The sequence below is a fragment of the Hermetia illucens genome, chromosome 3 (assembly GCF_905115235.1).
Source record: "Hermetia illucens chromosome 3, iHerIll2.2.curated.20191125, whole genome shotgun sequence".
Lineage (NCBI taxonomy): Eukaryota > Metazoa > Arthropoda > Insecta > Diptera > Stratiomyidae > Hermetia > Hermetia illucens.
In genome coordinates this window covers 63626755-63687702 of record NC_051851.1, presented here as the reverse complement: position 1 = coordinate 63687702, position 60948 = coordinate 63626755, and the positions used below count along the sequence as shown (strand labels likewise).

At 41.4% G+C, this 60948-nt stretch overlaps 3 protein-coding genes across 3 annotated transcripts; 1 reads left to right on the top strand and 2 right to left on the bottom strand.

Annotated features, from left to right (window-relative positions):
• Positions 1-1824: 1824 nt before the first annotated feature.
• On the bottom strand, positions 1825-2748 carry LOC119652030 (zinc finger protein 678-like). Its single transcript, XM_038055965.1, has one exon. It carries the CDS (start codon positions 2746-2748, stop codon positions 1825-1827), a length of 924 nt encoding a protein of 307 aa, XP_037911893.1.
• A 5982-nt stretch (positions 2749-8730) lies between these two features.
• LOC119652029 (zinc finger protein 708-like) lies at positions 8731-30623 on the bottom strand. Its single transcript, XM_038055964.1, has 5 exons — positions 30224-30623; positions 21921-22205; positions 21781-21860; positions 16907-17881; positions 8731-9829 (listed from the first exon to the last, which is right to left on the bottom strand). The coding sequence occupies exons 1-5, from the start codon at positions 30395-30397 to the stop codon at positions 9010-9012; spliced, it is 2334 nt and encodes a 777-aa protein (XP_037911892.1). The 5' UTR covers positions 30398-30623; the 3' UTR covers positions 8731-9009.
• Positions 30624-30842: 219 nt separating this feature from the next.
• Positions 30843-40120, top strand: LOC119652619 (tubulin--tyrosine ligase-like protein 12). The gene is made up of 2 exons (XM_038056863.1): positions 30843-31408; positions 38710-40120. Exons 1-2 carry the CDS (start codon positions 30945-30947, stop codon positions 40082-40084), a joined length of 1839 nt encoding a protein of 612 aa, XP_037912791.1. The 5' UTR covers positions 30843-30944; the 3' UTR covers positions 40085-40120.
• The last annotated feature ends 20828 nt before the right edge of the window (positions 40121-60948 follow it).

The window sequence follows — 60948 nt, the reverse complement described above, 5'->3', positions numbered from 1 at the left end:
ACGAAAAAATCGCATCTTTTACAAGCCAATCTGAATTTTATCAGTCAATTCATCCGTTGGGCCGACCCAATAAATTATGATAGTATAACTTTGGGTAGGAAGCTTACCTACAAAAATCACGTCGACAATGTTGTAACGAAGCTGATAAGATGTATTGCGCGTTGTATCCATTGATTAACAGGAATTCAGAGATGATACCCCAGAATAAAGTGCTCCTGTACAAAGCATCTATGCAACCCATAATGACATATCTGATTCTTGCCGCTCATGTTCCGGAGCGGCGGTCAAGCACTCACTTCACTTATTACTTCGCAATCCATCTTCATTTCTAATCAAATCAATCATGACTGTTGCTTTCTATGAGCGTACAGATTCAAACCAAGCCATGGTTCAAATTACGCTCATTTACGCTTTGGAAAACCCACTAATGAGAGATGCTGCATAATTTCTACTCGTAGCAAATATAGGTTCTAGATGTTGTTAAGGTAGGTTAAGTAAGATTTAAGGTAGCTAATCTAGGTTTTTGTGAACTTTTCCCGGAACATAAATATAAATAATGTACTCTATTTTTTTTTTTTTAAATCAATCTGAAATCTGACGTACAAACTGCCTTCATCCAGATTGAGCAGGCCGCGAGATCAAATGATAAGAGTAAAGGTAGGAGACTACAATTTTGAGACCGTTGATAATTTCTCCTACCTAGGGTCGAAAATCACAACCGATTACAGCTATGACGATGAAATCCGCGTACGGTTGTTGGCTGTTAATAGAGCTTATTTCAGATTACAAAAACTTTTCCGCTCGAAACGTCTCACAATAAGGTCAAAGCTCTTACTGTACAAGACAATAATCTTGCCAGTTCTCATTTATACCTCGGAGACTTGGGTTCTTAACCAAAAAAATTGTGAACTCTTGACCGCGTTCGAGAGAAGAATCCTCCAACGAATTTTTGGCCTCCTACATGAGGATGGACGATTCCGTAGCCTACATAACGACGAAATCTATGAGCGATACCATGACCGTCAGGTTGTAGATAAATCCGGCTCTATAGGTTACGGGGGGCGGGTCACTTAATCCGTATGGATAAGGAGGATTCGACCCGAAAAATCTATAAGGGCAATATCTATTGTAGAAACAGAAGACGAGGCAGACTCAGCCTGAGATGGAACGATGGCGTAGGCCAGGGCGCCAGGCAGCTTCTAGGGATATCGAGATGGTGGACGCAAAACCGGAATGTTTGGATTTCCTTATTAAGGCGGGCCTAGACCGAATACCGGTTGTTGCACCCTTGATGATGATGAATCTGTTGATGAAAAGTTGAGCAAAAAGTATTAATATTATTGCATTCTATAAATTTCAAGGAACAAAAAACAGTTACTAATTGCGGGTAGTTTACTAACTTTTTCTCCTAAGAATACGGGCCATTTAGGTTATTTCCACCTAAAAAGCACATATATACATAAAGTTGGGCTAATTAATTGAATTTTAAATACCTAGCATTTCTACTATAATATAGTGTTCATAACTTTTTGTTGACTTGAAAAAGAAGCAGTCATAGTGCAAATATGTATCAAAGTTTTACTCACTCCAGTAATATGAATTTTTGATTTTTGTGAAACTCCGATTTCATTTTCCAGTTAAAATTTTTGTATATAAATCAGAAATAATAAACAGTCACTTCTTATGTACATATGGTGGTTTATAGTATCCTATAACCTTATTTAGAACATATATTTACATGGAACAAACAACTATAAATGACTTTCAAATGTACTTAAATTATGTTAAGACTATAAGTTATCTCTAGATATTATTATGAATCTTCTATTGATGAATGTCCTGATCAGTTTGAGATTTATTCCCAGCGCTACATTCTTTCCAAGTATGAATTCGCCATTGCTTACGATCCCCGACGATCTCCCCGCAAGCATCACATTTTCGGTGCAGGGCTCGTTTGTGCTTATATAAGGTACTCGATTGAACAAATGTGCTATTGCAATGCTCACATGCAAAATTCCTTTGATTCCGATGTGATTTCAGATGCACATTTAAGCTATTCGATCTTGTGAATTTCTTATCGCAAAAATGGCATGCAAAGTTCTTAATACCTTTATGAATTATACGGTGTTGGGATAAGTTACTGCTGTACTTAAAGCGTAAGAGACATATATCACATTGGAAGGGACGACTATCCGAATGTGTGTTTCGGTGCTCGGTGTAGGTTTTCAGCTTTGTAAATATCTTTTCACACTCTTCGCATTGATAATAAACACATTCCTCCTTATGGGTTTTCTTGTGGCTGCGGAGCATAGCAAGCGATTCAAATATCCTATTGCATTCTGAGCAAGTGAATTTCTCATCCTCGCTATTATGTTCCTTGATCGTGTGAAAATAAAGCTTGAACTTCGAGTCGAAACTTTCATCGCATTCGTTACATAATACTTTGGCGTTGGTCTCAGAATAATTTGCAAGTTCAGCTTTTGAATGGCTGGCTTTATGGTTTTCCAGCATTTGTTCACTATTGTAGCTGTTGCAACAAATCCTGCAGACAAAATCCTGGACATGAACTCGTATATGCAGCTGAACATTGTATTTCCGATAGGAACGACAATCACAGATGGGACAGTTATAAATAGTAAGACTTTCATCGTGTATTTTTTTGTGCCCCATCAGGGATGCGTAATTCTTGAATATCCTAAAGCAAACGTTGCAATAGATATCTTCGTGTTGAGATCGATGCGTAGTCATTTCGGTTCGAGTGGGAAAGTTCTGTTCGCATATTTCACATTTGTATATTGAAGTTGATTCGGATAAGGACAACTCACAAGATGAGCAGCGAATATCGCAGGCGGATTGGGCTGCTTCTAAATGTAGTGCAATTTTTTCTTGATCATTTTCAATAGCAGAAGAACAACTATGACAAAAGAGGATATGATGATCGCAATTGTCCACGCTGTAGGAAAGAGAGAAAGAAAAAAAATGTGTTTAGGAGCGAACTAAATTTTTCATGTATTTATTTATGTGCTTTTAAAGTCCAGGTTCACAAAGGAACAAGTCATCAACAAATAATTCACTGTCCCCTTGATCTTAAAATTCTTTTTTATGTGCCTAAGACCCAACGGAATTTTCGATTACGCCTTTTGGCCTAATGGCAGGAGTAGCATTGCTGGTTATGTAAAAGTATATCGTCGATCCCAAAATGTTCTTTTTTCTTCAACTTTCGTCAGAACTTTATCCACCATTACATTGATAGAAACTCTGAGATGCACTTTATTGATGGTATTATATTCTGAAACCCTTCTGAAATATTGGAAGAGGTTTCCCTGAGCATGGCCTTAGAAATTTTTGGGCCCCATAATGTCAAGCCCAAGGCCATGTGATTAGAATAAAGCAGAGAATAAGCATCCCTTCCATTGCTGGTCACGATATTCAGTAAAACAAAAATAAAGTGCTAAGATCAGGGAAAGATAAATATAGTTGGAGTTATTCCACTATGCTAAATCCTACTTGATCTCTCTTGGTGACAGGCTCCGCGGCAGGCAGACCAAACCAAATGATCGGATTGAGTCACAAACCTAGGAAAAATGCTAGGGCGTTCACTTCAGTCGACGCGGCAGGAGGGGCCCCCGTCCTGCTGAGAAATTGGCAAGGGCTCTTGACGCATGGATGGCATTAGAACGTAAGTAAATTAGTCCGAGCAAATCAAATACATGTCTGCACACTAAATATTGGCAACCTTACAGGAAAGACCGATGAGCTCGCAAGAGCCCTTCGGTAAAGGCGCATTGATATTTGCGTTCAACAAGAAACCCGATGGTCTGGTACCACAAGCTTCGACTAGGATGCGAAGTCGGGAAAAATGGCTATAAACTTATCTATTTCGGTAGCCTACACACTCAATACGAGGTTTGGCATTACCATCTTGTTACGTAAAGTAAATTGAAGGATTGTCCATTCGCGCATCAATTTCCCCCTTCCTGTCAAAATCTGATTGATTACTTGAAAAGTAACAAGTAACAAACACTTAACCGGATGCTTGATGACATCACCACGCTTTCTTTTCCGCCTTGTGAGAATTCAATTTTTAAATCATTATAATAAACAAATGAGCGTTCCGAATTGTTTTTTTAACGGATTTGGTAATAGCGGGGAGTCTATTGGCAAATATAGAAGAATGCCAAATGAGAAGCAAACAACGCGATCGCTGCCACCCGAGCGGTCTATTACAAAGATCTTTACGATAAACTCGACACACGGGATGGCGAGAGAGATCTGTATCGGCTTGTCAAGCGACGAGCGCACACAGTTTCCTGGCGTTTCATAGCAAAAATGAGCTCGAGGACCATGTCCTAATGCAACACGCTCTTAGATTGAATCTAAATAAAAACTGAATAATATTGCGAGTTGCGCCCGGCGTGTTTGCATTGGCAGAATTTATGTTCAAACAAATAAACAGATTATCATTTCCTTTTTGTCAATGATTTTCGTTTATTTTCTGAATATGTATTTCGGCAGCCACTTGCTGCCTTCTTCAGCGAATTATTATTATTAAAAATTGAATTTTCGACGACCGATCTCCTTGGAACAGGCAGTATCGCTGTCAATGGCACTATGGCTGCCTAGAACTTAGTGATTTAAATATTTCGGGTCAATGTTATCAGCCAATGCAGAACTCCGCACAATTTGGATGAAGTTGCGGTCCACAACTGGCGTTATTTGTGATCGATGTATCAATGAACGTCTCAAATTTATAATTTATCGCAATGTTTTCTGCCCAGTCGCCCTCTATGGCTCTGAGTGTTGGCCAACTATAAAAGACAGTGAACGGCGGAGACAGTGATGGAGACGAAGATGTTGTGTTGGACTAGTAACGTGATGCGTCTTGATCACATCCGAAATGAGGATATCCGCGATCGATATGGGGTTGCACTGATCGTGGAAAAATTGCGTGAGAGGTGTCTTCGATGATATGGTCATGTAATTCGCGTTAAAGAGGATTCATTCGCCAATATTGGTCTAAACATCGAAGTCGATGGTAAGCGACCAAAAGGTTCGCGAACGAACGGTATCTTGATACGCTGGATGGTAATTTGAAGGCCTCATGATTACATCGAAATCAGGCCTTTGATAAAATAAAATAGTGCAACCGATCACGACAAGCCAACCCCACTTGTGAACGGGGCAAAGGCAAAGAAAAAGAAGAAGATATTCATTGGAAACCATTCGCTCGAGTTATATGCAGTTCTCAATGATTAAAAAATTAAGAGGGCAACAGAACTGGCTTGGTGTCACTTAGTAAACGAACAATGCGTTTTCTGCCTTCTCTACATCAGAATGATTCCCGGAAAGTCGTTGTGGAGCGTCATCATCAAGAACTCAAGGAGGCAATCTGAACTTGCTCTTGCCACTAAGCCCCACTGGAAGTTACCGAGTATTATGGGTTTGTTCTAAAAGAAATATTTAGGATCTGCTTTTAGTTTAGTTATTTCTGGTTCACTCACCTATATCATAAGCAGAGCCTCTTGAGGGATCAAAGTGTAGATTTTCGTATTCTAACTTACAGACTACGCTCTTTGCAATAAAGGCTCTAGATGGTTTTCGCATCCCGACTGTGGTCATAAATTCAATTCAGAGGACGGCAGAATTCGCTCATACGGCAGTTATTCACCCCTTGGATATTCACGTTTGTTTATTACACAAACCACTACTTGAAACGGTTGAACTTATCTCACGAAAGTCTTCCAGGAGTAAAGAGTAAGGAGTAAACATCCTGATTTCGCATTGATTGAAATTTTCTAAAACTTCAAGTTAAAAGAGTTGTTATCTGGCCAATCTATCAAAATGGCTTCTACTCTGTCTATCAATTAAGGTTAATTATTGAAGCCTTGGGCAAAAAGTTGAATGATTACTTTTCAATAGTAATTGGAAGATACAGACTTCTAGTTCGATAAATTAGGAGTTAGCTTCTACTATTTTTAAATGGGATTCCAGGGACTGTTTTTTTATTAGTAATTTTAAGGTTTTTCAGCTGCTGCTAAAAATTAAGTAAGTTTCAGATGACCTTTTGAGAAAGTAAAAATTTGATGCCTAATTTTTGGGCTTATGTAAGTAAGTCATATGTATCACTGAATGGTTTGTCTTGATATTTTTTCTTTTCATTCTTCACATCCCTTTTTCTGGCTTATATTGGGGCAACGTTCGGATATTTTTTGTTGTTTTCGGGTGTAGATTTGTAGTGACGGAGCTAAATTCTGCTAAAAGCCTACAAACGACAATACGATGACTAAGAAAAGGAGGAGTTGAGGACAAAGCCAGACATCATGGAAGCTCGACTGAGGAAGATGATATCACAAAGATTAATTCTTTGAGGTTTGTATTGCATAAGAGGAAATTATTACTGCAAAACTTGATTCTGGGGTAAACTTAAGGAGGTCTCCAATTTCTAAAAAAATATATTTACAATGAAAATGGTAATATACTATTATTAGCTTTATTTAAACAGGTGTCGATATGGAGAGTATTTTGAGGCCTAGATACCATGCGCATAGACCACCATATTTTTTTCAGGTCCTTGGATTGGGTATTTTCTGAGAAGGGGTTCTTGAAGTAACTGGCCCATTTCGGACCTCCGCACTCTTCTCCTTTCCAAACCAATGTCGGTTTCGGAAAGCACTAATCGAGACCTGTTATTTCATATCCCATACGACTATACTCGGTGAAATGAAATTTTACACCTTATTTTTGCCCATATGGGTTGTCGGATATGCGCATTTTTAAAGATTTCACTGACATGTTCTGAGTGCATAGGACACTAAAATAAATTGCAAGATGTATTATAGACTATATAGTAAGGTCAAAAAGGTTTTCGTGATATGTAGCACAGGATCTGTCTGAGTTGCAGTCAGTTTTCTTTTAATTTGTCACGACGCCACAATGAACTTCTTAAGTTCAAAACTTACCACAATGTTGTCCTCTATGATTCTGAGCAACTGAAGGAGTGGATAGAACACTCCATCACAGTTTTTAACCGTATTACATCCGGTGAAGTTCCTTTTCTTGTGGATGAAATCACATCAGCCATCAATGCACTCAAATGGAAGAAAGCCGTTGGTCTTAACAGTCTCCCCGCAGAGTTATTTATTGCTGTACCTGCACTTGAAAATCTGAGACATTTCCAAGAGAGTGGATGAAGGGGATACTCGTGACAATTGGAAGGATATCTGCGTGTTCGCTGCCGTCGCAAAGATTATCGCTAAAATAATGCTGGAAGGTATCAAAGAACATCTTGAATGCTTAATCGACAGAGAGCAAGCTGGTGGAGAACAGCGAATCACTGTAGGACAGTGCGAGGAGTTTAGATCTTCGCTTTACCTGCGCTCCATCGATTTCAAGAAAGCTCTCGATAATGTGAACAGGGAATGTATTTGCTGTGCTCTATATAGGAGAGGCATTCCGGAAAGGCTAATAGTTATTATCAGAGCGACTTATGATGGTGTAAAATGTCACGTGCTTCATCTAGGTAAATTCTAAGAGCATTTCGAGGTTCAAAGTGGAGTCCGTCAGAGTTGCATTTTGTCACCGATATTATTTTCTAATGTTATCAATGACGTTCTTCCTGCTGCCTGGTTCGGAGGACGTAGAGGAGTTCAATGGACTATGACATCTTCCCTCAAACAATTCGGATTTGGAAAGAGGGGCAGGTAGAATTGGACTGAAGGTAAACACCAACAAAACCGAAGTTCTCGTCTGACATGTCATCGTACTCTCCCTATCTGCATTCGTGGGTAGAACACGGAAAGCGTTAATTAATTTATATATCTAGGACGCGATGTTTCTGTCGGCGGTGGCACTGAACTGGATGTTGTACGACGTATTAACAGCCTTAGATCTGCTTTCGTTGCCCCGTTCAAGTTGAGACTGTTCTATGCTGGTGTTCATTCAGTGTTGTTATATGCCACTTGAAAGCTCAACACCTCTCTACGACATATCATCGGAGTGCGCTCGCCTAACATTATTATAAACGATCAATCAAGTTCGGAGCACAGGTCTGGTACCCGTACGCCATGTGATCAGAAGGTGGAAGTGGCAGTGTATAGATCATACATTAAAGAGTGGCGATAATTGCGTTGCTAGTTGCACTATGCGGTGGAATCCACTCTCCCAGGATGGCCGACGAATGGGTCGCCCCAAGGGCACTTGACGCAGAACAGCAGAGGATTGCACGCATCTCGGCAAGTGGGGGGACGAACTGAAGCGTATTTCAGGTCATCGCGAACGATGGCGCATAAGTGTGGTTAACGCGCTATACTCCACCAAGTGGTAAATGTCAACCATATATTGTTTGTATAGTGGTAAATGAAGCTCAAACACACATTAATGATTTGTATACCCTCGCCCATGCTAAAATGTCTGCATCTACCAATTTAGATACATTAAAAACTCATGATTTTGCCTCACAATGAGGTGTAAAAAGCAAAAGGGAAGGAACTCGCGATCTCTTGTGATGCACATTAATGAAGGCAAGACGAAGTATGTGGTGTCAACGTCAGCAACAAGGAACAAAGAAGCAACAACATCAAATGCCACTGGTCAAATAAGAATAATAACGATAGGAGACTACAACATTCAGACCGTCGATAATTTCTCCTATCGTGGGGCATCTTCATCGGGCAAGAATATTTGTGTCAACATGAAAGTTCACTCCAAATTTGACAAAAAAACCGCTATCTGTTGAGTTAAAACACAATTCATATTATTCAGGGTTTAATGTGTGCTTAACATAGGTACAATTAGTTTTAGAATAAATTATGTCTGCTCTACAGGTTAACAATAACGCAATTCTCTCAACTAACATTAACATTGACATTATGTTAATTAAATATTTATAATAATAATGTAAATAAATAGCCGAAATACTACTAGTAATAAATATTTGTACTCCAAAAGTCTTATAACTTTCTAATGACACTGGGTTTTTCTTGTTTTTTTAATAGTTTGATAATTAACGAATCAATTACTGTTATCCTTGTTGAGAACAGGCTGATGAACACGTTTCATATGTTCGTATAAGTAGCGCCGCTGATTCATTTTAACATTGCAGAGATGGCAGGTATACTCGAGTGTAGTCTCGTGGGTTTTCATATGTTTACTTAAATTATTCTGTGCATAGAACTGCTTACTGCAAATATTACAGGCATACTTCTTCACCATATTGTGTATCTCTAAATGCGAAACATGATGATGTTTGAAACGGAATGTTTTTCCGCACTTATCGCATTCATATGGAAAGACATTATCATGGATTTTCTTGTGGGTATACAGAGCTGCATCTGTTTTGAATGCCTTTTCACATAAGTCGCATTGAAAGACTTTCTTCTTTATGTGAATACTTTTCATGTGGTTATCTAGAACGCGTTTACATGAAAAGGCCTTTTCGCACTTATCACACTTGAAGTTCTTCAATTTAGCATGTACCGAGTTCATGTGGTAACGGACTCCATTCAAACTCGCGAAAATCTTATCACACTTCTTACACTTTAGTTTATTGTTTCCGGTTGTACTAATAATAGACTTGTTCTTTGGTTTCGTCGATTTGGTTTGTGGTTGGTTCGGTTGCTGCTGGTCTTGTGAAGGTTGAAGAGAATTCAAGGCGTGCTGAGTCATATGAACTATGAGATCTTTTTGATCTTTGTATTCATTACAGATGTCACAATGGAATATTTGATTGTAGTGATTATTCCTTAAATGCTCAGTTAATGTCTCCTTAGAAGTGTAGACCTCCTTGCAAAAGTTACACTGATGTTGCTGACGGCTTTTGAATATCCGATGCCTAGAAATATACAAAACCCGTCAAGCAATATCAGAATAAAAAGTGATAAGTAAGAATACGATAACTAAATTGATAGAAATTAAAATTGCAAATAAAGCAAACGGTTTCTGAGAAATATTAAATACTGAATCACTGAACTGAACTGTTTTATTAAGAGGGTATAGAGTTACATTCACGTATTATTGAAGGATCATTTCTTTCTAACTTTTCAAAGGAGATCTACAAAACATTAGGTCTCGATTATATTACGTAGATGTGTATAATTCTGCTAATTAACTTTTTTGTAGTCATGGACATATGATATATCTAATCGAAGTTTGAATACATATTCTGGAGCAAAAGCTATTTACTTTGAAATTATTTATTCATTTAAATCGTATTCGATCTCTTTCTTTATCGTGACTAAAGCTACATTTACGATGCACATAATGACATGTCTCTTAACGGAAAGGACTTGGCGTAAAACGGTGTCACGCAATGGTTTACGAATACCATTACCGTTTGTCATAACAACAGCCGTGAAGAAAACAAGTTCAATTTGGTAAGTTCTGAATTGCCATCTTGTTATAATTGGTTTTTGGAGTCAGGTTATTTAAACACAATACGCTATTTAGCATAAAAGTTTGAAAATTGCAAGGTTGTATGCGGTGCAATGCGCTCCGCAATATGATATAGGAGTTGCTAAACTTTTAAATCGTCTTACACTTATCCACATCGTAAATGCGGCCTAAGCAATTCATTAATGGGGAGGAGAAAAGGTAAAGGTTTTAATAACTTGCAACCTCTATGGCGGCTAGTACGGAAGCTGATGTAATTGAATGATATTTTTTCGATCCCGTGCTCCATATTCGGATTGATTGCGGCATGGACGTTAGTCCTCGCCTTTGTCTCGCTGCTATAGGCTGACTACTTGGGTAGCATAATTCATGGTAATAAATAAATTCACAACATAAAATAAGACATTGCCTGGATGTCCCCTGCTCCACAAAGAGATGAAAAGTGTTTAGTCATCTTACTTTTTAAGGTTTTGTATAAAACAAACTTATTAAAATCGATTGACTGTTTGTCTGTCATATTCACTTTTCTCCAAAGAAGCTAAACCGATCGGAACAAAATTTGGTGGAAATATGGGAACTATGCGATCCCACGCATACAGTGAGTGTCATAAATTTACGTGGAGTTTAAAGGGGGGTTGTTAGATTTTCTTTCACTGAATATAGTAATGTTGGGTATCAAATGAAATGTATCGATTAACACTTTCCGAAACTGATATTAGTATTGACGTGAATTTTAAAGTGCGCGAATAAGGAGTCAAAATGTGCACAATTAAAATGAGACATGACTCATTTCCGGAAGCTATCCAACCCAAACATTCGAAAAAAATCAAAGTGGTACGCTTACATGAAATCGAGTCCTCAAAACATCTCCCATTCTGAAATCTGCTCAAATAAACTTACTAATAGTATATTGTCAACTTTTAGAATGTAACGAAAACGCCCCTTAAGTTCATCCTAGGAGAACTAAACTTTGCACCAGCATAGAGGACACTACCGTGCATACGCATGCCAAGTTTTAAATCTGGCTATTAGTGTCAAAGTTATAGCAGTTCAAACTTATCAATTTCGTGCGAATTTACTGCATCGGAATAAGATGCTGACGTCAAAAGTAACGAGAATAATTGACATTCGAGTGATATTAAAATTTCATTCATGAAGAAACTACTTCTGCCCAGCTGGTTTTTGTATTTGTTGTAGATTAACTTCTTCATATTTGCTAATAATATTGAACCCCTTGTGTGAAGCGTATTAGGTTGATTATTCTCAATACAGTGCTTTCCAGATCAAATTATTTGTGTAAATAGCTCTTTGAAAAATAGAGTGCAATTGAATTTTTAACTACACTCTGTTCAACAAGAACGTAACCGCCATTATTAAAAAAAAATGCACAGCAGCGCCATCATCTAATGCGCAGTATAACTCCTAGTGGTGTTCAGCATTGTTGATGGTAGTGTTTTGTTTATTTTTACAATGAGTTAAAAATATATGAAACGATACGAAGCAATATTTCCTGTTCACCATTCTAAAGGACCGAAGCTAACATACAGGGTGCGGCAGCATAACTTCCTTTTTTAAAATGCGCGCCACTCAGTTAGTTGATGTCATAGCGGAGCGCTAGTGGTCTCGTTCAAGAGAGGATACTGTAAAGTTTTGTCCCGACACGGTTCAGTCGCCATCATGCGTTGGAATAGTGAGGCGTGCCTTTGCCGTTGAGATTTACTTTTCAAGCGGATGTTCGGTCATTGCAACATAGCGTGCATTTCGGAATCGCTTTAATTTAGCCCCGTTGGCTCCCGTCCCAGACCGCAAATCAATTGTTACATGGGTCACTACATTCAGACAAACTGCAAGTGCGACAAAAGGAAGAACTGGAGTCCCTCGGCCCGTTAGATCACCTGAGAACATTGAAGCAGTGAGCGCGTCAATGTTGCGATCGCCACGGCGTTCTGCGCGCAAACACGCATCTGCCCTTGAACTATCCGATCGTTCTGTGAGAAGAATTCTTCGTGATGATCTTCATTTTCATCCCTATAAGATGGCGATAGTGCAGGAACTTTCAGAACGTGACTTCAATTCTCGGATGAACGCGTGTGAGCTTCTTCTTGATGTTGTTCCCGAGGGTGCTATTGTTTTTTTTAGCGATGAAGCTCATTTTCATTTGTGTGGGTCGGTTAACAAACAAAACATGCGCTACTGGGCTGACGCCAACCCTCGAGAATTGCATCAAAAGCCTTTGCATTCACCCAAAGTCACAGTGTGGTGTGCAATTTCCTCAGCTGGAATTATTGGTCCCTGGTTTTTTGAGGAAAATGAGGTTACAGTGACAGTGAATTCGGACCGGTATGAAAACATGTTACAGAATTGTTTTTCCCACGGCTAGAAAATTTGGATTTGGGGGACACTTGGTTCCAACAAGACGGTGCAACAGCACACACTTCAAGAGCATCGATGGCTTGGATTTAGAATGGCCGGCACGCTCTCCCGATCTGTCCCCTTGTGATTTTTTTCTATGGGGTTTTTTGAAATCCCGCGTTTATGTGAACCGTAAAAGAACCCTACAAGATTTGAAGACCAACATCCAAGAAGAAATTGCCAACATAACACCTGCTATGCTAACAAGAGTCATGACAAACGCCAGAAATCGGTTTACGCAATGTATGGAGAATGGGGGACGTCACCTAACAGATTTGATCTTCAAAACAATGTAAATAAAAACTTTAAACATGTACCTACATTATAAAAAATAAATAAATATTTTCCGATGCATACAATAGTTTTTATTGATTTTTGAAAAAAGGAAGTTATGCTGCCGCACCTTAACTTAATTTGAACAGATATCACAGATATGAGGCCTGGACACCATATAGAGGCAGCTTCATCCATTTTTTCAGATTTTTCGGTTGGATAGTTTCTGAGAGTGGGTCCGTTAGATAAATCATCACTTTCCACCCCTCCCATTCCCCGCCTTTCTAACAAATCTCAAAACTAAGACTGCAAACAAAACCTTAAAAAAGTCTGAAAGTTTCGTTAATAAATGGGTAAAACGATTTTTATAGGTTCGAAACGTGAACGACTTGCCGGAGAGTGGACCAGGACCATATAACAACTGAACAACAACCAGGCCATATAACAACTGAACAAGAGGATAGAGCGATTATTCGACTCTTTCAAGATACTCCAGGTCTTTCACTGCGTACTGCTCAATTGAAACTGCGTAAGAAGGGAATATATATATCTTTAAATACAATCCGCAGTTGCATGCGTGAAAATGATATATTTTTTTGGTCTAATTTAAAAAAAACCTTTGTTTTCTGAAAAACACGTTGAAAAACAACTCAACTGGGCAAAAGAAAATTTAAATCGAGATTGGAGCAATGTTATTTTCACAGATGTATCTTCTTTCTGGGCATGGTTTTCTCTGTCGAAAGTTTGGACAAGTAAGCATAATAGGTTACTTGAACGTACCGTAAAACACCTTGTAAAAGTGCTAGTTTGTTGATGCTTCTGCTGAAGTGGATTTGGTTGTGTTTTTATGTTCACCGGTATTTTAAACGCTGAAAGAATGTGCAAAATTTATCAAAAATGCCCGATGAGATCTGCAAAAAGGTTTTTTGGGTCAGACACAACAACCTAGATATTACAAGAAAACAATGATCCAAAACATCACAGTAAATTGTGCAGTGAGTGGAAACGGCAAAATAGCATCACTACCATGGCGTGGCCGGTAATGTCTTACGATACGAACCTAATAAAAAATGTGTGGTCCTACATTAAAATGCAATTAAGAGGAAGGCCGGCCAGTATTCACGGAGAAGCAACTGTGCTATCAAATTAGGAAAATATGGCGGTCTTTATCATCGGCGTACGCGAAAAATCTAGTTAAAAGTATGGAAAAAAGATGTAAAGCTATAATAAATAATGACAGTGATTGGACTAATTACTGACTGACTGCGCAATAGCTAATATTATGTACTCCAATAAAATATTTGGTAAAAAATTGTCTGATTTATATTTTCTGAATAATGGCGGCCTCGTTCTTGTTGAATTGACTGTATCTACGTACGGATCTTAAACACTTAAAAGTTCTTCACATAAAAAAACACAAAGTCTCCCATGCTTGAAGCGCCCAGCTTCCGATTTGCCAACTTGTTTTATAGTTACAATCTGTCGACTTAACTAATAAAAATTATTTAGGCCAGTTTTAGTTTTTTGCATTGACAAAATTATGACATGTAAAAAGGATTGTGAAGATACTCAGAGAACTTAAGGGGGTCATCCCGTGTGTCGGATCCGCGGAACCGATTTTTTTGCATCAATTGTATCTAGATATAGTTTAGAATATATGGACAAAGTGATTTTTTGATATTTTTTGAGTCGTTCGGAAATTACGGTGTTAAACAGCTCAAATGTCACATGCGAGTTTAATGTTGATCGCCGTCGAGCGCGTATTTATCAGTCCAAATGGCTTTTGAATGACTTCGTCAAAATCATAAGAATTTAAGCCAAGGCTTTGCATGTGTTTCTTGAAGAAGTTTTATGGAATAGGTAGAGCAGATTAATGTTCAGTTAAGATTTTTTGGTGGAAAATCGAAACTGAATGTTGAAAATCTGCTGCCACCATAGCCCAAAATCTATCCAACGGAATTCTTTGAAATTTTCACGACTTATTCAGAACATATTTCTACGGTCCGCAAACTAAGATAATTGCGATTCATTCAGTAGATTTTTTTTTATTCATTAAAGAAGCCTTGAAAGAACACCAAAATTCACAAAAAAAAGTTTAACAAGGCGCCAAAAATTTAGGTTTTAATAATACTAGTTTGCGGACTGTGGTTAAGTCCGTACGTTAAAATCCCGTTTAATTTTTTTAAGATGATCACAGCGCCCTCTAGCGCGGGAGCTGGGTGTATAAGTTGCTCTGCATTTCAATAACCAACTATGCTATCGTGCTGGAAAAATTACTACGCATGCTCAAGATATCAATAAACATATGGTGAAAAATTCGCTTTTGTGCCTTTATCCACTTCTTCACAAATAATTTCTAAAAAAAGCGAAAAAACGGTCTTCGCGCAGGATGACTCCCTTAGCATATTATCTGGCCAAATATTTAAGACATTCAGAAAGAACGGATATAAAGCTATCGAACGACATTTTTTTCTGTTTTCATGTCTTATGACAAAATTGGAAGTTTAATGAATTTTTCTACAAAATCCCACAAATGATTGATACATTTGGTATATCTTTTTTATAAAGTCCCTTGAAATGTTCGTCTAGAAATGGCGCTGTTGTCATCTGGAAAATAAGATGGACGCTACTAGTGCTTCAATGCCAGCCATTGCCAGCTTCCGTTTCCTGTTGCGTGGTTCTGAAGAACCTCGTCCGCAACTTGCCTCTCGTTTTCCCCTGGATGACTTTTCACACTCTTATCTATTCTGCGTAATAGGAGCTAGTTGTAGTAGATTCCTTTTTCAGATAATCAATCATGAAAATTCCTTGTATATTCCGTTTGGATGCCCGCACATTTTGTGATTATTTTTTTTTAGCATCGTTATCTTCCAAACCATCGATTATTGTTTAGTTTCTGAATCAAAGTGATTCCCTCCCATGGCTACGAACACAGATTAGCCTGTTCAGTCGGGAATATCTCAAGATTTGCCACGGTACCCAACGTCCGGATATTTTTTCCATATGAAGTTCGTTGGGATTTAGTTTTCGGATACTACAATATGAGAACCCTGTGACTTCAGCTAAATGTTTAATGGTTACCCTGTTGTCGACTGTGATCAGGTCTTTGATTTTTTTTGTGTTAGGAACTTGGTTGGAGATCATTCGTAATATTCATTTCTCTGTGGTTGTTCTACCAACTTGAACTTCTCGCTTAGTTCACAGTAACCAAATATGAATTCTAGTAATTATCAACAACCGACTTTTTAAACCCTTTTTATTATTTGTTGCTACGCTTTAAACAGCAATGAGACTCGTACAGAATCTCTAAAATACTAACGATGCGAGCTCTGCCGGCAGCGGCGACTTGCATTCCTCTACTTATTCTTAATTTAGTCACGCATTACTTTGCGATTCGTGAGGTACTGTATAGATACAGTTAAGAATCTATGTTAGCTCTGTCAACTCCTATCGTACATTGAAGATATTCCTGGATAATGGAACATTTACGTTTCATAGAAATGAATAACTTTCGAAATTCAAACTAATCTTTCTATTGTGAACATTTCCCATTTGACCAAAAAACTCACATACCGAAGCATTGAACTTCCAGTGGGACTTTCTTAGTTAGTTTTACTATTCAACGATTAGAAACCGAATTGTCGTTATCTAAGATACTTTCCTAAATAGCTGAGACTACTTTGATGCAAAGACATATCTCCTATATTAGTTAATATATTAAATAATATCCTAGCGAATAAAGAACAATTTACATAAACGGAACTGGTAAAAATGAAATATTCATTTGAAAACCACATCCAAATTGAAACCCACAAAAGAAAACTCTTGTTATCATAAGATCTTTTTAATTTCCACTAAATCACTTATCACAGAACTATTGGCATGATGAGTTTTACAATGTCTACTTAAATATCTTTTTTGTTTGAAAGCTTCCGGGCACTCAGTACATTTGAAGGGCTTTTCAGTACTATGCAATTGTCGATGCTGATTCAAATCATTTTTCAATCGAAACATTTTTCCGCATATTTCGCATGTATTTGCTTTTTCACCAGTGTGAATGCTTAAATGATAGAGCATTGGAGTTTTAAACCGAAATCCTTTACCGCAATAAGCACACTTGTACGGAAACGAATCTAAATGTGTGCGACTGTGTAGAAATAGTGAAGCTTTTTGTTTGAATCCTTTTCCACAAATATCACATACATAAGGCTTGTCATCAGCATGTAGGAACGAATGCTGTCGTAAATTATCTCGACTTGTAAATTTACTATTGCAAATCTCGCAAGTAAACTTCTTTAATTGCAAGTGGGTACCCTGTATATGTCTCACAATTCCTGAATATATTCGGAATGATTTATTGCAGAAGAAACAGATGTACGGCCTTTCGTTGGTATGTATTCTTAGATGGTTTTTGAAGCAGTATGATGTCGAAAGCATTTTGTCACATTCGGGGCATTTGAACATTGTTCGCCCGTCTACAACAGTCCGAGCATCACGAATAGTTTTCTTGTCTGCTTGTGACGATTGCTGTCCAAGCATAATCAATAATTCATGATTGTCTTTGTGTGCATTGATTAGATGCGCACAAAACTCGGATTTACTGTAGTAACCAATTTGGCAGTCTGTACCAGGACACACGTAGTGGGTTATATTATCTTGCCGCTCTGGCCGGGCTTGTTCTTCTTCATAAGGTTTGTTATCTACGGCGTCGTTTAATCTGGTATCATGTTGTATGTCTAAAACAATGAATTCTGATCCAATTGGTGAAGAAGACGAAGGTTCAAGAAAACTTTCAAATGAAGCAGGACGTCTGGAAGAAAAATGTCCGAAGGTATATCAATTGCCAAACAGTTCTAGCTTTGAAGGAGTTATGTTTAGATGGTTAGAATTTGCGCGGATTCTATTATAACATTAATAATAATGTCAACATTTGGTCAAATATAACCAAATTTGTGCTTGCTAACCTAATTTAAACCTGGTCGAAAGTGTCAAAGAAAATTACTATCAAGGTAAGATATTTTAAATGCATGGTTTCGTCGTGTGTACCTTCTATACTTTAACTCCCAGTTGGACATAGTTCACATCAATGTCTACTGGGTCTCTGTCCATCCCTAGCTGCGTACTTCTAGTCCTTTAGCCCTAATTCTTTTTTCTCGGCGCATAAATAAATAGAGTCGAATTACGAACATATAAGAATTAAGGAATGGATATATTCCTTTGGGAGACACATTGCGAAAACATAAGTCGTATCACAATAACAGGAGAACTATTTAATTTAGAATGTTAAATATAGCCCTTCAGAAAAATGATCCAAATGTTTTCAACATTCTATAAAAGAGATTTAAGCAAGTATGTCTTATTAAATATAAGTAAAAATTCAATATTCCCTGTGAGTAGGGGTTTAACAATGCAATACAAAATCGTCTCTGCTCGTGGTAAACGGCGACTAAAATACCAACAACGCTTCGGATAGGGATATGACCTTGAACCATTGAAAACGGCTTATGACTGGTAAAATGGGTCCACACTCCTCGAGGGTCCCCAGAGTTCCAGGAACAATTATACGTAGTTCAGGGGAGGTTGCCCAAAGGTGACATTCTGATCGTGATGGGTGATCTGAATACTAAGAAGGGCTCTGAGAACACCTTGCTCGGACATGTAATGGGAAAACACAGCCTTGGCGACTGTAACGATAATAGTGGCAAGTTTGTGGATTTCTGCAGCTTCCACCGCCTCGTCATTGGTCAGTTGGGTTTTAACTCAAAAATGCAGCAAATCTTGAAGATTTGGCTGACTGCGGAATCATGGAAGTTCAATGTAGTTTATGACAAAGGAGAATTTGTTATTGTACTTAGCAGAGAAGCAGGAGCTGCCGTAGATAGAAATGATCTCAGAATTGTATACCGCATCACGAAAGTGGGCGGAAATCCTCCCGTGAGGGACGTTAAAGGTCGGAGTCTTCTTCGTTTGACAGTCGACGCTATTCGTCGCTACTCCTGCAGTTTGCTTCCTCCACTTATACAGAAATCCAGGGAATCCGAGGCCTTTCCAAGAGAGTGGAAGAAGGGAATGATCGTTAAAATTCCGAAGAAAAGCACCCGTGGTGATTTCGACAATCAGAGGGAAATCCGCATGTTGCCTGCTGTCGCAAAGATAATAGTTAAGATCAAATTGAGGTTATTTCTGTGCTATGTGGAGATAGCACATGGAAAGTGACCACAGCTATTATTCCAAAGCTCCAGGCTTTGTCGACGACGTTTCATTGGCCTACGCTGGCCTGATACAAGTTTGGTCGATGAATCTCATCAGTGCATAGACCATTCGATCATTGATGAGAATGCGTAAGCGATAATGGATAGATCACACATTAAGGAAAGGCGACAACGCTACGTCATGCAGTGGAACCCACGTTCCCAAGATGGCTGACGTGTTGGTCGCTCCAGGAGCACTTGGCCTAGAACAGGAAGTCCTGAAAAGAGTTGAAGGGCATTTTGGCGGACTGTGTATAATGGGTGAATGGCAACGATTTAAGAAAAAAAAAACTTCCAAACACATCACAAACTGTCATCGAAATATCAAAATGGATTTATTAAACCACTTGTGATGTGTTTGGAAGCTTTTTTGGAATCGTTAGCTAATTGTAATCTGCACATTTTGATTCACATTTAACAACACATCTTGCTTAAATTTATCTTTTATAGCCTGTTGGAAAATTTTTTGATAATTTTTCTGTAAAGCTTTACCCATATCTTTAGAGCTATATTTCAAATCAAATGAAGCCTCTATCGTGCCATAACTACGAATATGGCTGCCATGTATAGTTCAGGTAAGAAATGTCTACTCGAATAAATTACAATTCTTATTCTATGAAGAGAAAAATGTGAAGATCTTAGAAATTTCTAGCATAACAGAAAGTTAAACTCTAAAATTGTGCACTTGTAGTAGTAAAATATGACGAACATTAAAAACGCCAGTCGCACATGATGGGATATTATTCTGAGTATTTTCAGTGGCGGCAAGCGATGGAAAAAACTATTATATATATGGACGTCAGTTGCACCACCTTTTCATAGTCTATGATAGCATAGCCAGGTTAAAATTGTACACGGCCATGAGAGAATTCGGTATTCTGACGAAATTGATAAGACTGACTAGACTGACTACCTTCATCCAGATCGAGCAGGCGGTGCGAGATCTTGGGCTGCACATCAATGAAGGCAAGACGAAATATCAGCACCGGAAACCAACCAACCAACAACATCAAACCGCACTGATTAAACGGGAAGAATAAAGATAGGAGACTACAACTTTGAGACCGTTGATAATTTCTCCTACCTAGGGTCGAAAATCACAACCGATAACAGCTATGCCGATGAAATTCGCGCACGGTTGTCGTCAGCCAATAGAGCCTATTTCAGCTTACAAAAACTGTTCCGGTCGAAACGTCTCACCATAGGGTCAAAGCTCTTACTGTTCAAGGCTATGATCTTGCCAGTCGTCATGTATTTCTCGGAGACTTGGGTTCTTAGCAAGAAGAATTGCGAACTCTTAGCCGGGTTCCAGAGAAGAATTCTCCGAAGAGTTTTTGGCCTCCTACATGAGGATGGACGATTCCGTAGCCTACATAACGCCGAAATCTACCACGACCGTCTGCTTGTGGATAAAATCCGGCTCAATAGGTTACGGTGGGCGGGTCACTTAATCCGTATTGATGAGGATGATGCAGCCCGGAAAGTCTTTAAGGACAATATCTACGGTAGAAAAAGAAGACGAGGCAGACCCTACCTGAGATGGAAAGATGGCGTAGGTCAGGACACCAGACAGCTTTTGGGGATATCGAATTAGTGGACTTCGGCGCAAAACGGGGATGTCGGGAGTTCCTTATTAAGGCAGACCTAGGTTGGATACCGGCTGTTGCACCGTTGATGATTTTCAGGTAGTTTTCAATTATTTAGCAATATCCCTGCGATCGACCCATTACCGAACGTCTTAAATCAAAAACTTTCGGGTGCTGACTAACAACCAAAGACGATGAACCCCGCCTCATGGTAATGACGATGAAGAGGTTGCGTTTAATCAGGGGGTGACACATTAAACTTATCACTGCAGAACAGTTTCATGAACTAAATAAGAAAAAAAAAATACGATACTCCATAAAGGAGTGAACAGGAGACATAGAAGTCGCAATTAAATTTACTCAACGAATATAGTTAACTCTATTTGCAAATCAATCACAATTACTTTAGCTAATCTTTACTACAAAGCATGCTGATTTTCCGTTCTGGATCCTTTTGCAAGAATCATATTAACATCATATACATGTTAATGGAACAATTTCCAGAATTTAGATCCCTTTCAGTTGGTTTCTACCGACTTGGTTAGAAGAGCGTATTTCGAAAATGATATATGGTAGATTCAAGTTTTCTAGCTACACACGTGAGCAGAAACAATTTTGCAATTTGCAATAATGTTTGCTCATATTGATGTAATAGAAATTGTTTTGTCTTTATTGCAATGGAATGCTGAAAATGTACCAAAACATCGCAATCAACAGAGACCCTATCTGGATTACATTAATGAGAACATATCAGTATTTTTTTCCTTTTTAGAGAACCCCAAAATTTCACAATGGAGCAAATTCATAGACTTTATTTTATGTTATACTTCCGCATAACGCTTATCATATTATTGAGTATTCATTGAACTTACTTCACAGGCTGATCATCGCTTTTTGGTTCAAGCTCGCCATCGGCTAAATGTGTTTCGTCTTCCAGATATTGTTCGTCCTCCTGTACCAGAAATAAAATCTTTAAATTGCACCTAAATCAAAAATATTGTTATTTACTTACGGGACCAAACTCGGCTTTCAAAAACATTACGTCTTCCATCTCATGCTCTTCTACTTGATTTGTTTCGTTTACATTCTCTTCGGGTTTTGAAGTTTCAGTATTTTCATATGTCTTATCTTTCCCTGATTTCTTCCGTGGTTGTGGTTGGATGAGTTGCTCTTCAGAGAACATTGCTTTGAACCTCCGATCTGCATCAACACAGCATTCGTACAGAAGGTGCCATGTTAAAACGCCATTTGTGCAATTTACACATGTTTTTATCGGCAGAGCATCTTCTTCTGATACCTGGAACAAAAAAATTCATAAATCTCATTCAGTAAAACTAATAAAAGCATATAGTATGCTACAATACAGTTCGTAATGAAATGATATATAAATAGCAGAAGATAAACTCAATATACAATTAGTAGCTGAAAGTGTATTGAACAAGAGCAGAACTGCTTCCTGAAATGCGAATATATAATCAATAAATTCAAATCCGTCTAATCATAACCATGATTTTGTGATTATAATCACAAATTTCATGATTACATGATTGTAATCATATAATTATAACCATGATCACGTAATCATAATCCTGTATTTTCAGTCGATTGATGGTGATTTTATGACTCCAACCATGTGTTTGAAGGAATAATATTAAGGTGCCATTTATAAATTTCCCAATAAGTCTAATCACGTTTCGATCCCTTGGAGAAGCTGTGGTTTGTAAAATATTCTTGCAACAATTATATTTACAACTTCATTATTCATAAAGTGGTTGCAAGTAAAAAAAATCGCGCACCTCTTATAAACCAGTTTTTCTGGTTTCTTTCAACTAGCTCCCCCAAAGGAAAGTTAAGTGCAGAAGAAATGGCGAGAATTGTAGTTTGGAAGGAGGAATCTTTATCTGTGCGAGAATCTTTATCAGTTATATAGCACACAAATTAAAGAAAAATGTGTCGACTGTGCGATCTTTTCTTAAACTTTGTATCTGTAAATAAAAGTTTAGACAGGAAAAAAGGAAGCGGCAAAAAATAGAACAAATCGCGATTATGGGGAAATTAGGCGGATCAGCCTCCGAAATCGATTTAAAATGGCTCCACAGATTAAAACAGAGCTAAAGGAATCGACCTCATGCAAGATAAGCCTGCGAGCGGTGCAGCGTCGTCTGAATGAACTTGGACTTCCTCCCCGAAAGCCTCTTTTTACAAAAGTCTTGAAGAAAAGGCGACTCGACTGGGTGAAAGAAAGGCGAAACTGGAGCGTGGGCGACTAGAAAAGAATCAATTTTTCTGATGAGTGCAAATTTAATTTGATTGGACCAAGTTGAACAGCATCAGTTCACCGGAGAAATGAAGAGCGGTATATCGATGACTGCATTTTATCAACCGTGAAATATTCTCCGCATGTGAAGGGCCGGGGGTGCATAACTGGACACGAACCTGGAGAAATACTGATGTTGGAGGCGTCGAAATATATAGAAATTTTGCAAGATGGTTTGATTCCCACAATTGAAGTGTTAAATGAAAAGGATGATAATGTCATTTTTTAGGATGACTCAAGAATTAACGATTATTTCAAATATTTTCTTCATTGATTAACAATGACCCACTATTTTTCCTTCTACAGGCAGTGAATTCTAAGGAAAATTTGGGGGTAGAATTTTTACCCTGGCCCGCAAATAGTCCAACCAGATCGAGAACATGTGGGAAATAAACTATTCGAAATAGCGGAAGAAAAGTGATCATTTCTTTCACGGACCCATTCTCAGAAACTACCCAACCGAAAAATCTGAAAAAAATCAGGAGGATGCCACTATACCATATACGCCTAGGCTCCGATATGTGTTCAAATAAAGTTAATAATGGTATATTACTATAATTTTCAGTAATTGGCTACAAATCCCCCATTAAGCAGCAATATATGCTACAAGCTAGACCACAATCCTATCAAGTTTGGTAGAAATCTCATTATTACTAACAAAGTTATAATAGGCCAAATTTGTCACTATTGTGCAAATCCAAGATTTTGAATGCCAGTATCACGCGAAAGTGGGTATTCTCATATAATATATGCATATATTGCGTGCTAGGTTCTAAACTTCGTCCCATTTTTGAATAATAGTGTGAAGCCTATAAGGTTGACTATTATCAATACAGTGCTTTTTAGATCATTTTTTTGTGTAAATGGATCTTTAAAAGATAGCGCACGTTGAATACTTAAGTATGTACACACGGAATTGCCATGCAACCATCGTTTCTCACATAGAGAAACACAAAACCTTTTATACCTCCAGCGTCTAGCTTCCGGTTTCCCGACTTGTTCCTAATTCAGAGCGACAATTTTTACAAAAAATGTGGGTGTTTTATTCCCCAACGTAGTAGATAATATTTTCGAGCGATATGTATCTAAAGTTCTCTTTGGTTTCTGTTAAATATATCGTAGAATGCAAAAATGTCCAACTAAGCAAGTGCCCGACATTTTTTGGCGCTGAGTTTATGTATGCATGTTTCGGAATTGGGAATTACAGCTCACAATACAGATATGTGCATATATGTACATATATTTGTGCGCATCTAAATTCACGATTTCGACTTGCTGAGAACACGATCATAGATATGCCTCCAAATTGAAAGCTACTACTTCGTATCCAATTTCGGAAACCCATGACGTACGATATATGCGTGCCGCCGAGGGATTGTTTGCAATATGGCATATGCCTGTTCGCTATCTAAGGCAGACGCAGGCATTTGTGTCTGATGTCTGAGAGAAACACAAACATTTATCTCGCGCAGACAAAAACTTTACCTGAAACAAACATTTGTCTGTTTGATATTTGACATAAACATTTGTCTGTCTGCTGGCTGACACAAACGCAGACATTTGCTTAAAGCAAGCACAGATTATTGTCTGACAAAACAATTTGTCTGGAACAAACTTTTATTCGAGACGGAAATTTTTCTGCCTGTTGTCTGAAATTATTACAGACATGTGTTTTTAAGAATTTGTGTGAAACAAATCCTTATTAGAATCGATTTAGTGTTTGTCTGTCACACCCGATTGACTCAGAAATGGCTGAAATTATTTCCATGGTGCAATTTGACAAAAACTTTAAATTTAAATTTCAATCGGATTGAAAAGCCCGCACCAGGTTGTGTGACGTCACAACTCTAGCCAAGAAATTCATAAAAATATAAAACTGTCAGTTAATTTCCCACGTGAAACGCTAAGGAGGACAATGAAATATTGTTTCGTGCCTTGCTGCGCAAATAACCCCACAAAAACCATGCAGAAAGCTTTTCTACCTGTTCCAAAAAATAGATCGTCATCGTCCAACGGACTCCAGTTTCTTTGGAGTCAGGTTTAAATTGTGAGGGTTCTTTCAATGTGAATAATCTTTTTCAAACTTTAATTCCAATCTTAATTGATAATATACGATAGCGTGGAAAAATTGCGAGAGAGGCGTCTTCGATGGTATGGTCATGTAATTCGTGCTAACGAGAATTTATTTGCCAAGATTGGTCTGAACATCGAGGTCGATGGTAAACGACCAAAAGGCAGGCCGAAACAACGGTGGCTTGATACGCTGGATGGGGATTTAAAAGCCTCGAGATTGCAGCCAGATCAGGCATTCGATAAAGCTATAATAAATGGCGAAACCGATCACGATGAGCCGACCCCGCTTGTGAACGGGACAAACGCTAAATAAAAAGAAGATAGTGTTAGAATTTTGTGTCACTATTATTCAAATTCAAATCAAGTCACAAGAGAAGAGACCGCAGAATATTCAACGTACTAAAGGTTCGAATCCTGCTAAGTGCAAATCCACTTTTTTACGGCCTGTGAATCTATTGCCATTCAGGTAAAAACGTCAGAATTTGATTTATAATCTGTTACCATTAATTGTTAATGGGGTTGGTGAAACTACTATTTCGGCATAAAAAACATATAGCCATTTTCTAACGCGGGGAGTCTATTTCATAAAATTTGATGAGGACGAGTGGCATCATTTCGCACTGGGTTTAGGGGGTTCCTAATGCATGCGAAGAAAGAAAGAAAAATCCGGAAATTAAGCTTAGAGTAGTTATTTGCGAAGATTGAAGTGTGGTTAACGGAAAATGCGAATAAACGCATTGGTTTTATTTCGAATATACACCTCAGTTTTTAATAACGGTCAGTTAAGAGGTTATGGATAAAAAAGAGATGTTAAGGAAGATGTTAAATGGAAGATGCAAATTGTGTCCCTTTTGAAAGAGGGAAGGCTAAGATATGTAGCGATTCCCTTAAATGTCGGTGTTTCTAAATCATCAGTAGCTGAAATAGCAGGAAAATTTAGTAATGTTGCTGATAAACCATTGGTTTTTCAGAGTAATCAAAACAACTGCAAAAGAAAACGGAAGGCTAATCAATGGGAATCAAGAGGCTTGAACTGCAACCTCCGAGAGAATTTCCGATGACGTAAGGGAAGTTGGCGTTGAGATATTCTATCATACAATACGCAGACGTTTGTATGAAAATGATTTGAAATGCAGGAGGCCGGCTAAAAAGCCGAAGTTAACAGGACCGATTTGGCGATAGCGATTGTTATGGGTCCGTTTCCACGAGGATTTCAATTCGAGCTATTGGAGTAAGTTAAATTGGTTAAAAATAATTTTTTCTGGCTTTTTTTTTCGAATTTCAAATGTTGGCTCTTTTTATAAATGATTTTTGATGGCGAATGTCGTCTAGAGACGGTGACTGAGGTGGCAAGTTATGTTTGGGGAAGACAGGGTGTAAACTTGTCTGTTGCCTGAATGGTTAAACAAATTAAATATCCACTAGCAGTAATGATTTGTAGCTGCATTCCTGAAGAAGGAACTGATCCAATGCAATTGATTGAGGATACAGTTCGACCTGGACAGTACATTAACGTAATACAAAGGGCCATATAAAACAGTCTGCGTAGAGAATATGCCTTAATACAGAATGATGCACGTTGCCACACATTCAGAGCTAGTATGAATTATCTAAATTCACTGAACTTAAAGCCGATAGCGAATGGTTGGTCTTATCTGAAACACAAAGTGTGTTAGCGCAGAAACACTACCCTTACAAATTTTAAAAACACATTAGCAATATATGGTATGATGACGTTGATTTAAAAACAATGATTAGAAATTTTTGGTTGTATAACTTAATTCGTGCCGTTTTTTTTCAAAATTTGAACGTTGACTTAAGAAATATATAATAGCATTATTCAAAATATTGTCCATCTGAATTCATTACTTTTTCCCACCTTCCTGGCAATCTGTGGATTCCATCCCAAAAGAACTACGCGGGCTTGGCGGCCAAGAATGAATCAAACCAATTTTTGATAGCCTATTCGTATTCTAGTGAGGGTGTTCTGCATCGATCGGAATAAATGGTAATCGGACGTGGCAAGGTGTGGGGTATAAAGCGTGCGAGCCAAAACTTCACAGCCGGTGTTTTCCAAATAGTGTTTGACCGGTGTTGCTACATGAGGCCGAGCGTTGTCATGATGGAAAATTATGAACCCATGTCTGGTCGCATATTTCATTAGTTTTTCGGCTATTGCTCTCTTCTTCAACGGTTTAATTGTGCTCGGTATCGTTCTCCATTGATAGTTTCACCCGGTTTTAGCAGCTCATAATACAATACACCCTTCAGATCCCACCAAATACAGAGCGTTACCTTCGCGTCATGGATATCTGGCTTTGCCGTTGAGTTGGCTAGTTGGCCGGTTCACATATGATTTTTTGCGTTTGGGGTTGTCATAATGAATCCATTTTTCATCACCTATGCAAAAATGACTTCCTTTGGTGGCGTTCCAGTAACATTTCGGACATGCAAAATCACCTTTCAACGTCTCTCGGCTTCAGTTCATGTGGCACTCAATTTCCTTGCTTTTGAATGTATCCGGCTGCTTTTAAACGTTTTGAAATGGTTGCTTCAGTGATTTCCAAAGATCCTACGAACTGTCCTTGTGTTTGGCAACAATATTCATCGAGTAATACTTCCAATTCTTCATCTTGCCTGTCCAGGACGTTCGTCTTCCAAGTCAAAATCACCACTTTTAAATCGTGCAAAACACTTTTGGCAAGTTCACTCGACTAGAGCATATTCACCATAAAATTCCACCAGAATACCATGGCTTTCAGCAGCAACTTTTTTCATATTAAAGTAATGAAGAAGAACTCCTCGCAAAAACACTTTTCGAGGCACAAAGTTCGACATATTTGGGTGAAAAAAAATTATTGTTGTTTTCACTTCAAATGAATGACATATACGGAAAAAGACACCTAATGATAGTAGCTTTCCAACGCATGTTCGGATTATTGGAACGATGGAATAATAATCGTGTTACGCCATCTCTAACCAAACTGGATAGATGCAATTAGAAATGGGGGTGGGGATAAAAAGTATTAAATGTAAGGAGACGTTAGTCATCAACAATATCGCACACATATGTCACTCAAATAATAAAGTCATGTTTTGTTAATCTGCCGCTGCTATTAGTAGCGCTACATCCGCCGTCGTTGCCTTTTGTCTAAAATATGAAAATGCAGTTATCTAAAAACTAAGATCAAATTGAGACTACTTCTTCGCCTTCGGCCTTTTTCCTGTTCAAGAGCGTGGTCGGCTTGAATTGATCGGTTGCGCCATTTTGATCTATCAACAGCCTCAACTGGATGAAATGGCAAAATTTGCAAAACACCTTCCAGCGTATCAAGTCATCGTGGTCTTGGCCGGCATTTTAGTCGTTTTCAATCGATTTTGATGTTCAGACCAATCTTGGTTAGTGAATTCTCGTTAGCACGAATTACATGACTACATTACATCGAAGACGTTTCTTTCGCGAGTTGCACGATCAATGCAACTTCATGTAGATCTTTAAAGCCCTTCCTGTGTTTCTATGAAAAGTGACTACCACTGTTAAGTATTCCCTGAAATAATAAAAACTTGTTGTTTCTTTTTCGTTGATGTGGATATTTATTCTTGCAAATTCCGATATTTCGGGAACCACTTGTTCCCTTCATCAGTGCTAACAAGTTTGCTCATCTGCAGGCTTATTGGTTGTTGCAGTGGTACCGGTATTTGCAAGAATGAATATCCACACCAACAACAAGTTTTTATTATTTCAATTAATTAATCGTTGGAAACACCGTATATTTTCACTCAGATTACCACTGTTAATCAAAAGCTCCAAGACAATACTTTTATCGGGGCACGCTGGTCGCTGAAGGGGAGGCCAGTTACCCATGGACGATGTGATCACAAGGCGTGAGCGGCAATGGTGTCAGATATTTAGGAGGGGCGACAATTACATTACTCGCTATGAGTAGTGGGACCCAAGATGAGCGACGAGTGGGTTGCCTCGGGAGCACTTGGCACAGAACAGTAGAGGATGAGTACAAGTGTCTCGGGAAGTTCGGAAAGAAGTTTGACGTTGACGTTCATAGAATTTTCTAACACTTCACGCAGCCGTACGATAAAATAAATAATTCTGACTGAATAAAATATTGTCTGAATCCGGAAAACAGATCGCACTTATCAGAATGACAATGCGCACATCCAGCGCTCCAGTGAAACTACAAAATCGACTGACCGAACAATGCCTTCTACTTCTTATTGTAATAGTAAAAATTAAAAGTGTACACAGGAAGAAAAAGTTAACAATATACAAAACTTTAATTCGCCCTGCCTACCTATGTTACGGCGCCAACACGAGCAGTCGACTAGGCCGAAGTATAAACCACCGATATATAAGAATGTCTAGCTCTTGGAAGAATTTTAAACTCAGTGAAGGAAGCCAACATATGGCGAAGTAAGTGCACAATTCTTATACCATCAATTAGAAGCCGCCACCCATATTAAGATTCAAAAGCCCCAATGAGCAGCTCATCTGGAAGAACAGTTCCAGGATGCTTTTCAAGGGCAAAAGGCTATTCTGCAGAACAAATGAGAGGACTCAGTAGCCAACGCAATCCGCGGGGCTTAACCAGTTTCGGAGTACATCTTAGCAGAACACTACATTGTCCATGTTCATAGTAACATGAATACGAGTTTATCATTGAAATTACGATAAAATCGAAATCATACGTTTAGGTGAAAGCGGTGTGTCTGCAGAATCGAATTTTGGTACAAATCCCAGCTGCCCGCTACATACCATCAGTTGGGTGAGGCTTTTCAAGGCGGCCAGTTGTCGACTCTAGGATTGGTTGCAGCTTCGAGGCTGTCATGCATATGTTTACGTGAGGAGCGTAGTAAATAAAATTTACCTACTCTGCGTTCTTGATTCTGTCTTTTAACTAATATTTTACCTTTATTGGTAGATACAACATAATTTTGGATGCCAAATCCTCCGCAAGCCCATTTTCATCATAAATCGGGATCAGTGGGCTGTCGGATGTGCTGCCACAAATTCGACACAAGTCATTGATATCCGTTTCGATGATTTCCGCGTGGAAAACTTCCTCGGCCATATCATCATCCATACTTTATTAGTGCACTACAAAAATTATGAACACAATCACTTTTAAAGCAAATTTACATGTACACATCCACTGAAGGCGCGAATAAACAAGACGTCAAAAGTTCTTATTGCTCTTGCTCTGCTATCTGGCTTTGATTATGTGGATGGGGTGAGACACAAGCAAGATGGCGCCCAACATTTTCATTCTTCTGCTCTAGTACAATTTCGGAAGATAAGCGGTTCTAATTTGAAATGCGCCTGATATTGGGCGGAAAACTTGAAAAGTGTATGTGGACCTTATTATAGTGTCAGTGAATGATTTATACGAAATAAACATAAGGGAATTTGTTGTTCTAATTTATTTACCCCTGTACAATGCAAACACTGAGTTGGGCTTTTTTTAGAATATTATATTCTGCAATATGGGTCGAGTTTTGCTGCAGACTGTTGGGCCGGAGTATGGGAATCCAACTACCACGTGCTTTGCACTTGACAGATTCGCTATCAAATCCTTGTTGGTTCCCTGAATTCTGAAAGTCCCAGTCTACGTTTCCCTAATTTACGCGACTATGGACGGTGTTGATCTTTACGCTCAGTTTATAGCTTTACATAGGCCTCAATTGCAAGTGTCTGGGGTACCTGAAAAGTTCTGGAGATGCCTTTTTCAGAAAGTTTCTAATGAAATATTTGATGCCGGTAATGCATTTTCCCTGCTTCTGATCGACTATGGCGATGAGCCTCGAGAGGAATGTGATCCGGTTTGGACTGTCTGTGTGACAAAGGAGGACGGGATCAGTGCAGACGACCCGGAAGCTGTATATTTGATTGATCACGCTTGGACTTTTCGGGTAGATCAGGCCAGGAGCCAGCTTAATGCCATGCCTCAGCTCGTCGATCGGATGGCCGGCATAATGGGAATCAACAGCGAGGACGATAATTGCGTGGAGAAGATCATGAAGTCAATCTGGAAATACTGCCAGAGCTATTCTATCCAAGCTAATGGAGTCGCTGTTGAGGATCAAATATCAATTTGGTAAGTTCGCTTGTTTGGATTTGGTGTTCGCTTATGGCGTCCTGTTGCTAAATTAAGTACATGGAGAGTAAAATAGAACGGTCGGCAGGCGTTTCCTGATAAGGCAATGGATGTCGATATGCATGTCTAACTCTTTTTAGTGAGCCCTTTGTTTGCTTGTGTGTTCCTTCTGGGGTATCCTTGGCTGTTTGTTTTTCTGGATGAGGAGATTTTAAGGGTTTATTATGTTGATTTGAAGACGATTTGTATAATTTTTTAGTGAAAAATCAACTAAAGGTTAGTCTAAAATTGACGTTCATATTCTAATTACATTTGTTAAGTTTTCAGGCCATTTTCGGCCGAATTGGCTGCTATGGGCTGTTGTCCATCAAAGTTCCTGGTCTGATTCATATGAGGGGGGTTGGTTATGTATTTTCTGATTAGACGTTTGCATGCAAATCGAATGAGTCAGTTATTGATATTTGCTGAAATCAGATGAATGAATACGAGTGTTGCTATGATTGAGGCAATATGTCCTTCGAGCCAATATTTAACAAACCCAACGAGCATAATTCCGAGTTAAACATTTTTCTCATTTAAACCAAACTCGGAAGAATACGAATAAAGACCGCGCCCGGTCTGGGTGACTGATTATGGATAGGAATCGATAAGTATGAATATGAGTTATGGATAATTCAACCGAACTTCTAGTTTGTTTGCAGACAGCTAAAAAAATACTTAGTGTTGTGCAGCAGTTAACTAATTTGTTAGTTAGTTGGTTATTCGACTAACAATCAATTCGGTTTTCAATTGGAACGATAAACTTATTCTTTTCCTTCAGCCTTTGTCCCGTTCACAAGCGGGGTCGGATCGTCGTGATCGATTTCGCCATTTGGCTCTATCAGATGCCTGATCTGAATGCAACCGCGAGGCTTTTAAATCCATCCAGCGTATCAAGCCACCGTCGTTTCGGCCGGCATTTTGGTCGCTTACCATCGACTTATGTTCAGATCAATCTTGGCAAGTGAATTCTCGTTGGTGCGAATTACATAACCATATCACCGAAGACGCCTCCCTCGCGGTTTTTCCACGATCGGTACAACCCCATATTGATTGCGGATATCCTCATTTCCGATGTGGTCAAAACGCGTTCCGCTACTAGTCCAACGCAACATCTTCGTCTCCATTACCGCAAGACGGCGTTCATTGTCTTTTATAATCGGCCAACACTCAGAACCATAGAGAGCGGCAGGATGGACGACATTGCGGAAAATTTTAGATTTGAGACGTTCGTTGATACGTCGATCACAGAGAACACCAGTTGTGGAACACCATTTCATCTAGGCTGTGTTAATGCGTGCAATTGCATAATGCAGTTCTCCATTCGCTCTGGGCTGGTCACTGCCGCTGACAGTGATTGTACCTGTTTCATTGGGATCGATCGTCAAATATTCAGTTTTATTAAAATTCAATCTGAGACCGTGCTGCATGAGGCGATTATTAAATTTTTGGACAAGTCGCTCGAGATCATTTTTGCTATTAGACGCTAGGAAAACATCATCTGCATAAAGCCGTGTATAGGGCGCTGGAAGTTGGATATCCTGAGTGACAGTGTCCATAGCAAGCACAAAGAGGAGTGGTGAGAGGGTTCTTCCTTGATGAACACCAACAAAGATACGAAGCGGTTCTGATAAACCCGTCACACCTCGGACTTCGAATTTTCGAATCGTGGTGGAGCAATTGAATCCAGCGAACGAGTTCTTCTGGCACTAAGTGTTGTCGTAAAGCATACCAGATAAGTTCGTGTGGCACATGGTCAAATGCTTTTCCCAGATCCAGAAATGCAATGTAAAGAGGACGATGCTTCTCACGGTGTTTCTCCATGAGTAATCGCGCAGCGTGTATTGTGTCAGTAGTTCTACAGTTCTTAACAAATCCGGGTTGATTCACGGTAATTTCAACGATTTCGCGAATACGGTTGTCAAGAATGGGTTCAAAAATCTTCACGGACGGTAATTTCAACATTCTGCTAGACTACCTTTCTTTTTCCATATTGGAATTTTCGCAGTTTCTTGTCAGTCAGATGGTGTGCTACCTTCCTGGATAATCAGATTAAAGAATTCACTGAGCCGCAATGTAGGATCCCAGCTCTTCGCTTTCCAGAGTTCAGATGCGATGTCGTCAAGTCCTGCGGCTCTCCCTCGATTTCTTTCGTTTTATTGCCTCCGCGACTTCAGTTGCGCTGATAGGTGTTAATGTACTGCTTACCTGATTTGATGACCTCGATGGTTGCATAGGCCATTTTGTGGATCGTGTCTTTCATTTGATTCCACGATAGTTCCACATTTGTAATGGTTGGTAATCGCGTAAGTGAGATCATTTCTTCTTTGTTCTCATGAAATCGCCACCATTTGATGCGTGGCGGGCTAGTGCGCTCCTAACGCTGTTTTATCGATCGCTTAATTCGCAGGACGACAATAAACAGTCGATGTTGAGCTGCGATGGTCTCATAGGGAACGGCTTTGCAATCAGTGACGGTGTTCAAATGTTGGCGTCTTATGAAAATATAGTCGATTTGCGTTTTACTGTTCTCACTATAAAATGTGGGAAGATGAGACAATCGTTTGGCAATGATGATATAGTCATCAGCAGGCACATTACAAGTCTTTTTATCGGCATCAAGTCGGCCTGTCTGTGGTGCGTATGCGGTGAAGAGGTGAAGAGTGCGATCATCATCAACGTTGAAACAACCGGTTTTGGGCAGAGGTCCACCAATTCGATATCTCTAAAAGCTGTCTGGCGTCCTGACCTACACCATCGTTTCATCTCAGGCAGCGTCTGCCTCGTCTTTTTTTTTCTACCATAGATATTGCCCTTATAGACTTTCCGGGCTGGATCATCCTCATTCATACGGATTAAGTGACTCGCCCACCGTAACCTATTGAGCCGGATTTTATCCACAACTTGACGGTCATGGTATCGCTCATAGATTTCGTCGTTGTGTAGGCTACGGAATCGTCCATCCTCATGTAGGGGGCCAAAAATTGTTCGGAGAATCATTCTCTCGCACGGCGCCAAGAATTCGCAATTTTTCTTGCTAAGAACCCAAGTTTCCGAAGAATACATGAGGACTGGCAAGATCATTGTCTTGTACACGAGCTTTGACCTTATGGTGAAACGTTTCAAGCGGAACAGTTTTTGTAAGCTGAAATAGGTTCTGTTGGCTGACAACAATCGTGCGCGGATTTCATCATCGTAGCTGTTATCGGGTGTGATTTTCGACCCTAGATAGGAGAAATTATCAACGGTCTCAAAGTTGTATTCTCCTATCTTTATTCTTCCCGTTTGACCAGCGAGGTTTGATGCTGTTGGTTGGTTGGTTTTCGGTGCTGACGTCGCCACCATATACTTTGTTTTGCCTTCATTGATGTGCAGCCCAAGATCTCGCACCGCCTGCTCGATCTGGATGAAGGTAGTTTGTACGTCTCGGGTGGTTCTTTCCATGATGTCGATATCGTCAGTATAGGCCAGTAGTTGGGTGGACTTAAAGAGGATCGTACCCCTTGCATTTACCTCAGCATCACGGATCACTTTCTCGAGGGCCAGGTTAAAGAGGACGCATGATAGGGAATCCCGTTGTTGATGTCGAATGGTCTTGAGAGTGATGCTGCCTCTTTTATCTGGCCTCGCACATTGGTCAGCCTAGTCAGTCTTATCAATTTCATCGGGATACCGAATTCTCTCATGGCCGTGTACAGTTTTACCCTGGCTATGCTATCATAGGCGACTTTAAAGGCGCTGAAAAGATGCTCCAACTGATGTCCATATTCCAATAGTTTTTTCCATCGCTTGCCATAGAGAGAAAATCTGATCTGTTGCTAATTTGCCTGGAGTGAAGTCTCTTTGGTATGGGCCAATGATGTTGTGGCCATTCGACCTAGCAAGATAGCGGAGAATATCTTATAGATGGTACTCAGCAACGTGATACCTCTATAATTGCTGCACTGTGTGATATCTTCTTTTTTATGTATGGGGCAGATAATACATCTTTGCTAGTCGTCAGGCATTGATTCGCTGTCCTATACCTAGAGCACAAGTTGATGAACAACTTGGTGCAATTGGTCGCCTCCATATTTAACCAATTCGGTTGAAATTCCATCGGCTCCTGGCGACTTATGACTGTTTCTTCTATACTTGGTGGTGGCAGTATTTGCCCGTCGTCTTCAGTTGGCGGGACCTCCAACTCGCCGATGTTCTGGTTGTTCAGTAGTTTATCAAAGTACTCAACCCATCGCTCCAATATACCCAATCTGTCGGAAATCAGATTTCCCTCTTTGTCTCGGCAGGATGAACATCGAGGTGTGTAAGGCTTCATCCTGCTGACTTGTTGGTAAAATTTGTGCGCCTGATGCGGTTGCTCCCTGTATTTTTCGGGTTCACAGACCTGTTGGTCTTCCCAGGCTTCCTTTTCCTTCTGTGAAGTCGCTTCTCCGCTCGCCTTATCGTGCTAGAAAGTGAACCCATAATTTTCCACAAACATATCAATAATTGAAGTTAAGAGATTTTCTATCAAAACCACTTTACAGCTATTTTATTCTGAGTTATGCTACAGTCTGCAAAAACAAGGCTCTCCACATATGCCTGCTAAAGCAGCCCCACATCATTACACCATTTGGTTGGGAACTTTGGTTGGAATTGTCATAGATTTTCCGGCATTTTACGTAAAGTCGCTCTTCTAACCCGTGTAACTTAAATTTACACTCGTCGGAAAAGATGACTTGATCCCAATGCTTTTTACTCTATTTATATTTGGCCCAATGTAAGCGGGTACATACATAATCGTCAACGGTCAGACTTGCTGCTGCTCCTTGTGGCTGGAAGATAGCGAGACTCGCGCTAATCAGTACAGGAAAAGGAGACATGAGCTATTCTTGACACGGCGGAGAAAGTGCTCCAAAAACTCATCGCTTCAGCGAATCTACTCCTGTCTCCAGCGCGCTGGACTTATCCTCCAGGCAGTTTGGGTTCACAGCAGGGAGATCCACGGTGGATGCTATTATGAAGGTCGTGGATGCGGTTCATCGAGCCGAGGCACATAGCCGCGGATCTCGACGAATAGAGTTCCTCATAACGCTTGATGTCAGAAATGCCTTCAATACCGTAAAATGGACAGATATGCTAGGCACCTTAGAAAACTCATTCTACGTGCCAAGGTATCTTTTGCGAATATTGAGAGATTATCTGAAAGGCCACTCCTTGCTCTATGAAACGCTAGAGGGCCAGAGGAGGATGGAGATCATGTCGGGAGTAGCACAGGGATCTATTTTAGGGCAGGTGCTCTGGAATGCTTCCTTTGGTAGTTTCCTCAAACTCAAGATGCCAGAAGAGTCGCCTGGTCGGTTATGCAGACGACATTGCAGCACTTGTTGCCGGACGTGTTGTTGAATAGGCGCAAAGCAGACTATTTATATTGATGCGACGGGTAAGCGAATGGATGACTGCTCATGGTCTCAGCTTTGCGCTGAAAAAAAGCTGAAGTAGTTATCTTAACCAGTAGTAGTAATAGAGATAAGATCAGCTGTTAAATACCTTGAGCTTCTTCGAGCAAATCAAATCAGCGACAGACAGTTCTCCTCTATGGCGTGGAGGTATGGTCGATGCCCTTGACAAGGAGGTGCATCGTAAGCGCCTAGCTCAAATGTAGAGACGGGGAGCTTTGTGAGTGGCGTTTCCTTATTGCACTGTCTCAGAACCGGCCGTGATTGTGATCGCGGGAGCGATCCCCATTGCCCTCCTTGGTAAGGAGCGTAAAGCTATCTACAACCGCAACGACGAAAGTTTAAGAGGGGTGGTTGTCCGTAAAGAACGACAATGCACACTTCTCAACTCCCTAGGCAAAATGAGCCAAGAGGCAGATGAATTGCGCGGCTCATCGACAACTCAGATCGTTGGCTACAACGAACGAATGGTCAGATTGAAGAAGAAAAGGATTGAGCTCGATCGGCGGAGGAGCCGCATGGCATGAACTAACAACTCCCTTCCTCTCTTCCCCTCTCGTTGGTGAAAGGAATTTCCTGACTTGAAAGCTCCCAAAGTCGGGAGAGCTATCCCGAAGTAATGTGTCAAACTGTTCCAGGCTAGTTCTTTGATGACAGGGAGGTGTTTAGTTGGTAGTCCGACGGCGTACTGTTGCGGGAGTCCAACGCTCTGTGGGTAAATGCATTCAACAATCATACTCCTGAAAAAACATACATAATTGTCGAAAAAATCGAAAATTTTTATTGCATACACTTTAAGTTCATTATCTCAAGAAAATTCTCATCAAACTTCCTAACGATTCGAGCATTAGTTTCGAAGTTATTTATAACGCGTTAGCTCCCTATTCTAGCATTGTTGTATATAAATAGAACCTTCATTTTCCCACATATATATACTTGTAGTTACAGCTACAAGAGAAGCTAGAATGACTTGTAGGTCGAATCAACCCGATGTTTCGGTGTCTGCAGAAATATCACTGTATGCCCTGGAATTAAATACTCGATGTAAATAAATAAGTTAATTTTTAAAATGAAAAAACAAAGAGGAAATTTAGACGCTATTATCCTTTTGCATTCATGTTTTTATAAAAGTACCTTCGCAGTGGAAAAGATTACTAAAAAACTACTATTCTAATCAACGCCACATTTTTACCACTTATTCATTATGATAAGAGTTATTTGCTTACTTTAAAATGTTTTTTTCTTTTTTTTAATTTTGATTTCGGGTGAGCCGTTATCGAAAAACCTTTAAGAGTACCCCACAATATGTATTAATCGATTTGGTTAGCAATGTTTTAATGCACATTTACTAGGCCGTCGAAAAAATAATCGAGGAAATGTCATATCACTGCAACTCTTAAAATAAAGACTTGAAAGAGTCGATTTGTCTATTTCTCTGTAAACAGTTGAATGCAGCTATATTTGAAAAATAAAATAATTATATTTCTTTCCAGGCAATTTCATTACTTCGGTACCTAAATTTGAAGTTCATTTAGCATGTTTGAAAACTAATGGATGAAAATAGATATATAACGTTTTTCAATGAACGCGTTAATGGAAAATAATATAGTATAGTAGTACTCAAAAAATATATGAAATAACAAATTCACAAGGTTAGCAATTAAAAATCCAAAACTTCGAAAAAAAAGTAGATCTAGTACCTTCCCTCAGATTTAGAAGAATTAATTTAATAAATTTGAAACGAGTTCACGCTGTCCGCTTTGGTTTGTTTTTATTCATGTTCAAAATGTTTCAATATTAAACGTCTGATTTACTTTCTTGCAGGTACATCATGGACGAACTTGGCTCTGGGATTAATCATTCGGACGATCCTAACTTCCGTATAGTTCCATTCTTATATATTCCATCACAAATCACGTACAGCATATTATTTCCGATTGAAAGTACTGAAGCCGGAGATGTTATTAGTCGAGATTATCTGGAGAACATTCCCAAAGATACTCTTTATCGCGATGCACTTTTGCTGCCATGGAAACATTCGGATCTTTCGGGAGAAGATTTCACACAAATAGAACCATCGGAAGACTACTTCCTTGAAGGACACGCTTCAGAAAATTATACGGATGGTCCAACAGAGTATCCAGTAATTGATACTAATCGACCACTAAGAGTTTATTCTGAGTATGAGGTATTAACAAATTCACTTACTGATCCTGCGTTTGAAATTGTTGATGACCCCGAAAGTGCCGATATTCTATGGCTCGCTACGCATTTTAAAACATTTGATGAATTTGCCCAGTCAACTCCAAATAAGTTTATAAATCAATTCCCATACGAGTTCGTATTAACTATAAAGGATTTATTGAGTATAGTTTGCCGACGTGGAGTGAAAGATTCGAGTAGCGAGGATTTGAGCACTTTGCACCGATGGCTGCCCACAACATATAACTTGAGAACGGAACTCGTAAAATTTGTAAGCTACTATCAGAATCGACAGAAGAAAAAATTAGACAATCATTGGATTATCAAACCATTCAACTTGGCCCGAGGTCTTGACACCTACATTACATCAGACCTCATTCAAATCACTCGCTTATCCCAAACGGGTCCTAAAATCGCACAAAAATATGTCGAGGATCCAGTTCTCTTCGAACGACAAGAGCTGGGTGGAAAAGTTAAATTCGATGTTCGCTACGTGATTTTATTGAAGGACGTTGAAAATCTAGAGGCTTACGTCTATTCAAATTTCTTCTTGCGGTTTGCAAATAAATCATTCGCTTTAACAAATTTCGACGATTACGAGCAACATTTCACGGTAATGAATTATCGTGAAGAGGCTGAATTGCGACACATAAAGTGCTCCGAATTTCTAGATATGTGGGTGCAACAGTATCCTGATCATAGTTGGAATGAAGTTGAAGATAATATTTGCAGTATGCTCAACGAGGCGTTTGTTTGTGCAACGTCGAAAAAGCCTCCGTGCGCGATAGGTGCATGCAAACAATCTCGTGCACTATATGCCGCTGATATAATGTTAGCATGGGAAAATGGTAGGATACAACCGAAATTGCTGGAAATTAATTGGATGCCGGATTGTAAACGAGCTTGTGATTATTATCCTGATTTTTATAATGATATATTCAAATTGTTATTTTTGAATGAAGCAAATGATGGCGTGTTTCGTAAAATAAGCGAATAAAAGTGTATGAATGGGCAGCTTTATGGTTTTTTATTCAAAGTATTTATATTGTCCTTTGTGTGAGAAATGGAATTTACAGCTCGGATATAATGAAACATATTGAAATTCAATTGTTATTGAAGTATTTTGAACGTTTTAATTGCCTTTTTGAGATTTCACCCCGTTTACTTTTTTTTGACAAACGACCCAATTTAAACGGATTAAGTATTTATTTTTTATTAATAATCAAAATTATCAATGAATAAAAAAACAAAAGAGGAATCATTGTAACAAGCTGTATAAAGTCTTGCTTTTTGTTTATGTGGAGGGATGTATTGAGAATAGGAGTGCCGATAGGTGTTTACTCATAACTGCCCACAGGTGTTTCCTCATAACTGCCGACAGGTGTTTCCTCATAAGTTCCTTGCCGAACAGACGGTTATCATTGTTATAGGGAATAAGCCATTCTCGGAATGGCTTCTTATGGAGGAAATTTTCCTCATGCATCTCAATCCATACATACTCGGTAACTAGAGGGTTGGGTTGTCTGCAGATGTAACTAGCTTCACCAGGTGACAGCTTAGGACAATAATCAGTGAGTATGCCTACTATGATCCGGAGGCTCCTCCTAGTAAGCTCGTCCAGTATAGTTCCTTCAGCTGTTCTTATTCATTTTCCAACGTCGTAGCCATGAACGCATTTTCGATTCCACAGAAGTTCCTTGGTTCGTGTAGAGGCGGCCTGCGCCTTTCCTATCATGCTTGCTCGCTGCCTCATTGCCTTCTAATCTAATATGGCCTAGAGTTCACATGATTGGACCTGAGTACCTTGACGGCCGCTTGGCTGTTTGCTCTCTTTGCTTTGACGAATTCGTCAGTGAACTAGGTAATCGGTTGCTGGTTTAAGGGGTTATACATATACAGTTGTGATGACCCCGAAAATCGAAAACTTGTTTATGCATATTCTGTCTCTTTATTTAGTATATTTTCTCAGGAATATTCCCATTGAATTTCATAATGATTGGAGCATTAGGTCCAAAGTTATAGCTATTTCTAATGAACTACCTCGCTGCTCCAGCGTAGTGGAGCATAGACTTTTGAACTTTCATCGTAGTATATACTGCGTGAAGTTGCAGCAGAGTAGCTAGAATGGTTTGTAGCCAGCATCAACTCTATGTTTTGGTGTCTGTAGGAAAAATGCTATATGGCCCCAATTCGATGTAAATAAATATATTATTAATAAATACTATTCCAATTAACACAAAATGTTTAATAATAATAATCGTTGGCGCAACAATCCATATTGGATCTAGGCCTTGAAGGATGTTAGAGCACTTCATTCAAGACCGTAACGGTACACTACAGTACACTGTAGGAGGCAATGTGGCCAGCATTGCGCTCGTTTACCACTGTTTACCACTTATTTATTATGGTAAAAGCTAGTTACATACATCTAAAAAAAGTAAATACTTCGTTAAAATTGCTGCCATTTTTTTAAAAGTTTGCATTTTCTCAAATCCTTTGTTCAGCGACTAAATAATACGTGATACCAACGAAGACTTTATAAAATTTTTATTTTGGAAGAACCGATGTACCCATTCTACATCCCTTGATGACGTGACTGTCTCAGCTGGCCTGATATGCATCAGAAAAACTTTGTTGATGTTTTCCTCGATTGTTTCTAGTTCGCTCTTGTTATCAACAGCCCTCTGTAGTTGAGCCATGTTATTGCTCAGGTGCCTTACATAGGTGTCCCGATTTGTTCCCCTGGGATTCTTTACTATTCTTTTCATTTCGGAGTTACTTTGAATGAGGAATCTGATTATCCTGTAGTCCGTCATAGAGGGCCTTCCAATTCCTGACCAGCCGATTCATCAGAGTATTCCGTAGAAGTTGTGCATATATAGTACCTCTTGTCTAGTGCTGGTCACGAATGTTGGAGTGTTCTCTGAGTGTTTCTGAGAAGCCGGTACGGCTGCCTCCCGAGATTTCCTCCCGTTTTGCAATGAAATTTGGACAGTTCCAAGGTCTCTAGTCAGGAACTTTAAAAGGCAAATATATTTTAAATTGCACTTAAGAACGATGCATGCTCTTGGTTTTTCGTAAGAGGAATCCCAAATTATTTGCATGCTTCCTACTTGTAAACCACGAATCTGCCCCCGGTACATCCAGGGTTCTTGAACCAGCACTATCCCAATGTTGCCCTTGTAGATTGCCTTTCCAATCACTGCAGATGTAGCTCTCGCATCTTCTTTTTTTTCAACCTTTGTCCCGTTTACAAGCGGGGTCGGCTCGTCGTGATCGGTTTCGCCATTTGGCTCTATCGAATTGCACTCTCGAGGCTTTTAAATCCCTATCCAGCGTATCAAGCCACCGTTGTTTCGACCTGCCTTTTGGTCGTTTACCATCGACTTCGATGTTCAGACCAATCTTGGCAAGCGAATTTCCATTAGCACGAACTACGTGAGCATACCATCGAAAACGCCTTTCGCATGATTGGTGCAGCCCCATAACAATCTCGGATATCCTCATTTCGGATGTGATCAAAACGTGTGACGCCACTAGTCCAACGTAACATCTTTGCCTCCATTACCGCAAGACGCCGTTCATTGTCTTTTATAGTTGGCCAACACTCAGAATCATACAGGGCGACAGAGCGGACGACACTGCGGTAAATTGGACTTAAGATCCTTGATCCTTGATACGTCGATCACAAAGGACACCAGTTATGGAATGCCACTTCATTCAGGTTGCGCTAATGCGTGAAGCAATTTCATAGCGCAGTTCACGGTTGTCAAGAATGCGTTCAAAAATCTTCATGGTACAGAAAAGTAATCGGATCGGACGGTAATTTGAACATTCTGCTGGATTACCTTTCTTTTTCCATATTGGTGGTGTTCTTCCTTCCTGAATAACCCGATTAAAGAATTCACTGAGCTACAGTGTTGGGTCTTAGCTCTTCGTTTTCCAGAGCTCAGATGCGATGTCGTCAGGTCCTGTGGCTTTCCCCGAGTTCATTCGTTTTATTGCCTACTCGACTTCAGTTGCGTTGACAGTTATGCCCATGAGTAGGTACCTGTCATGGAGACTTAATCCTACGGTCCTCTTCAGACACGGATTGATTTTGTGACCACAATCAGAGCCCCGCTGAGATAATCAATAACGGTACCAGTCTATACCAAGTGCATGGCTTAGCATTCATACTGGTGGATGCAAGAATTATCTAAATCTCTACCGAACTATGGAGTACGGCACCCGTGTTGAAACGCAACACCACGCCGAGGCCCGAAGGTCTCTTCTTGTTCGAGCACAACCACAGCCCCCATGAAACTCCCACTAAGGGGCCAATCGAAACCAACCGAGCTGTACTCAGATACGACAGGAATTCTCCCGAAGTATAAGAGTCCAGGGGCTACCTCGGTTCCCATGGTACCAGTATGCCCCTGGTAAGGTTTCGTGACCAATTTGCCACTTCAGATGAGTCCCCGTGCAGACTCGGATCTGATCGCCCTAATTAGGCCTTTGGAGCATTCGCCTACTGCATCCCGGCCGGCAAACCAAAGTGAGTACAGCGTTTCCCGGTGCCACCAGTTGGAGGTTCTCCTCGGCCACTTGGTTTTGGTTCAGCCGACAGGGTTGTCGCCCCGTCTTCCTCCCCGCCACCTCAGAGCACCAGTTGCGCTGACAGGTGGAACTGGTGCAAATGTCGGCAATGATTGTGGAAGTGGAGGAATGAGCAAATTCTTCAGTTGAAATCTGCTCGAAGTATTCTCGCCATCTATCCGTTGCGGCTCGATGGTTGGTAAGCAAAGGACCGCTCTTGTCATTAATGCAACAGAAGTGTTCGATATCCTGCATACGTTCGTTACGGCTTTTATCAAGTCGATACAGATCTCTCTCGCCATCCCGAGTGTCCAGTTTATCGAAAAAAATTTTATAATGGTCCACTCAGGTGACGGCGATCGCTTTCTTTACTTCCCGGTTGGCATTCTTATAAATTTTCCAATTGGCGAGCGTTTTATCGTCAAGAAATTTGTGGTAGAGGCGTTTCTTTTCACGGACCTTCATTTCAACATCATCATTCCTTTTTTTCTACATCATCGTCATATATTCTTGATCTACAAATCGGTCCTTAAGCCTTAAGGTGCTGTTAGTTAACAAAACGGATTGCTCCGTGTATATCGTCGATGCTGCTATCTCCCATAATAACAACATTGAAGGAAAACACGTGGAGAAAACGGTGAACTAGAAATTTGGAGTCCTCGAGGAATACAAAATCACTGGCAGGCCATTCTCTTGTACAGTAAGAGCTTTGACCCTATGGTGGGACGTTTTGAGCGGAACAGTTTTTGTAAGCTGAAATAGGCTCTGTTGGCTGCCAACAACCGTGCGCGGATTTCATCGTTGTAGATGTTATCGGTTGTGATAACCGCCAGTGGATTTAAAGAGGTTCTTACCACTCACATTTACCTCAGCATCACGGATCACTTTCTCGAGGGCCAGGTTAAAGAGGACGCGCGATAGGACATCCCCCCATTAGTTTTGAGAGTGATCCTGCTGCTTTTATCTAACCTCGCACATTGGTCAGGATCAACCTAGTCAGTCTTATCAATTTTGTCGGGATACCGAATTTTCTCATGACCGTGAACAGTTTTACCCTAGCTATGCTGTCATAGGCAGCTTTAAAGTCGATGAATACATGGTGCAACTGTTGTCCATATTCCAACAGTTTTTCCATCGCTTGTCGCAGAGAGAAAATCTGATCTGTTGCTGATTTGCCTGGAGTGAAACCTCTTTGGTAAGGGCTACTGATGTTCTGGGCGTATGAGGCTACCCGACCTAGCAAGATAGCGGAGAATACCTTGTAGGTGGTACTCAGCAACGTGATACCTCTATAATTGCTGTACTGCGTGATATGTATGTATGAGTCAGATAATGCCTCTTTGTCAGTCCTTAGGCATTGATTCATAGTCGCATACCTTGAGCACAAGTTGATGAACCACTTGGTGTAATTGGTCGCCTCAATATTTAACCAATTCGGCTGTAAAACATAAATACTGCTGTTTTGTGTAAAGACTAAGACTTTTCAAAATTGCCGCAATCTGTCAGTTCCATGTATTTAAAGCGAAAAGCCCGTTCCTTTTTGCTCATCATCTATCGATTACTTTCCAGCAGGTTATCATATAGTTATTCGAAATATAGCACATTGCAAATATTATCACGCAATACCACAACAACTTCAGGTTGACTTCGTTACTTGCTAACATTTCTGCCTACACGGGATGCATCCATTGCCTGCGCCTATCCGTTAGGGAAAGTGAAATTAATTGAATGCTAGCATGGGCAGGTACGCAACTTTGCGATATATCAATGACTATCTCCGGTTTAAAGTGTATATAATATCCACATCCACTTGATCTTGGAATGTACCAAATGAAGAGCAACTTACTCTCACGTTTTTTGGTTCACGAACCCCTCGTTTGCGGCATAGCACCCAAGCATTCAAAAATAGGGACTACCGATTTCGTCCAGAGCAGAAATCATTGGTGGTTTAACTTAGATATAATTCGTACCCTTCGTACCCTACGGTCAGGCTGTTTCCAGGGCGGAGGTGAAGCGGCATCTGATGAGTTGCCTCTGCTCTGGACGAAACCGTTAATCCTTATTTTTGTTGTTTCGGCGCCCAGGCTGTGAAGGAAGCATTCCTGATATCACTTTTGCATTGGAATCTATTGCATCATTGATGGACGTGTGGCGAGTCGTGTAAGACTTTTCAGCAAGTGACTACCAATACATCGCGTTCGAAGTGGATGACGCTACTTGCCGCCGAGCACCAACGGGACGCTCCCCCTGTCTGTGGAATGTCGCGAGGGTGAACATCGGGAAGTTCGTCGAAGCTCTTGGAGAGCCGCGCTGGAGGGCGCTTGGGAGAGTGATAGCATCGCAGCTGACACCGTCGTAAATTCAGTGATGAACCTGATAACGACGGCGTGTGAGGCTTCCATGCCCTGGAGGAGCCGACCGCGACAAGCCTCCTATGTACTGGTGGACGACAGAAATTGCCGACCTACGGAGGGAGTGTCATAAGCTCCGCAGTTTCGCAGAACGTTTACACGCGAACGAGGAGGCATGCTCCATAAAGCACAGTATAGATCAGCAACAACAAGACTCTGCAGCGCGATAAATAAAAGCAAAGCTCGCGGCTGGCAGAACCTGGTCAACGAGGTGAATGAGGACCCGTGGGGACTTGGCTATAAGCTTGTTACCCGGAAAATCGGGGCGAAAGCCCTGCATACTAAACACCGACCAGATGGACCGTATTGTACGGGCATTATTCCCAGAAATCCTGTATGGGTTGATGTCAATAGCGCGGAATGCGTCCATGAGAGAGCTCGAAGAAGCGGTTCTCGCTATGAAAAACAAGAAGACAGCAGGTTCTGATGGCATCACGGCGGAAGTTTACAAACTGGTCTGCCAACGGCCAGACTTGCTGCTCAGGGCGTTCAACACTTGCTTGGAGGGAATATTTTCTTCTCGCTGGAAAGTGGCGAGACTCGCGCTGATCAGCAAGGGTGAAGGAGACCCGGAGCTGCCATCTGCATACTGACTGCTGTGAATGTTTGACACGGCCGGGAAAGTGCTCGAAAAGCTCATCAGAAGTAAACTCGCTGCAGCGATCCACGCTGGCAGGGATTTATCCCCAAGGCAGTTCGGGTTCAGAGCATGGAGTTTTACGGTGGATGCTGTTATGGAGGTCGTGGATGCGGTTCCTCGAGCTGAGGCACACAGCCGCCGAACGCTTGATATCAGAACAGCCTTTAATTCCGTAAAATGGACAGATATGCCAGGCACATTAGAAAACTCATTTCACGTGCCAAGTCACCTCTTGCGGGTATTGAGGGATTATCTAAAAGAACGCTCCCTGCTCTATGAGACGCTAGAGGGCCAGAGGAGGATGGAAATCACATCGGGAGTAACACAGGGATCCATCCTAGGGTTGGACCTCTGGTATGTATGGTTTGGACTCCTTGACAAGAAGGTGCATCGTAAGCGTCTTGCTCAAGTGCAGAGACGGGGAGCTTTGCGAGTGGCGTCTGCTTATCGCACTGTCTCAGAACCGGCGGTGATGGTGATCGCGGGAGTGATCCACGTTGCCCTTGCCTTGCCAAAAAGCGTAAAGCTATCTACCGCCGTAAGGGCGAAAACTTAAGAGAGGTGGTTGCTCGTGAAGAACGTCAACGCACCCTTATCGAGTGGCAAGGGGTTACCTAAACTAACAACTCCGTTCCTCCCCTCCCCTCTTATTGGTGAAAGGGATTCCCTGATTTGAAGGCTCCCAAAGCCGGGAGAACGGGAGGGCCAGCTCGAAGTGATGTGTCAAACGGTTCCAGGCTAGTTCTCTGATGGCAGGGAGGTGTTTAGTTGGTAGCCCGACAGCGTACTGTTGCGGGAGTCTAACTCTCACCTACCCTACTCGCGAAAAAAAGAAAAAAGAGATAAATAGGTTGACAGACTGGCGCTCTATCTTCTCAACCATCACGCCCTCAATGTTATAGAGTCGATATTATTAAGAGTCGATTTGTATATAAAACCTTCATAAGTGAAAACATTTCGTTGATGATTCAGATACAAATGGAGGATTGAAATTATCGATTTGTGTTGCAAATATAGAAACATTTTGTGGAAAAAAAGCGCCAAACATTGAAAAACAGAATAATAGAAATGGAAACTGGATTTAACGAGAGAAACTTTATAAACTTTTATCATTAAATACAATCTGAAAGGAAATCATTCCAACCAAGAGTAGATATGTGTAGCGATAAGGCAGGAAGCATACTATCTGAATAGAAACAAATTTTGAGGAGATGGAACGAATATTTTTAAGAATTACTTAATGGGGCATGAAATGAAGTCAGGAATGATAATCGGGCGGTGGGTTTAAATGGTATTCAAATAGACACGGGCAGAAGTGTAGCTGGAGCGACTTTGGTCGAAACTAAGGACGTTGGCGTGAAACTAAAAAGAAAATCTTCAGGTTAAGATTAGATAACGTCAGAATTAGTAAAATGCTTTCAAGGTGGGTTGAACAAAGTTTACATCAATTAATATGAAAAATTTGATGAAAATATCCCGAGTTGCTTTCGAAACCCTATTTAAAATATTTATAAATATATCGTAGGGCAGAATAGGTTCGATATTACAAAATATTATTGAAAAATATAAGTTCAGTTTCAGAAAGAGGGGCCTGCTCTAGTATTCGTAGTTACTAAAACTGTGAAATTGTTTAAATGCTTATTAGTGCAGAATAGTTATATTAATCTATTGTGAATTTATAAAAATATATCATTTGTGCAAAAATAAGGCTCCGGACTTTACATTTAGTGCTAAAGGAAGTTGAAACCTTCCTCCTTAGGGGCTGGGCGCAGATGTGGACATTTAAAAGGTGCTTCAAATGCTTCGAGTGTGAGTTCCTGAGGTTTGCGATCGAACAAAAGGAAGTCAGTATGGTAGAAATCAGTTTGCCTAAATACCTTGATTTAAATAGGGTCGGAAAGCCGAATCGGCGACCTGTTCGGTGTCAGGTCACTTAGTCTTACAGGTGCTACCGCTATGGGCATATTAGACACTTTACGACTAACAGGCGCAAAAGGCAAGAAAAGCCTTTCTTCATTATTTATTTGAAAACTGGGTAATCGGTTTTGCATCGTGCATGCTTTGTCTCCACAATCTTAAATCCGACGGGCAGTAGCCGTCAAGATCGACCGCAAAGTCGAACTTACATTGCTCCGGCACTAATAATTCTTATAATTTTTTTTTGCGAGAGTGGTTCCACAGGGGGCATTCTCAATGAGATTTAAGTGACGATATCTACCCATTCTCATAAAAATACTGGACACGAGCAAAATTTATCCAAAACAGTTAAAACAAGTCGGGAAACCGGAAGCTAGACGCTTCAGGTATGAAAGGTTTTGTGTATTTCGTTTATAAGGAGACTTGGGCGTGCATTTGTCCCATTAGCATGTAGCACGTAAAATATGCATATATTTTGTGAAAATAGCCACTTTCAAGTGATATTGACATTCATAGTCTTGAATTTGCAGAGGAGCGCAGATTTGACCTAGTATAACTTTGTTAGTAATAGTGCGATTTTCACCAAATTTGGCAGGATCATGATCTATACTGTAGCCTACATTGCCGCAAAATTTTGTGATTCTAGGGTGAACTTAAGGGGGGTTTTCCTGTCAATTACTAAAAATTATAGTAATATACTATTGTTAACTTTATTTGAACAGGTATCGATATGGAGGGTATTTCGGAGCCTAGGCACCATATAGTGGCAGCCCCCTGATTTTTTCCAGATTTTTCGGGTGGGTAGTTCCTGAGAATGGGTTCGTTAAAAAAATGACCACTTTCAACCCCCCGCATTACCCACCTTTTCAGCAAAAGTCAAAACTAATACCGGCTTCAAAAAGTACTAACCGAGACCTTTAATTTGATACCCCACATGACTATATTTGATGAAAAAAAAATTTACACCCCCCTTTTGCATGTATGGGGACCCCCCCTTAAATTCGTCGTAAGAGGATGTAACTCACTATATGCGTGAGCGTTCACAGTTCCCACCTTTCTACCAAATTTGGTGTCAATCGCTATAAGCGTCTCCGAGAAAAATGCGTGTGACGGACAGACAGACAGACAGACAGACAGACAGACAGACGGACAGACAGACAGACAGTCCTGTGAGGAGTGGCCAGATCTCCCATCAGGCGCGACCCCAGGTGGCGGATAGGGGCATACCTATTGATGTGTAAATATGTGTTCATGCACTTTTCTTTTCTGACTGTGCATGGGCTAGTGTTTGCTCATCTCTGGTGCGTGGACCAAAATGGCTATGGGAAGGATACCCAGAAAATAAAACCAACATGGACGAATTGAGAAGGAGTAAAGTTACGGTGCAGGGGCTCGGAACCCCAGTACCGGCGGCTTTTGGGAGTGAGCAAGCGGGCTCCCGGCCGTCGATATCCCTCGACCGCAGTGCCTCGGTGGTGGACAACTTGGCCACCGTTGCATCTAATACTACAAGTGTTTTAGATTTGGAGAAGGAGGTGTTCAAACGAAGCACGACTCTGCCAAGAACACCAATTGCAAAGGCAAAGAATGATGGACTAAAAGGAGATAGCTGGCCAAAAAAGGCGATTTCGACACCCATCGGATCTGATCAAGAGGTACTCCAGCAGCAGCAAATAGATCCATTCAGGAGAAGCTCATCAATTTTACGATCTCCTCCAATATCAAAGCCGGCAAAAGAGAAAGCTCATGGGAGCTCAGCAATTGAAAAATGTGAAGGAGCCAGTAAAAGGAGTAGTCTGGCCAGGACTCACCGAGAACAGAGCCCTGATCCAGAAGAACTACCTTTTATGCAGCTTGGGACTAAAATAGTTGAGCTGTCCGAATTCATCAAGGACAAACACAACGTGCACCAAGCCATCAAGAACATGGTGAGAGCCATCAGGGTGCTTTACAGTAGGTCCCAGGAAGAAGTAACAAAGCCTAAAGAAAAGCCGGACATTCCAGCCTCAACAGTGTCACAGGCGACCCAAGTGACACCAAAGCAGAAGGTCACCGATCTTCGATTAAGTAAGCGAGTGCGAGACAAAGAGGGCGAAGCTTTGGTGAATCAACAGGCACCAAAAAGGAAGAAAGGAGTCTCGACTAGTCCAACAAACGGAACTAAAAGTTCAGAAGGGCCCAAAGTGCCCAAAGTAGGAACGTCGGCTAGCGAAGCGAAACCGAGAGAAAATAAGAGCGGTGGTTGGACTAAGGTCGTGAACAAGAAAAGAGACAAGAAACCAAAGATGCGAATTCGCCCGGAGGCAATTGTAATCTCCAGCAAAGGACATCTAACGTATGCGGAGATACTAAAGAAGGTGAAATCTGACCCCGACCTAAAAGACATAGGCGGAAATGTCAGCAAAATCCGGAGGACCCAGAAAGGGGATCTCATGTTTGAACTGAAAAAATCCAGCGTGGGGAAAACTGACGGCTTTCGTAACCAAGTTTTAAACTCACTTGGGGAAAATGTCGCGGTTCGTTCCCAAAAACATGAGATCTATATCCAGTGCAAGGATCTCGATGAGGTAACATCCAGAGAAGAGATCTGCACTGCCTTGAAGGAACAATTCAAGTTGGAGGAATTTGGGGAAGCATCTATCGTGAGCCTAAGAAAAGCTTATGGCGGTACTCAAACGGCCACACTGCGACTGCCAGTAGAGTCAGCGCAGAAGTTGTTGGCCGTGGGGAAGGTTCGGATTGGATGGGTTGTTTGCCGACTAAGGGAACAGATCTCTTTAAAAAGGTGCTTCAAATGCCTAATGTTTGGACACTTCGCGAAGGCATGCACTACCGGCATCGATCGGTCCGATCGATGTCGAAGGTGTGGGGAAAAAGGACATATTGCCAAGGAGTGCAATAGAGACCCCAAATGCATTCTGTGCGAAGAAAAGGAGGGAAGGGATAACCGGCATATTGCCGGAAGTGGTAAATGCCCAGAATTTAGGAAGGCGTTAACTGCAGTGAAAAAATGAGGTTAATACAAATAAACCTTAATCATTGCAGGGTCGCACAAGATTTGCTTGCGCAGACCACTTACGAATCCGCGATGGAGGTTGCTATCATTAGTGAACCGTACAGAAATCTTGACGGTGGTGTATGGGTCACAGATGCGAGTGGTGGAGCGGCGATATGGGCGTGCGGTCGTCAAGCCATACAATATAGTATGCGTCAGGCGGCTAGTGGCTTTGTGTGGGCGAAAATAAGCGGTATATTCGTATACAGCTGCTACGCTCCACCGAGCCTCACACTTCCTGAGTTTGAAGAATTGTTAGATGATCTTGTTCATGACGCAAGGGGACGAGGTCCAAAGGTGATAGCCGGTGACTTTAATGCGTGGGCTATCGAGTGGGGCAGCAAAGAGACTAACGCAAGGGGGCGGTGCTTATTAGAAGCATTTGCCCAGTTAGATGTAGTTCTGGCCAACGAAGGTAATGTAAACACTTATCGGAAAGGGGGAACTGGTTCAATTGTAGATCTGACTTTTGTCAGCCCTGCGCTGGCACGTGGCATGTCCTGGCAAGTTAGCGAGGACTTCACGTACAGCGACCACCAGGCGATCACCTTTGAACTAAGGACCGAGCCACAAGGCAGGAGACCCGCACCCCGGAAGCCGAAATCCAGAGGAACACCAGGATGGTCTGCAAAAGCGATGGATGAGCCAACATTCATGGAAGTGTGGCTAGACCTGCCTAGCAAAGCCGGCACGTCCACGGATAGAGCTCTCCATGTTACACAAAGCGTCTCCAAGGCATGTGACGCGTCGATGCCTAGGAGATGCTCATTCTACACTAGAAGACCCAATTATTGGTGGAATAGTGAACTTGCCAGTCTTCGATCGATTGGCCACAGAGCCAGACGAACGGCTCAGAGGGCAATAGGTAGGATCGATCAAAGGCAAAAGGAGTATGCCTATAGGGAAGCCCGCAAGAACCTCAAGCTCGCCATCCAGCGGAGTAAGAGGGAATGTTTCAAGGAGCTCTGTTTAGAAGCGGACATAAATCCGTGGGGTAGCGCCTATAAAATCGTGACAGGGCGATTCAGAGGCCGATCATCACCGCAGATCACGTGCCCTATGCTCTTGTTGAAAATAATCCAGGGGTTATTTCCCCAGCAAGAGCGGGGTACTAACACTTTCCAGCGTCCCCTGAATGTGACGCCGTTTCCACCAGTCGCCAGGGACGAGCTGCTGGAGATCTGCAGTCGAATAGGCGACAGCAAAGCCCCGGGTCTGGACGGCATACCGAAAAAGGCGCTCAAACTTGCCGTCAAATGTAGACCGGATATGTTCGCGGAGCTGTTCGAAGCGTGCATGTCCGAGGGTATCTTTCCAGCGACGTGGAAGCGGCAGAAGCTGGTGTTGCTGCCTAAGGCTGGCAAACCGCCAGGGGAACCGTCCTCCTATAGACCCATATGTCTTCTAGACACTATGGGGAAAATGTTGGAGCGGGTTATTTATAATAGACTACTCCCAGTCGTCGAGAGCCAAGGCGGCCTTTCAGATAGGCAGTATGGGTTCCGCAAAGCCAGATCAACCATTGATGCCATCAAAATGGTTACTGGCTTGGCCGAAAATGCAATTCACGGAAGGGGTTCTACCAGCAAATATTGTGTGGTGGTCACCCTGGATGTGAGGAATGCGTTTAACTCGGCCAATTGGAATCTTATACGAAAGTCTCTGGCGACGATTGGTGTTCCCACCTACCTTGCCACTATCATAGATAGCTATTTGCACGAGCGAACATTGTGGTATAATACCGATGATGGACCCAAGGAGTACATTGTCTCCGCGGGTGTCCCACAGGGCTCTGTACTGGGCCCACTACTGTGGAACATCATGTACAATGATGTGCTTAACCTTCCGGTTCCGGAGGAGGCCACGGTGGTGGGTTACGCCGATGACATAGCACTGGTTGTGGTCGCAAAGCATCTCGAGGATGCTGAGTTGTACTCAAGCGAAGCAATCAGTGCTGTTAAGGCTTGGCTGGAAAGTGCTGGACTGGCACTCGCGGAGGAAAAGACGGAAGCGGTCCTCATCACTAAGCGCCGCAAAAGAAATTACGCCTGCGTCAGAATCGGGGATCGTATCATCACTTCCAAGCCGGCCATCAAATACTTGGGGGTGATGATAGACGGAAAACTCAATTTTAAGCAGCACATAGAGCATACTTGTAAAAAAGCATCCACCACGAGTATGGCTCTCGCAAGGATGATGCCGAACGTAGGAGGACCGCGGCATACTTGCAGGCTGCTCATAGCCAAGGTGGTGAGTTCTATCATGCTGTATGCAGTCCCAGTTTGGGGAAACGCGCTGCAGGTTTTAGGAAATGCATATAAACTGAGTAGGGTTTACAGAAGAACAGCCTTAAGGGTGTGTTCTGCCTTCAGGACCGTCTCAGACGATGCAGCGTTCATCATCTCGGGAATGATGCCAATTGACCTCCTGGCAACCGAAATGATGAACATTTATAACACCAGGTCCATCTCTCCCTTATCGCAGGTGAAAAAAGCCGAAAGAGAGAGATCCATAAGCAGGTGGCAACAGCGATGGAACCAGTCAGAAAAAGGTCGTTGGACTTACAGGTTGATCCCTTCCATCAGGGAGTGGCTGGAGAGAAAGCATGGGGAGATCAATTATAATCTCACCCAGTTTCTCACCGGCCATGGAGGATACCGTCAATACCTGTACAGGTTTAAATTGGACACCTCGCCTAATTGTCCAAACTGCGATGGGGTCCCGGAGGACCCAGCGCACGTATTCTTCCAATGTCCTAGGTTCGTGGAAGAAAGGAGGAACCTAGAGGAAACTCTAGGTGAAGTGCTATCACCGGAAAATTTTGTCCGGAGAATGGTAGCTTGCCAGGAAGACTGGGATGCGATCAATTTCATGATCGCAGTGATCCAGGAGAAACTGCGAAAAGCAGAAGAAGTGAGGAAGGCGCGGTTACGGACCCCGCGGGAAGACGGAAGGAGACCTAGCTAAAGTAAGCTAACTCCGCCCCGTGATGTAATACCTAAAGGTGGTTCCACGGGATAGGGGGGGAGTCGGGGGTGGTTTTAGTGGGTAAAAATCCCACACGCTGGTGTGTCCAGACCAGTGTCTTTTGAAGATTTCCACCTCCTCAAAAAAAAAAAAAAAAAGACAGACAGACAGTAAACCGATTTTAATAAGGTTTTGTTTTACAAACAGTATCACAGAATACTTCCAGAATCAGCAGGTGCCAGATTACTAGATGGCTTTCGGGTAATCGCAATCAACATTCATTTCATTGTAGGAATACTTAGAAGAGTGGAGCTCTCCCATTTTATTGACCGGTAATACCCGGGCATCGTATTTCTTTCAGAAAGGAACCCACCTCAATCTGGGCCACACTATCTCATTCGAGTAGACTTGAATTTGGAAGCTTTGAATATTTAGAAGTATTTTGTATCCACTGCTTAAAGAAAGGAATCAGGCTTGATAAGAGGGGAGGAACTTCTCCCGGGCCTTAAGTTTTACCGGAGGCCCGGAATAGAAATTTCAATGAAGGCAACGGATAATATGGGATTTTCTCTCCACGACGCTGGAATGAATTTATATATCGTTTCAGTCTACGTGGTGAGAAGCAACAGAGTCAACCTAAAAGAGAAATGAAAATAGGCTGCATATGTACTAATTATATTATGGTCGGCGACTTGAATGTTATGCAAACTTCGTGGCTGGACCCCTCAAACAGTCCTAAGTAGGTATTTTGAAATCTTGGGGGAACTATTTCCGATGCAATACAAATGTGACCTAAATTGTATTTGGGCCTGATAATCCGACAAGGTTCAGAGAAAATTCCTATTTTTGTATTGCTGACGCGAGGTTACATATCAAATTTTGAAAGCACAAAACGAAAATCGTAAATTCGATTACAATAGCCACCTTAACGCAATTTGAATGGAAGTTCTATTGGATGAAGGAAGCAATGTTCAAATGTGGAAGTCTCTGCAAACGGATTGGAAGAAATCCCAAGAAACGTTTGTTCACTGTTTTTTAGGTCGCGAGTAAGCGTGAAACAAATGCCTGGTGGTATACTACAGTACACTGTAGGAGGCAGTGTCGTCAGTATTGCGCTCGCCCGAGATTGCTACCCTGATTTGACTCAGGTGTTCATTCATAACAAATCACTGTGCCAACAGTGAGATTTGAACCGTGACCTTTCGCTACGACTGCCTTGTGCTCTAACCACTTCAGTCATCCGGAGACTAAAAACGATAGACATTTTTGGACTAGAAACCTGCAAATTTCGAATCTTTACCAAAACATCAACAATGCCTCACATAGGGACTTACCTCACGTCGAAGATCTTTGGCTATCGAAAGAAGCTTATGATTCATCATCATCAACGGCGCAACCACCGGTATCCGGTCTAGGCCTCCCTTAATAAGGAACTCCAGACATCCAGGTTTTGCGCCGAGGTCCATCAATTCGATATCCCTAAAAGCTGTCTGGCCTCCTGGCCTACGCCATCGCTCCGTCTTAGGCAGGGTCTGCCTCGTCTTCTTTTACTACCATAGATATTGCCTTTATAGACTTTTCGGGCAGGATCATCCTCATCCATACGGATTAAATGACCCGGCCACCGTAACATATTGAGTCGGATTTTATCCACAACCGGACGGTCATGATATCGCTCATAGATTTCGTCATTGTGTAGACTACGAAATCGTCCATCCTCATGTAGGGTGCCAAAAATTCTTCGGAGGATTCTTCTCTCGAACGCGGCCAAGAGTTCGCAATTTTTCTTGCTAAGAACCCAAGTTTCCGAGGAATACATGAGGACTGGTAAGATCATTGTCTTGTACAGTAAGATCTTTGACACTATGGTGAGATCTTTTGAGCGGAACAGTTTTTGTAAGCTGTTGGCTGACAACAACCGTGCGCGGATTTCATCACCGTAGATGTTATCGGTTGTGATTTTCGACCCTAGATAGGAGAAATTGTCAACAGTCTCAATGTTGTATTCTCCTATCTTTATTCTTCCCGTTTGACCAATGCAGTTTGCTGTTGTTGGTTGGTTGGTTTTCGATGCTGACGTTGCCACAATATAGTTAGTCTTGCCTGCATTGATGTGCAGCCCAAGATCTTGCCTGTGGTTCTTTCCATGATGTCGATATCGTTAGCATAGGCCAGTAGTTGGGTGGACTTAAAGAGGATCGTACCTCTTGCATTTACCTCGGCATCACGGATCACTTTCTCAAGGGCCAGGTTAAAGAGGACGCATGATAGGGCATCCTCTTGTCGTAGACCGTTGTTGATGTTGAATGGTCTTGAGAGTGATCCTGCTGCTTTTATCTGGCCTCGCTCATCGGTCAGGGTCAGCCTAGTCAGTCTTATTAATTTCGTCGGGATACCGAATTCTCCCATGGCCTTGTACAGTTTTACCCTGGTTATGCTATCATAGGCGGCTTTAAAGTCGATGAATAGATGTTGCTTGCCGCAGAGAGAAAATCTGATCTGTTGCTGATTTGCCTGGAGTGAAGCCTCTGTGGTATCGGCCAATGATGTTCTGGGCACATGAGGCTATCCGGCCTAGCAAGATAGCGGAGAATATCTTATAGATGGTACTCAGCAACGTGATACCCCTATAATTGCTGCACTGTATGATACCTCCCTTTTTATGTATGAGACAGATAATTCCCCATTGCGAGTGGTCAAGCATTGATTTGCTGTCCCATACCTTGAGCACAAGTTGATGAACCACTTGGTTCTGGTCGCATCATTCTCAAAACGAATATGGTCGCTTCTATATTTAACCAATTCGTTTGTAATTCCATCGGCTCCTGGCGACTTATGATTTTTTAACCGATGAATTGCACGGACTGTTTCTCCTAAACTTGGTGGCTTATGATTGATATCTGGAATGTGCGAATCCTCCTCGACAATGTCGATATAAGTGGGATATTCTGTGTTTAAGCGAAGTAAGGTGGTGGGACTTTCGAGAGTGCTCCTATCCCTCCTGCCACTGGCACTGTGCTTTTGTACTCTGAAAAGCAATGCAGTAGGAGAAGTGAATACGTTGTTGCGTTGTTACCGACGACTGCCGCAAGGGGCGCTCTATTGACTTGGAAACTGGTTCTGATAGGATTCTGACTGAAGATTCTAGTTCAAGTTAAGCGGCATCACATTCATATAATGCTATGTACCAACGGAGATATCCGATGTGGTGGAGATGGATTCTTTCCGTGAGTAATTACACGCAGTTCAGGAGAGGGCTCCTAAGGGTTACATTGTGATCGTGATAGGTGATTTGAAAGCGAAGGTGGGTTCCGGGTGGAAAGTTTATGAATTTCTGCAGCCTCGTCATTGGTGGTACATTGTTCAGGCGTAGAGTTTGCCCTAAATCCTTTAGGTTTCAACTGACCGACACCGCACAAATAATCACATTGGCTGCTTTACGATCAGCAGTAGATTTAGGAGTTGTCTCCTAAAATCGGTTTCGAAAGGGATCAGCTTTGCCCTCCAAGTTCAATATCGACCGCTTGTATGATCCAGCTGCTGCTCCAGAGTGTTAGAGTCATCTTGCTGATCGATCGGCGGATACCCTGAATAACCCGCCTGAGAATATTGATGAACATTAGGCTGCCTTCTCTCGGGTGGTAATCAGGTCCAAAAGGGCATCACAAGATCAGGTTGACGTCTGTATTAGTGGGTCAAAGAACGTAAGGGATTGAAGACTTTATTGATCACTGCGAGTGATGGCGAGTATGACGCGCTCGAGGTCCGACACCGTGCAAAATCCTGGAAAGTTAAACGTGTTGTGTGTCGTAATAAAAAATTGTTATTGCACTGGTCAGGAAAGCAGAAATTGCTCCAGATTACAATGATTTCACAGCCGTTTAATGCATTATAGGGCCTCTCCACACGGGACCAGTTTCAACTAAATTGGCCGCATTTTAATCGAACACTGCCACTTCTTAGGCTAGATGAATGTCAGAAAATATAGGACGGTCAATATAGACTCGGATTACTATCTCGCTGTCATGGTGCTTCGAGGTCGATTAACAAGGCCACCTCGAATCCTCCTGACAATCAGGTGAGGCCGACCACTGAAGCAATTCATAACCTCTAAGGCGCGAAATAATGTCCTAATGAGCACATCTGACTGAAGTTTTGGAGATGAAGCATAGACAAATAATATTCACAACCGCCTGAAGAACGTTTTTGAATGCGTTCGTTACGTAGGGGCTATAGCGTTTTACGCGTGGTTGGCTGGTGGTGGCGACTTCAGCTTCCGTACTGTGTCCTTGAGCAGCTGCACCCGTGCATTCCGTGGGTGTTACGGTTCTACCTAATATCGAGTGCAGGGCGCTGGGGAGTGTGAAGTTCTCCCCGTATACCAACTTTGCGGGACTTGCAGCAAATTCGTAGCGATTGGAAGATTTGGAGGGCAAGTAGGACGAGTGGCACGAGGGCTACCAGAAAGGTCGTGTTGTAGCGGTTTTGAGCGTTCTATGCCATCTTTCGAGAACCCCTTTTGGGCTGCACTTAGTACCTGGTTAGCAAGGGGTGTTTGCAGCCGAGGCGTTGGCCTAATTCCGAGAAATAGGAGGCTCCCTGGTCACTAATTATGATTGCCGGTATACCGAAGTGTGAGATGCACTCGACTGTGCACCGGCGTAGGCCACCGCGTGAACCTGTGAATGGCCAGTTGTATTTCACGTTGACTAACCGATTCGTTGTCCGAATACAGCTAGGGGCGCATTTTACTGAGGAAATGCGAGAAGCTTCTACTAGCTGTTGCTTGGTGGTCTAAAATTCCTGGAAAATCTCTATGAACCACGCAATCAGGGGGGAGTCTTTGGTCTTTAGTCCAGATACGCGAACGCTAAGGATCGATTGATGATGGACGGCTTCGGGGAAGAAACGAAGGTACAAATTTAACATGTCCAAGAACCTTTTCGGATCCTCAAAAGTTTACAGAAGCGGGAAACTCGAAATCGCTTGCGCTTTGACTGGGTCCGGTTGGATGCATTCAGGGGTTATCAAGTGGCTAAGAAGAATTTCTTCCAACTTCTGTGCAACAGTGAGCTTCCGCAGACATAATGAACGCCTTAGAAATTATAGGGGAGCCAGTAGTGTTGATGTAGTCGTGAAAATCATGCTTAATTGGGTCAGAGAGACTATGTTCGATAGTGATGTTGAAGTATTTTTGAAGAAGTGAGTCGGCAACGCTTTCAAAAATGATGGAAAGATGATTAGGTGTGTAAGTGGAGATTCTTCCTGAAGACCTAAGGGCGGTTGTGGGGTCAATAAAAGATTTGTTATGTAGAACCATTAGCAAGGAGGTCTACACCTAAGATGGGAGTGTTGATATCTGCTGCAATGAAGACCAAAGAAAACGTTCTTTGGAGTCGTAGACTCATATCCACTTGCCTGTAGCCATAGATGCAGGTTAACGAGAAATTTCTTGCCTCGCTTTAATGTGTGCGGTGTTAGGCGATAATGACGGGATGCGGTGAGAACCGAGATTTTAGCGTCTGTATCTATTAGGTAGTGGGACCGGCTCAAGTGATCATAAACTGTTATGCGACGCGATGCTGAATTTCAGGTAGTTGTTGCAGCCACAAAGACTGTATCAGTTCGGTGTCGACTTTGTCATTACAAAACTGCTTCAATTGGCGCGGGGCTTGGCTTGGCGCACGGTCACCAAGCACACGCGCTATCAGTAAGTGATTTAGTAGTCCCTTGTAGGAGCAGTCTTCGAGCACTTCAGGGGCAAGCTTAATCGTTTCTTCATTCGGCTCGACTTTGATTTTCACCAATGTCGAGAGGCAGAGGGTCCAAATGTTTGCTTCATTTGAATGCTGGACAGCCTACGAAAACGACGATGCTGATGGTTGCTCTGTTGCTACTCTCAATGACACCACAGCTAATAACTAATGACCAACAAGACGAACATTCTAGCTTGCGGTGAGGCGGAGCCAGACTAGCGCAATCAAGAAAAAATCCTAATTTTTACCTCGAGAGTATCATATTTATCGTTATAGCTTTGAATTCACTTTGAAATGTGTTTGGCATTGCGCAGAAACAATTATTAATGACTAAGTGTCAATATAAAATATTATCGGAGTGGCCGCCTAATTCTTTCCGGAGCTTTCTTAATTGAGTGCGTTAGTTACAAAACTGCTCGTTCCGTCATAAAGCCATAATCAATCAATTAATCATAATCGCCTTCAAAATCAATAGCCTGGGCTGTTAACTACACCACGCGATTTATCAAGTTACCCTCAAGGTCTGGGACAGCGAAT

Coding starts and splice junctions, on each gene's coding strand:
- LOC119652030 (XM_038055965.1), bottom strand. CDS start 2,748: ATGACTACGCATCGATCTCAACACGAAGATATCTATTGCAACGTTTGC.
- LOC119652619 (XM_038056863.1), top strand. CDS start 30,945: ATGGACGGTGTTGATCTTTACGCTCAGTTTATAGCTTTACATAGGCCT. Junction 31,409..38,709: donor GAGGATCAAATATCAATTTG/GTAAGTTCGCTT, acceptor ACTTTCTTGCAG/GTACATCATGGACGAACTTG.
- LOC119652029 (XM_038055964.1), bottom strand. CDS start 30,397: ATGGATGATGATATGGCCGAGGAAGTTTTCCACGCGGAAATCATCGAA. Junction 22,206..30,223: donor TGTTGTATCTACCAATAAAG/GTAAAATATTAG, acceptor TTTTTGTTCCAG/GTATCAGAAGAAGATGCTCT. Junction 9,830..16,906: donor GTGGAAATTAAAAAGATCTT/ATGATAACAAGA, acceptor GTATATTTCTAG/GCATCGGATATTCAAAAGCC.